Source organism: Schistocerca piceifrons, chromosome 3, assembly GCF_021461385.2.
Source record: "Schistocerca piceifrons isolate TAMUIC-IGC-003096 chromosome 3, iqSchPice1.1, whole genome shotgun sequence".
NCBI lineage: Eukaryota > Metazoa > Arthropoda > Insecta > Orthoptera > Acrididae > Schistocerca > Schistocerca piceifrons.
This window is the reverse complement of record NC_060140.1, coordinates 336,893,765-336,965,853: the sequence shown is the minus strand read 5'-3', so window position 1 is coordinate 336,965,853 and position 72,089 is coordinate 336,893,765. Positions and strand designations below refer to the sequence as shown.

Below are 72,089 nucleotides of genomic sequence, written 5' to 3'. Positions count from 1 at the left end.
TACTGAACTGTGTGAAATAAAATCATCATAGCTTCTAAACAGTCAGCTTTGGAACGTTCAAACTGCATGGTTGGCCATGGGGCATGATGGGAATTAGTAAGCACATGCATACACACCTTGTTGTTGTTGGCTATTTGCAGGCCTACTTTGCAAGCAATAACAGCCCAACTAAAGCTCAAAGGAAGTCTGTGACCAAGTTCAAGCTGAAGACACCCGGTCCAAGAGTACTAACAGTCAAGAATTAGATTTGCAAGTTTGTGAGAATGGGTAGTCTTCGTGATGACAATGTTGGCAATGTCTGTCATCGAAAAAGTGTGGAAACACTTGAAAACATTGAGAAGACATGCACTATGTTTCAGACAAGTTGCACAACAGGTGGGAATCAACCAGGAGGCCTACATCTCCTCCCATACAAAATTCAACCAATCAGCCATTAAGTCCCAGGGCCATGGATCAGCGGTAGTGTTTCGCCAACATATTGGCCACAGAATTGATGAACAGGACTTTGATGTGAATATGGTTTGGTTCAGCGACAAAGCCCACTTTCATTTGGATGGGTTCATCAATAAGCAAAACTGACGCATTTGGGGGACTAAGAATCCACATTTCATGATCGAGAAGTCTATTCAACCTCAGCGGGTGACTGTATGGTGGGCACTGTCCAGTCATGGAATAAGCGGTGCAATATTCCTTGATGGTACAGTGACAACCGAATGGTACGGGAAGGTTTTGGAAGATGATTTCATCCACATTATCCAAAGTGACTTTCATTTCGACAAGATGTGGTTCATGCAAAACGAAGCTCAAACCCATCAAAGCAGAAGAGTGTTTGATGTCCAGGAGGAGCACTATGGGGACTGCATTCTAGCTCTCAGGTACGCAGAGGCCACTGGCATGGTCATTGATTGGCGGCCACCATATTCTCCGGATCTGAACACATGTGACTCCTTTTTGTGGGGCTATATTAAAGAGGAGGTGTACAGCAATAACCCAGAAACCATAGCCAAGCTTGAAACAGCCATTCAGGAAGTCATTGACAGCATCAATGTTCCTAGATTTCAGTGGGTCATGCAGAATTTCGCTATTTGTCTGCGCACATCACCACCAATGATGGCAGGCATCTCTAACATGTCGTAACCTAAATCCGAATATCAGTAGTGGCGTTTACATGTTGAATAAAGTGTCCGCACACTGTAGTTTTTTTAGTTCAACAATTATTTTGCGCGCGCGCGCGCGCGCGCGCGCGCGCGCGCGCGCCCACACACACACACACACACACACACACACACACACAATTCATAAATTAAAATATTATTCAATGCAGTAAAAGCAGTGATGCTGTTAATATGACTAGAGATTTTCCAAAGGTTTTGACCCCAGTAATATCTTTTATGTTATCAGCAAGTTTGTTATAAAATTTAACTCCCATATGGAAAGTACCTTTCTGGCACAGAGATGCACTGATTTGGGTTATGTGTAAAATTTTATGTTTTGTCTGGTAAAGTGATTGTGAATATCGCAGGTTTTTTTATGTCTGCAGTCCTTACCTATAATATGTATTTTAAGAATGTAAGGGGGTTCTATAATGTATACACATGGAGGAATACCAGGTATCAAACAGAGGTTTGCAAGGATCTCTAGGTTTGCATCCAAACAAGATTCTTATGGCCCTTTTTTGTAGTATGAAAGTGCTATTAGCTGTTTTACAGTTTCCACAGAGTGTGGCTCCATATTTAAGCCAAAATACAAGTAGGTGTGATACGCCTTCATTACTGTTTTCCCACTACAGCATGATTTTAGTGAACAAAGAAGATAAAATGTCTTGTTAGTTCTGCATTAAGGTATTCAACGTGGTTATTCCATTTTACATTGCTCTGCAAGCCAAAGTCCTAAAAATTGGTTTCAGTACTGTTACCAACTAGTTCATCATCGATGGAGGCAAATATTATGAACATGTCCTTGTTTGGAACATTGTGGAATTTTAGTATGATTTTTTTACTACTTATTATAAGCCAGTTATACTGTGCCCATCTGCTGTTTTGTGACAATGTTTACTGATTACTGTAAATTTCATTGTTGTCTCTTTGTAGTAGAATCTTGGTCTCATCTGCAAATATGATTGTTTTATGCACATCCACATTTAAGTTGAGATGATTTATATACAGAAGGAACAAAAGGGGGGTCCTATTACTAATCCTTGGAGTACACCGTATTTGTTTTCTTTATAGCCTGACAAGTGTTCAGATACAGTTTTTAGGTGGATATTTGTATGCCTGATGCACACTACATACTTACAATTGCACAGGAAGAAACTGATCCAGATGTTGGACAGACCTCGAGTACCATATTTTTCAAGCTCTGAAAGTAGAATCTTATGGTCTATCATGTCAAAACCTTTTGACAGGTCAATAAATACTCATATTGATTCCTGTTTCTTGTTCATCAGGCTTCATATGGAATTGATGCACACTCAAATAGCAGTAGTCGTTGATCTCTTTCTGAATCCACGTTGTCCATTACATCTGGTTTCGAGCCAAGTGGAGGGTATAAACCAGAGGCTCTGTTGACTGTGTGACAGTCTAGGCTGCAGAGTCCTGGATCTGCTTTATGGTATGGGGAATTGCAGGACTGCCTGTGATTGATCAGGGGTGCACTACATAGAAGCAGCACCTACTCAGGTAGTGAATGCTTGTGGACAGCACATGGAGATTTTTTAGGCTAAGTTGTAGATTTAGGTCCTCTGCACTATGGCTGCCAGTCAATTTTTCAAGAGTGAAATCAGCTCGTGTACAAAGAAGAGACATTGTCAAAATTTGAACAGTAAATTGCTGAGCCTTTGTAACAAAGTTTACTGTCTTCCAGAAAAGCCGTCATGCACAAATTATACTTGGAAAGGGAACCTGAAATAGAAAGCTTCAAAACCTTTAACGAGCATGGAACATACACTGAAAAGATAGGTTAGATGCCATGCAAGAGAGATTGTTTATTGCAATCGAGAAAAATATTGTGTGTATGAGATTGAGTCTGACTGCAAAGTTATCTGTACATGCATAACCAACCTACAGAACCTCTTGTTGAACATTGGATGTTTTCATCGGTCACGCGATTCCGCCCCAACAGGTGTAGAATCATCCAAAGTAAGTCTATGCTCAGTAGCAAGGAAGAATCTTGATCATGCGGCATCTGTTGGAGGTGACTACTCTACAGAATACAGACTGGGTCATCCACAGATTCATTGCAGGTGGTACCAACCGTCTCACGACGTAGTTCCACACACCCACACCCACACCCACACCCACACCCACACCCACACCCACACCCCCACCCACACACACACACACACACACACACACACACACACACACACACACTATGAAAATATTTTAGATTTTATAGTTACAGGCACACACATGCCAACTAGCTCCACAGATAATGAAGAGATTGAAGAAAGGTATGACGAGATAAAAGAAATTATTACGATAGTGAAGGGAGCAAAAAATTTAATAGTCATGGGGAATTGGAATTTAATAGTGAGAAAAGGAAGAGAAGGAAAAGTTGTAGTTGAATATGGAATGGGGGCAAGGAATGAAAGAGGAAGCTGCATGGTAGAATTTTGCACAGAGCATAACTTAATCATAGATAACACAAGAAACTGAGAAAAGGTGGGAATTTAAGAAGATGGCATCTGGATAAACTGAAAGAGCCAGAGGTTTTACAGAGTTTCAGAGAGAGCGTTACGGAACGACTGACAAGAATGGGGGGAAAGAAATACAATAGAACAAGAATGGGTAGCTTTGAGAGATGAAATAATAAAGGCAGCAGAGGATAGAGTAGGTAAAAAGACGAGGGCTAGTAAAAAAAAATCTTGGGTAACAAAAGAGCGATTGAATTTAATTGATGAAAGGGGAAAATATAAAAATGCAGTAAATGAAGCAGGCAGGAAGCGCAAAATGGCTAAGCAGGGATTTAGAGTACAAATGTAATGATGTGGAGGCATCTATAACTAGGGGTATGATAGATACTGCCTATAGGCAAATTAGGGAGAACCAATTGCATGAATATTGAGAGCTCAGATGGAAAACCAGTTCTAAGTAAAGAAGGGAAGGCAGAAAGGTGGAAGGAGTATATAGAGGGTCTATACAAGGGCGATGTACTTGAGGGCAATGTTATGGAAATGGAGGAGGATGTAGATGAAGATGAAATGGGAGATATGATATTGCATGAAAGCTGCACTGAAAGGCCTAAATCAAAGCAAGACCCCGGGAGTATACAACATTCTATTAGAACTATTGATAAACTTTGGAGAGCCTGCCATGACTTAACTCTACCATCTGGTGAGCAAGATGTATGAGACAGGTGAAATACCCTCAGGCTTCAAGAAGAATTTAGTAATTCCAATCCCAAAGAAAGCAGATGTTGACAGGTGTGAAAATTACCGAACTATCAGTTTAATAAGTCACAGCTGCAAAATACTAACACAAATTCTTTACAGGCAAATGGAAAAACTGGTAGAAGCGACCACAGGGAAGATCAGTTTGGATTCGATAGAAATATTGGAACACATGAGGTAATACTGACCCTATGACTTATCTTAGTAAATGGATTAAGGAAAGGCAAACCTACATTTCTAGCATTTGTAGACTTAGAAAAAGCTTTTGACAATGTTGAGTGGAATACTCCCTTTCAAATTCTGAAGGTGGCAAGGGTCAAATACAGGGAGAGAAAGGCTATTTACAATTTGTACAGAAACCAGATGGCAGTTATAAGAGTCAAGGGGCATGAAAGGGAAGCAGTAGTTGGGAAGGGAGTGAGACGGGGTTGTAACCTATAACCAATGTTATTCTATCTGTATACTGAGCAAGCAATAAAGAAAACAAACGAAAAATTTGGAGTAGGAATTAAAATCCATGGAGAAAAATAAGAACTTTGTGGTTTGCCAATGACATTGTAATTCTGCCAGAGACAGCAAAGGACCTGGAAGAGCAGTTGAAGAGAATGGACAGTGTCTTGAAAGGATGATATAAGATGAATATCAACAAAGGCAAAACAAGGATAATGGAATGTACTCAAATTAAATCAGGTGACTCTGAGGGAATTACATTAGGAAATGTGACATTTAAAGTAGTAGACGAGTTTTGCTGTTTGGGGAGCAAAATAACTGATGATGGTTAAAGTAGAGAGGATATAAAATGTAGACTGACAATGGCAAGGAAAGTGTTTCTGAAGAAGAGTGTAGATTTAAGTGTCAGGAAGTCATTTCTGAAAGTATTTGTATGGTGTGTAGCTATGTATGGAAGTGAAACATGGACAATAACTAGTTTAGACAAGAAGAGAATAGAAGCTTTTGAAATGTGTTGCTACAGAAGAATGCTGAAGATTAGATGGGTAGATCGCGAACTGATGAGGAGGCACTGAATAGAATTGGGGAGAAGAGGAATTTTCGGCACAACTTGACTAGAAGAAGGAATCGGTTGGTAGGACATGTTCTGAGGCATTAAGGGATCACCAATTTAGTACTGGAGGGCAGCAAGGAGGGAGACCAAGATATGAATACAATAAACAGATTCAGAAGGATGTAGGTTGCAGTAGTTACTTTGAGGTGAAGAAGCTTGCAAAAGATAGAGTAGCATGGAGGGCTGCATCAAACCAGTCTCTGGACTGAAGATAACAACAACAACAACAACAACAACAACAACAGTTGCAGACACACTTGACATATTGACAGTGTAAATATAAAGACAGTAATTAATGACCATGACATCATAGTGACAATGGCTACTGAAGTTCATATATCTATCAAGAGGACTAGGAGACATTCTATGTTGTAAAGGGCAGATAAGCAGTTGTTAGCATATTCCTTAGACGATTAATTGACATCATTTAGTTCAAATATGACTAACATAGAGGAATTCTGTAAAAAGTTTAAACTTACAGCAAATTGCACTCTGGGGAAGTATGTGCCAAGTAAATGTACTAAGGATGGAATAGACCCACCATAGTTTAATAATTAAATTCAGAAAACGCTCAGGAAGCAGAGATTGTTGCACTCAGGGTATAAAACAGGATGTGGAAATGCAGACAACTTACACAATTATATGTTACAAAAGACATTGCCAAAAACCTGAGCAAATTCCAGTCCTGTAAAATCACTAAGCAGGTTCAAGGCTTCTAACCATTCACAGCAAAAAGAAGGATGAACTTTTGAATTTTGTGTTTAAGAAATCATGCACACAGGACAATAGGTTCCCCGATAAGCGAATGCCTTAAAGACAACCATATTTTATAGACTATAACACTTTTTTCCTTGAAAAATTGCCTCCAAAATTCAGATGCATCTTACACTCAAAATTAATACAAAAATGTCCAGTGTTTGATTTAAAATTCCTGTCAGTCTTAAAAATGGCCAAATATTCAATGCCGTGGGCAACCTATCTATATCTGGCAACACTGGATTTGATTGGTAGTAGCAGGGCACCAGTGGGACAAACACAAGTTGTGGGGATTCACAGGCTTGCTAACGCTGTCTCACTCCTGCCCCACTATCACAAACCAAGAACACTGTCTAGCCTATGATGTGTCATAGCAGTCTATGGTGCCAGTGAACTTGAAACGAAAGTGATGTGTGTTACTTGTAACAGTACAATATTTTTGTCAGTAGCTAGTTTTGAAATAGAAAATAAATAAAAGGTATTCAAATGATGCACTCTAAATTGAAAGTAATAGCATGTGCAGAAGACCGTGGAAACAGAACAACTGAGTAGCATTTCAGCCCTCCACCAACAGAAAAAACCATTCGTGACTGACAAGCTAGTTAAGAAGAACTGAAAAAAATGAGGAAGACTAAATGTGCAAATAGAAGATTGAATGCAAAATGGCCAAAACTAGAAGATGACATTTCGAAATGGATTCAAGGTCACTGTAAAAATGGCACTGGAATTAATACAAAAATGATTCAAGTACATGCTCGTAAGCTAGTGCTAAAGTGGAACTTAACAGACTTTAAGGGTGGAGCTGGTTGGTGTTACAGGTTTCAGAACCATCATGGACTTTGTATGCAAACTAAAACCAAAATATCACAGACAATGCCACAAGAGTATGAAGAGAGAATGTTATCTTTCCATTGCTTTATTATTCAACATCAAAAGAGAACCAGTGTGAAACTAAGCCAAATAGCGAATATGGTTGACCACCTCCGACATTTGATGTGCCGAGTAACAGAACTGTTGCCATGAAAGGTGCTAAAACTGTAACTATAAAAACAAGTGGACCTGAAAAAATGCACTACATTGTTGTCTTTTCATGCTGTGCTGACAGTACTAAATTCAATGATCATTTTCAAGAGCAAAACAATGCCAAAACCTTCTGAAATACCGCCAGGTGGTGGATTTCACATACATGATAATACATCAGTTTAGTAACCATTTTAAAAATTCTTTGAAAGAGAAACTGAGGTAGGGAAATGCAGAGCTTGCTGTTATTCTGGGAGGACTGACTTCACAATTGCAATCTCTTGATGTCTCAATAAATAAACCATTTAAAGTGTATATGAAAGAGGAATGGAACAAATGGATAATGGATCAAACCAACATTAATTCATGCCGAAAGGAGCTTTAAACTTACTCTAGACCACAACAGTTTTATCCACTGACACATTTGTTTGAGTGTAGTGAGGGAAGACATCGTTAAATCTTCCAAGAAGTGCAGCATAAGTAACGCTCTCAATGGCAATGAAGACCAACTTATTTATGAAGAGGACGACGATGAATATGAAGAAGAAGAAAGTTCAGAAGACAATCTTCAGGAATTTTAAAGGTCAGTTCAGTTTTATATGCCAAGGGTTTTTTTTAGTCTGGCTTTGCAATCTCACAATAAAAATGGTAAAAATAATATTTTTAAAAAACTGCTTAAAAATTAAGGTGTGTCATATGGTAAGTAGCAGAGCCCAGTATGTTGGCTAGATGACGATAGTTCACCAGAGAAGGGTATCAGCCAGAGTGCCCCACGGAAGTGCGATGGGCTCACCCTTGTTGCATGTATGTAAACAGTCTAATGAATACAGTAAGCAGCAACCTGCAACAGTTAGTCGATGATGCTATCGTGTACGGAGAAGTGTCATCACTGAATTACTGTAGGACGATACAGGGTGATTGCAACATTATTTCTAGTTGCTGTGATGAATGGCAGCTCAGACTTTCATTAACAGTCTGCAGTGAAGCACTGTGTCAAGCACTTTCCAGAAATCTAGGAATATGGTATCTGCCTGGTGCCTTCATCCATATTTTGCGGGGTATCGCGTGAGGATAGGACAAGCTGAGTTTCACGTGAGCAATGCTGTCTAAATCTATACTAATTTGTAAATAAAAGCTTTTCTGCCTCAAAGAAATTTATTATATTCGAACATAGAATACGATAGGGAGCAAACTGGTGTTAAGTATATACATATGCAAGTCTCCGGGTCCGTTCTTTTACCCTCCTTTTATACAGGAGTCACCTGCATTCTATTCCAGTCACTTGGACCTTTGTACTGGGTGAGAGATTTGCAATAAACACATACTAAGTTGGCCAATGCCAGCGTCTACTCTCTATAAAACTGAACTGGAATTCCATCCACACTGGGTGACTTATTCATTTTCAACTCTTTCTACTGTTTCTTTATGTCAGGGATGGCTGTTTCTACATTCTCCATACAGGAGTGGATGTAATGATCAAACAGTTGTATGTCTGGAGCTATTTCAGTCAAATATTGTGTAAAATACATATATTTAACTCATTATTTGTACAAAAATATCACAGGCTTATATACCCCAACCACTCCTTGGGTGTGAGAAGCTGCAAGATGAAAAAAATATTTGTTAACAACCACAGCTTTAGGGGTCACTAGAATTCTTCATAACAGTGACAATGATGTTTCACCTCTAGAGTTGGGGGACAGGGATGGTGCAAAGACAGTGACATATCAGCATATCTCTAATGCCTGAAGGAATTTCTACCAAAATTGGCACACACATCACCTGCTGTCTAAAAATTTACATCTACATATACATCATTACTTGGCAATTCACTATTAAGTGCCAGGCACAGGGTTAATCAAACCGCCTACAAGCTACTTCTCTGCCATTCCATTCTTGAACAGCACATGGGAAAAACAAACACTTAAATCTTTCCATGCAAGCTCCGATTTATCTTATTTCTATATGATGATCATTTTCCCCTATGTAAATGAGTGCCAACAAAATATTTTCACACTCAAGGTGAAAGTTGGCAATTGAAATTTCATAAAAAGTTCCTGCAGCAATCTTGTTTTCTTCAGTCAATCCAATCTGATGGGGATCTCAAACTGCACAGCAATACTCCACAAGAGGACGGACAAGCATAAAGTAAGAAGACACTTTAGTAGACCTGTTACATTTTCTAAGTGTTCTGCAAATAAATCACAGTCTTTGCTTTGCTTTCCCCACATTATCTATGTGATTGTTTCAATTAGAGTTATTTGTAAGTATTTAGTTGACTTCACAGCCTTTAGATTTGTGTGATTTATCATGTGACAGAAATTTGGCGGACTCCTTTTAGTACTCATGTGGATGATTTCACACTTTTCATTATTTAGAGTCAATTGCCACTTTTCCCACCATACATATAGCTTTTTTAAATCTGTTTTACAATTCGTTTTGATCATCTGATGACTTTAAAAGATGGTAAATGACAGCATTATCTGCAAATATTCTATGAGGGCCAATCAGATCATCTCCTAAATCGTTTATGTAGATCAGGAGCAGTAGCTGGCCTGTAGCACTTCATTGGTTAACAAGATATTACTTATGTTTTACTCGATGACTTTCTGTCAGTTACTACTAACCTTGACCTTTCTGACAGGAAATCGTGCATCCAGTTGCACAACGGAGGTGATACTCCATAGGCACACAATTTGATTAGAATTTCCTTGTGACGAATGGTGTCAAAACACTTGGAAATCTAAAAATATGGACTCAATTTGACACCCCTGTAGCTAGCTCTCATTACCATGTGAGAATAAAGACCTAGTAGTGTTTCACAAGAACGATATTTTCCGAATCCATATTGGCTATTTGTCAATAACTGTTCGAACACAGTTTGTGTTGCAAAATCCTACTGCAATTTGACATTAGTGATGTGTGTCTAATACATCGGATTACTCCTATTTTCTTTCTTGGGTATTGGTGTGTGATTTGTGCAACTTTCCAGTCTTTGGGTGCAGATCTTTCTATGGGTGGGCAATTGTATATGATTGCTAAGTATGGAGCTATCATATCAGCATACTCTGAAAAGAAATTGACTGATATGGAATTAGGAGCAGAGGTCTTGCCTTTATTAATTGTTTTAAGCTGATCGCTACACCAAGGATATCTACTTCTACTAAGTCACTCATTTTGGCAGTTGTTCTTGATTTGAATCTAGAATACTTACTTCATCTTCTTTGTGAAGGAAAATCTTAAAACAATGTTTAGTAATTCTGCTTTTGTGGCACCGCAATCAAGAACATCACCATTGTTATCATGCAGTGAAGGTATTGATTGCACCTTGCCCTTAACATACTTCACATATGACGAGAATCTCTTTGGGTTTTCTGCCAGACTGAGACAGGGTTTCATGGAGGAAACTGTTAGTCATCTCAAATTGAAGTTTGTGCTAAATTTCAAGCTTCTATAAAACTTCAAAAATCTTGGGGATTTTATGTCCTTTTAAATTTGGCTTGCTTTTTCTTTTGGTTCTGCAACACTCTTCTGATCTGTTTTGTGTATCATGTGGGATCAATACCATCTGGCATATTAAGAAATCTTCAGTAGGGCTGAGGGTTTGGGGTGAGAAGGGGTAACATAAAAGCATGTATCAAGAACATGTGGAATCAATTTCAACCAAATTTGATATATAAAATTATTGTAGAGTGTGCTAGTGATAAGCAGTGACATAAAGAAACAATTGAAGATGACATGTTGGTATTCCTTTCCTGTAAGTAGCTGACTTGGGATACTTTAAAAGTACAAGGCTCAATATGCCTTTTATCGGCCTTTTTTTTCAAGGATGCAAAAAACAACTAAGGTCATACGCTCCCATGTCAAAACTGTAAAACACAAAGACGAAGAGAGGAGCTAAAAAGACTAGACATCAGTCCCAATCGACGAAAGATAAGACAGCTGAAAACAGGGATGTGGAGAGAGGTCTATAAAATATGCCATAGAGCAACAGAGGTCCAGAACTAAAAATTAAATGGCCTTTGTCATATTGCCACAATAGATGAAAGGTAAAACATGGCCGACACCCCGTGCGTCATTTGCTAAAATAGCCGATATCTCAGATGGCAAACACAAATGGGGACAGGAACTTAAGCGGTTTAAAAAAAGAGAAAAAGGCATTCCATCAGGAAACGGTGGACAGTTAAAAGTTGGGTGTAATGTGCACAATGCGGTGGGGGAGCATCACTTAACACATGGCAATGACTAAAAAGGCAGCCCCCAATACGTAACCTAGTTAAAGCGGCCACCTCGTGGAGATAGGGCCGAGATGAGGTCGTCCGAGCAGCTGGGAGAGGCTTAATAATCCAGAGTTTGTTCCCTTGAAGGGAGGACCAGTGGTGATGCCTAAGTGACACCACCTGCTGACTGACAGTAACACAGAGATCATCAGAGGGAATGTAAGAACTAGTGGGCTGAGGTACGAGGACTGCAACCTTGGCAGCAGCATCAGCTCCCTCATTTCCTGTCAGACCGATGTGACCAGGAACCCACATAAACATCACAGTGGCTCCATCAAGAGTGAGCAAGTGACAGCGTTCACGGAACCATCACACTAATGGATGGTTGGTGTGCAGCTCACGGAAGCTTTGAAAGGCACAGAGTGAGTCTGAGCAGATGACAGCTGAAAAGCCTGTGTTGCTGGATATACGGCGTGGCCTGGTACAGGGCGAAGAGCTCTACTGTAAATACTGAGTAGTGTCCCAGAAGCTGATACCGAAAAATGTTGATGCCAATGATGAAGACACACCCAACACCACTGTCAGTCTGAGAGCCATCAGTGTACACACAGATACTATCGTGAAGTTCCACACCAAACTGAAGGCGACAGAGCAAGGCTGGAGTAGTGTCCTTAAAAAGCACATGAAGGCCAAGCTGTGAAGGGTTCACACCGATCAGGAAATTTACAAGGAGCATTAAGTTAAGCTGTCGGAGCAAGAGCCAAAAGCGAACTCCGGTAGGTAACAGAGAAGAGGGATACACCCCATACTGGCGATCAAAGGAGTTATTGAAGAACAAGGCATAGGATGGGTGACCATGCATGGTAGACAAAAGGCAGGTATATCTGCTGACGAGAAAGCAGTTTCTGCAGACAGACTATCAACCGGGCTAGTGTAAAAGGTGCCAGTGGTGATGGTGGATAGTACTGAGACGGCGTAAGAGGGACAGATGTGCAGATGCATAAACAAAACACCCATAGTTCAGTTTCAAACGGACAAGGGTCCGGTACCCCAGGAAGTACAATTGAGAACATGTATGATACGGAGACCGCATACAGTTGGCTGCCAGGTAAGACATGGGAAGGCCAAGAAAGTATCCTATCGAGCATGAGCCCCAGGAATTTTGTAGTTTCAATGAATGGAAGAGTAACAGGCCCAAGATTTAAGGATAGTGGAAGAAACCAATTGTGCCACCAGAAATTCATACAGACGGTTTTGTCAGTGGAAAAAGTAAAGCCTTTGTCAATGCTCCACGAGTCAAGACAATTGAGACACCGCTGAAGATGTTGCTCAATGAGACAAGTCTGTGGAGATCTACAATAAATGGCAAAATCATCAACAAAAAGGGAGCCAGAGATGCCCAGCAGGAGACAGGCCATTATAGGATTAATGGTGATAACAAAGAGGACGACGCCCACGGTGGAACCCTTACGCACACCATTTTCGTGGATAAAGGTGTCCAACAAGGCAGAACCCACACATACCTTGAGAACTCGGTCTTTTAAAAATTCCTGAAGGAAACGGAGCAGGTGGCCACGGAAGACCCACAATGTGGAGAGTACGGAGGATACCAGTCCTCCAGCACATCTTAGGCTTTCTCCAAATTGAAAAACACAGCGCATCAACCGTACTGTGAGAAAGAGCACTGTAGTGAGCCAATAATTTTGCCAGCGTGTGACAATTGGTTACTGGCAGAATGAAAAGTTTCCCCTGAATTCATATGAAACAGAACGAAAAACACGCTAGGGCTACAGATGAAATGAATGTAAAAATACATCTAAAACATGTTAAATGTAGGCTGTTGGGCTGTACTGCCCAGAGACCGTGTGTGTGTGTGTGTGTGTGTGTGTGTGTGTGTGTGTGTGTGTGTGTGTGTGTGTGTGTAAGAGAGAGAGAGAGAGAGAGAGAGAGAGAGAGAGAGAGAGAGAGAGAGAGAGAGAGAGAGAGAGAGACTAATTTAATGTGTCAATCTTATCTTGAAGCAAGTTTTAAATTCTTTCCTTTCTTGCCATTCAGTTTGGAACTGTTTTGCCATAAATGAACTCGTGGCAAGAGCGATCATCAAAATACAACCCAGAACTGTTGCTTGCTTGTATCAAACTATCGTTAACTACCTGGTGCTTTGCAATGCTCACTACTTAAGTGATGAACATGCATTTAAAATTTCTTTTACATTATCATGTAATCATTAATGCAGACCTCTCATTTTCACTTGTGAAAAACATATCAACTGAAACACTTTTAAAAGCATACTTTTACTAACAAAAATTGAAAACAAGCTGCTATAATAATAAAACAGACAAATTGTGTTGTAAGCAAATATTACATCTGATCACTGCTAATAAAATATTTTTCTTTAGATCACTGTTTAGACACATGACAGTTAACAAACAAGCATCAACATTCATCTCACAGATAAAACCATGGTGAGAAACAGAATGCACTGAAACCTGTGAGTGTTTCTGGTTGTTCCAAATTAACTAGTTCTTCCCAGAGAACCAGATGGTAAAACCTATGTCCTACAGAAAACATGTGATCTGTACACAAATCTTACCCATAGCTATTAACACAGATAACTTCTCTGAGACTGTTTCAAACAGGTTCATGTGGTATGCGTAGCACAACACAAACCGAATCTCTTGCCATCAATAATTAACTTATATAAATAAAGATGAAACCACATAGAAAGAACAATGCTGCACTTTGTCAAAGAGTTTGTTGATGAAGTGTTACTAGTATCTGCAGCCACACAAATCTAAATAATTCATAGATTAAGTTTTAAATTTTAAATGTTACAACACACTTTGACAGCAAAGCTTTAAAGACATTTTATGATTCTTTTCTTTCATCTAAAGATAGCAGCTGGCTTCTACTTGACATGCTAACTGAAAATGATTCTTGCCTTTTGCCACTGCTCCCTCGACCATTTTAGGAGCACTGCAAAAATCTAAAGTGGACACTTCTGACACAGCATATTCTTTTCTTCATTTTGCTCGTGGCTTCATCTATACTGTGAGCAGTGACCAGTTTGAAAAATTTAATTACTTTTACACATTCTCTTACTCTGGAATTTTGCTGCATACAACAAATATGGAATTTACTACTGATAATGACACACATATATATATATATTACAACAGTCACAAAATGGAGTTCATCGGGCAGAAACCAGAAAGCTATTAATATACAATGTGATATGAAAACATCTATAAAACTTTTAAGTGTGGAACACTTCAACATGTCATTCTTTCACTTTTCAGTCTGATATGGCAAGAATTTAATGATTTGCCACATCTTCATTATCTATTTTAATCTCCTGTTTGACTGTCTCACAAACGTGATCCATCTAACTGCCCACACAGTTCTGCCATGCCAAACCACCACATGCCATTGATACAATGAAGTAAATCAGAACCTAAAAGAAAATTGCAGACAAACACAATTAGCAAAATGAAGTTCATATTTATGAAATGTAAAATTTTAGCAGTTATACATAAAATTTTAACAGAAAATGTAAATTTCAAAAACAAGAGAATCCCAGGTATGTCTTCCCACAATCTATGATATAGAAACAGTAACTGTATAGTGTGTTATTAACCAACAAATAATAAAAACATAAAAATCAAGTTTTATTTACTTAAATTTTATCACTATAAGAAAAAGCAATTATTATGACACTGAAATAATGTATGATGAGATAAAATAAATTAGTTATGTAGTTACGCGAGATGAAAATTTATGTTATGGGAGGAATGGAATTTGATAATACGAAAAGGAAGGCAAGGAAAAATAACAGGAGAAAATAAAATGATGGGAAAGTGATGAAAGGGGGAGCCACCTGGTAGACTTTGGCACAGAGCACAATTTAACTGTTGGCGACAGTTTTTGGAATGTGGTACTACAGAAGAATGCTTAAGATTAGACAGGTAGATTAGATAACTAACGAAGAACTACTGAATCACACTGGGGAGAAAAGAAATTTAAGGCACAACTTGACTAAAAGAAGATATGGGTTGATAGTACCATTACTCAGTGTCATAATGGAAAAGGGGCAGGTGGGGTGGGGGGTGGGGGTGGGGAGGGGGAGGGAGCTGAGAGAGAGAGAGAGAGAGAGAGAGAGAGAGAGAGAGAGAGAGTGTGCACTAGTTGGGCAGATGTGAAGAATCTTGTATGGATTTGACTAGCATGGAGAGTTGCATCAAACCAGTCATTGGATCAAAGACAATAAAAACAACAAATTCATTTCAAATACTTACAGCAACATTTTCTGTTAAACTTTGTGTCACTACTTCTTCTGAGGAATAACGTACATTTGATACAATATAATTTTCTGTACTACAACTGAGTCTTATCTGTTATAATCAATGTGTATTTTGACCACAATGATCATGTGAAATCTACACACGAAATGTTGTAAGGCAGATCAAATTCTCTTAACTGAATTAAGGTTTTTTCTTTTCTTTTTTTATGTAGATCAAAATAACTAGCAGATATGCCTCCAAGACGCACATTATACTTCCAAAACAAAAGAAGCCAAATCTGCCACAGAACCAAAGGCTCTTCTAAGGCAATAAAAAATGTCACATGATTAACAGATAAACTAATATCAGTAATGAAAGCAGGATACACCAAAGGCCTGCAAACTCACTACTCACCGTAATAACTACACCAATAATAACATAGAGTTTGACATTCTTCCAGAACATTGACCTTGCAAGATTTCGGCTAGTTTTCCGAAAAGTGACAGACTGGAAATAAAGATACAGGTATCAGAATGTGAAGTCACATATCCAACAACAATTCTGTACGTTCCTAAACGGTACTGGGTACTTACATTTGCGCTGAGATTTTCAGTCTTGTTCACCAGAAGCTCCAGCCTTTCCCCTCTTCGTGCAACATTTTCTGTGAAGAAATATTTTCATTTGAAATAGAGTGTCTATGTCAGGTTGCAATTACAACTTAATATAGTTATATCATCCAAAATACGCAGATGCCTCTACCACTCTTCCTTTTTTCCTCCTGCCACCCAAAACATCCTTTTTTCCATTTAATTTCATTTCACTTGGAGTATTTCTCAATAGTGATAAGGTGTGCATTTGCTAACAATGAACCATTATTTGCTATACTACACCTCAAGCCACATTTTTTCCACAAACATGTTGCCTTTGTTCCAAGACACTGTGTCAAACATAACTCCTTGGCTATCATTGGAGATTTCTCATTTCTTAAGATCCATGTGTATTCTCACACATACCAGAGAGGACTTTTATTGAACATTTGTTCAATTATGTAATGGCATAATACATATCACTTTTGTTTTCTCCAAAAAAAATTCCTGCCCCGAGATACAGGCCTCCAAAGATAATACTGTGAACGCCATTTTGAAGATGCGAATTTCAGAATTTTTTTAAAAAATGCTGTATCTCTGTAACAGTTCTAGATATTTTGTTAGAGTTTTTTATATGAAAGATAGTTGCCTTATGATTACACAGTATCCTCCTTATTGCCTTATGATTACAACAGTATCCTCCGTTTGGACATATCTGTCAAAGTTCTTTTACTGTTGCCTTTTGAATTTTTTTTATAATTTACTGAAAAAATTTTTTTTTTCAAAATGCCAGTCCAGTAAAGATAGATTTTTTCTGTTGATTAGCACCATGTAGTACTACAGTCTTTGTAAAGGAGAGCTTCCACTTTTAAGTTGGACAGGTTTTATTTTAAAAAATCCATTTTTTTTAACTTTCAAGGGTAATGTGCGTTTCAATGAAGTTGTTTCTTACTAATTTCTTTATTACAGTGTTTATTTCTATTGTCTTTGTTGAAGTTATTTCTTACTGCTTTCTTTGTTGCAGTTATTTCTTTTCCACTTTCATTGCTGAAGATATTTCTTTTCCACTTTGTTGCAGTTTATTTGCCATGCCTGTTCATTGCAGGTTTCTATATCTTAGTTGTTCAGTTGTTCAGTGCTTAGAAGAGGCTTCTAAGAAATCTGAAACCATCCAGTGAGTTCTGCATTTTCATGAGGAATTTGCCAGTTGACACAGTTGCAATGTGTTTTGTGAAAAGGACTGTTTGAACTGTCTTCTGACTGGGGCCACAGGAGAGTGAATTGTGCTGACTATTTGCATATCCATATATAAGACAGAAAAAAAAACAGACTTTGTTCAAGTTGAGAATAAGTGTTTCTTCAAGTTGAGAATAAGTGTTTCTTCAAGTTGAGAATAAGTGTTTCTTCAAGTTGAGAATAAGTGTTTCTTCAAGTTGAGAATAAGTGTTTCTTCAAGTTGAGAATAAGTGTTTCTTCAAGTTGAGAATAAGTGTTTCTTCAAGTTGAGAATAAGTGTTTCTTCAAGTTGAGAATAAGTGTTTCTTCAAGTTGAGAATAAGTGTTCTCATTTGAAGACTGTTTCAAAGTGAAGTTGTTTCCAGTGACAACTTTTTGTGTTCTAAATGTTTTGACATAACAACAATGATAGTATCTGAACAATGTGAAGCCTCCATGGTGCAGATCATGCAGATTTTGCATCAACAGAGGAAGAATTAAACACCCTGAATCAGTCAACTACAGAGATAGGTGTTAGTCCTGTTAAAAAACTGGTCAGTGAAGTCAAGTCATAAGCTCTATGCATCAAGAAAGTGCAGAGAAATCACTAAAGCTATGGATGAATACACTACAGCAAACCTGACAACATTCCTCAAAGTAGAAATTCCATCTTGAGAAGAAAATGAACCAAAGCACTCTTGCACCTTTTGCCAGGAATTTTTCACAAATATCAATTCAGCTGTTGAATATTGTACATTCTACAGTGAAAAGGTGCAAGTTTTAACTATTATTCCACAGACATTTTCAAAGAAAACAATTTTGAACCACGTATCATTAGTATCAAAATACATGGTAGACAAATCAAGAAATGGGAGGTCTGTGAAAGGAGTCTCTTGAAGACCAGATCCCTATTACGGGCATCCTGTAGAAGCAGCTCAAGTTCAAATAGTGCAGTCATTTCATCTGGAAGATAAATGGGACTGTTCTCACCAGAGTGCCAACAAAAAGACACTATAACTGTACAGTTGAAGGTCAAGAAGTTGTGAAGTGAAGAGGTATACGACTCGCAGTATTAAAGAAACTTTTGCAATTTATAAGAGCAACTATACAACTTCACATACTGGAAGATCAAAATTTTATGCAGTATGACCTAAGTGGATAGTTCCACACCCAGCTAGAGATGTCTCTTTATGTGTGTACTGCACAAATTTTGAAGTTTGTGAGGTAACTTTGAAGAACCTACTGGGGCACGTGATATATGACACCTTGGTTAGGCGTGTGAAGTCATTAGTAGTCTGTGATGCAAAGTGAGAGAGTTGTTTGTTTCAAGAATGTGGTGACTGTCCTGGAAAGGGAGGACTGTCTTTAGACACCTGGCCTGGAAGGCGTCACAGATAACTTTGTAGACATTACATATGTGACAAGGGAGGAAAATAAACGAATTAAGAAAACTGTTGTCTTTGACAGTTTCATTGATGATCTTATTAAATGGTCAGTGAAACGGTAACATATCAGCATCTGAAGAAACTACAACAACAACACATTGCAGATGTGAAAGGGTGTGTACAGGCTGAAGAACTATGTTTAGTGTTTCACTGTGATTTTGCTGAGAAATGGTCTGTAATTCTCCCACAAGAGTACAAGGGTATCATTGGAGTAATTACCAGGTTTCAATTTTTACAGGAGTGACATATTTTCAAAACAAGACCACAAGTGTTGCAGTTGTAAGTGATGACACAGGACATGACTCAGCACAAGCTATGCTACCAATGCGCAAAATTCTTCAACTGCAAACAGGGGCAGAGAAGATAATCATTATTTCTAATGGTGCTCCTATTCATTTTAAAAATCGTTACCAACTGTTTGAATTGAGTAAGTCACTTGTGCCAACTGACTGGGTATACAGTGCTACTGGTCACGGGAAAGGGCCTTGTGATGGTGTAGGCGGCCTGCTGAAGCACCATGCTACAAAATGTAATCTTCCCAGACCAAATACAGCTGCAATTCAAAATGTTGAGGGTTTTACGAGAGCCGTGAAATCTTACACATCCACAGTCTTTATTCTTTTGTGCAAAGAGGATATTGAAGAATTCCATGAGCAGAAAAAAGAAGAATGGTCCAAACAAGCTACTACTGTGAACAGAATCCAGAAGGTACATATTTGGACTCAAAGTGATGGGCTAACTCATATTGCACGCACTTTAAAGAGCACTAAAGAAGAAATTTTGTTTGTTTGGCCAACACCTCAGAAACAGCAGGATAATATTCAGAGTCACAACCTGAGAAGGGGGATGTTTGTAGCACGTGTGTATGACTGACTGATGGATTGCATAGATTATAGACACCAGTTATGAGTTAAATGAAAATGTAGTGAACTCTATGCTACCACATGAACCAGCTGCTGGATATAGGTTTCCAGATGAAGGACAGCAACAACACCATCAGTGCTCACTTCCTGTTCAGGATGTTTTGAAGGCTGTAAGCGCTCCAGTTCTTATTGGTTCAACAGGAAGGCATCACTTCGTATCAAAGGAAGATACTGAAGCAGTGGAACATGTTTTTAGTTCACTGACTGACTAATTTCAGTACAAAACAGAGTGCACAGAAGTTGTATAAATTGAAACCTTCAAGTTTTTGGACCTTTCACATACATTCTGGAACCATTTAAAAGCCGGCCGGTGTGGCCGTGTGGTTCTAGGTGCTTCAGTCTGGAAGCGCGTGACCGCTACGGTCGCAGGTTCGAATCCTGCCTCGGGCAGACTGATGACCACAGATGTTAAGTCCCATAGCGCTCAGAGCCATTTGAACCATTTAAAATGCTTGAAAAATGAGTCTCTTACTCAACTTTCAAAACTAAAATTTTGATTTTTATAAGCCTGATATTTGATAATGTGGTAATAAAACAGGTTTTATGCATGGCAAAAAATTCAATTGTTTATAAAACCTGCTCAACCTAAAAGTGAAAGCTCTTGTTTTCAAGGAATGTAGAACTATATGGTGCTAATCAACAGAAAAAAAAATTATGGACTGGCATTTTTGAAAGAAATTTTTTCCATAAATTATAAAAAAAGTTCAGAATACTATAGTAATAAAACTTTGACAGATCAGTCAAAATGGAAGATTTCCCTGTAATCATAAAGCAATTATCTTTCAAATAAAAAAACCAACAAAATATCTAGGACTGTTCCAAAAGACTTTAAAATTTTTTCCAAAATTCGCATCTTCAAAATGGTATGCGCAGTGTCATTTTTGGAGGGCTGTATCTCGGAGCGGAAATTTTTTTGGAGGAAAGAAAAAGATATGTATTTCTTCATTTTAACATATGCTAAATTCAATAACATCTGAGACAATGAATGTAAGATTTTCTCCTAGCCTGCCTGAATTGATATGGTCTATGCCTAGTAAAAAAATTAAGGCCTGCCCCAAAATAGCCCACTCCACATTCTTATTTTAAGACCCCAATGCTCAAAAGTCAATACAGCATTCAAAACTGGAGACTGTGGGGCTGATAAAGTTGCAACCATACTACAAGCTGACACTCAGGGTAAAGAGAAGAGTTCACCAACCTTCACGCACAGAAAAGAAAAAAAATTCACATGAAGCTCTCAGTAATTCAATTATACCTATTAAGACATGTCATTTTATTACATGCAGGACCTTTGGGCATCCTATGGATTACGACCAAGTGACTTAAGGCTTAGCAGTTTTACGAAAAAGCTTTTACTAGGATTTCTCAAATGCATGAGCTAAGGTTCCCAATGAAAATCAAGTCCAGGAACACTGTTGAATATTTTAAACCAAGAATAGATCACTCAAATGTAAAAGACAAATAAAGAAGAGGGATAACTAACAATGTAATTTTTACATTAATTATCTCACTGGTTAGAAAATAAGACCAGTACTTCTCACCCAACCACCCATCGAGTCAGACTTCTCACAAAAACTTCCAACAGTTGTTCTGATACAAAGCTAGCAGCCAGGAAGAAACATGAAAGTCACAGAACACACCTACTAATGAAGGCAGTGAACTTTTATCGTCATCGGGATTAATAGTAACAACATACAGTAACTCTTAAAACACTGTCTCCACACGTGAGTGGTCAGTGCAGCTGACTGCCACACAGAGGACTTTTATTTGATTCCCAGTACTACTGACGATTTTTCCTTAGTAAGAGGAATGGAACACAGTGTACTCAGTGTCATAAAGCCAACTCAGGAGCTACTTGATTGAGAAGCAGCAGTTCCAGGTCACGAAAACTGACAATGGCTGGGAGGAGTGGTGTGTGGACTGCACACCCCTCCACACCACGTCCAATGATGACATGGCGGTTGGTAAGTACTGATGTGTCCACCAGGCCTGTGCACACAGTTTATGTTACTTAAAATACTTCTGAATTCTTGATAAAGTCTCATTCAATATAGTCATTTTGCTATCTGTATTTCTGTACAATTGTTAATTAATTTTCCAGTCAGTCTCATAATTAATCTGTTTTGCTTGCTCTTACTGTCTTTACTTTTTGACATATGGTAGTCATTGAAAGTCTACCCTTTAGTTCTGGATCTAATGGTTAGAGCTATCACCAACACTCTGTCGCATTATTATTCTTTTATGAACTTAGAAAGCAAATTTAACACTGCAATCTCGTTCAAAATTTTGATTACCAATTTTCTTTAAAATTTCTATCCTCATATCAGGCCTTTGCACCATCATTATCAATACTTGCTAAAAAAAGGCCCTCTCTTAGTAGCATTTTAATATCATCTGAACAACAATGTAATACTTCCTCTTCTTTTCTTTCTTTATATTGTTAACCTTATTATTTAGAACTTTTTCATTGTGAATTTTTTGACTCCCATTATTGGTTATAAACTGCAGATTACAACTCGAGAATTAGAAATATATACAATATTAAGGAATTGGTAAGCGGACAGTTTCAAAGAACTACAGGTTGTTGAAAGTTTCAGATCAAGCACTAGGAAATGTTGGTCCAAGACAGAGGAAAAGAATACAACAGAAAACAAATGGGTAATTGAGAGATGAAATGGTGAAGACAGCAGAGGATTGCATAGATTAAAATACAAGACTGTTTGAAATACTTGGATAATACTGAAGGTATTTAATTTATCTGAAGAGTTCACTTTTAAGGGTGGAGCACCTTCATGCCCACACTATCATGATGATCATCACAAAAGATCTATAGTTACCTCTGCATTTGTTAGTTTTTGAACCTAGTTACTACAGGATGTGAGATCAATCTTCACCATATGACTGGATATGATTACCCACCAATACAGGTCCGTCAGGGGATGTGAAAGAGATGACAATGATTGAAGATTAGCAGGTTTACCGGCAGAGGAAGAAACGAGCTATGGCAAGTGTCACAGGATAAAAAAAATTAGCAGTAATCTGGATGGGTAGTAAGGGCAGTAGCAAACTGCTTGCAATCTGTGACAGATCGTGTCACATTAGGTTACGTTAGTCGCGGGTATCATGCAGCTTGATATCATTGTCATAGCCATCTGTTTGTCATAAAGAGCTCTCTCTGAATCTGTGTGGCAGTGCTGTGCTCCACTGCGGTGCGCCATCTGTGGCATTATTTCAATAGTGACTAGGTGTGGCAGGCTGCCGATTAGCTTCTTCATGATGTGCCACAGACAAGGCCTTGCATGCTTCCCTTTCTTTCACCACAGCTTCTCCATGGCACACAATGGAATGATACATCCTTTTCAGGTGCTGGCTGCACTGTACTCATTCCTGCTTGTGGCCAGTGCTTTAAAATAAAGCCAAAAGCGCCCGGTGTAAATAAAACTTATTACAGTCGCGAAAGATGGAATATTTCTCAATATTACATACGACACCTATGTGGTACTTAAATTAAATGAGATATTGTTATACAGTAAATTTTATATGAAATTTAGGTATCTTGACCATATTTCATTCTCAACATTGTGGCAACTAAAATTGACCATACGGAAAGTATACGCAATGGACTTTTACCTCTGCAAGCTCTTCAAAATTTCGTGCAATGGTTTACTACATTTATTGCTGCACAATTAACTGTGTTGAACATCGAAACAAAATTTAATCATTTATGGGGGGAAGGTATCAGTCAAGAAGATGTGTACAAATCAAATTTTTGGGCCAAATAGTTTTTGTGAAATCGAATGATAGGTGTGTCAAAGCAGTGGGAACACCACGTGTCTGCACAGGTGAGCATTGCAGTGATGACAAAATCGCGCACAGCGTGGAATGCGGGGAGCACGTGTCTGCAGCAGTGAAAGGATTAATGAAGAGACAAAGCACTAGAAATTTCAAAAAACTGCATTCAAACGAATAAAATTCGTGAAGTAAGACACTTCGATATTGTTTTTAAATAAAGAAAATATTATGCACCGCACAAGGTTTGAACTCATAACCTTTCGCTTAGTAGGCCAACAGCTTAACCGTTATGCTAATGCAGCTCGCCTGGTGAAATAACTCCATAAGGACTCTAACATGTGACGGAAAATACTGACAAACACTATTGGTATGACTATGGATTACTCGTGCTTCGTCTAAGTACAATAGGAAATAAACAATTACCGCTGTTCTTTATTGCGAAAAAGCGGCTCGTGAGATTGATACAAACACCTTTCCTTGCTATCGCCTGAATTAGGAGTCTTACTGCTTGTTTGGTTTAATTAATTAATAGAATGTGAAGCAATTGGTATAAAGAATGCTTTTTTCCAAACTTTCTATAAAAGAAAGTCTGCTATCAAGACATTGCTTCTGTTCCATTACTTTATTTATGACTGAATGTTTCTAAAACTGGAGACACTCGTCTGTGCTCTGCACTGCAGTCGAGATCTGGCAACACTGTTCTCTGTTCATTGGCTGACTGTGTTTTGTGATGTCAGATGCACAGAACGAACCTAAACTTGGCCGCCAACATAAATGACGCGCACTTTAGTCACCTGTTATGTGTCAGATGCATGGGCCATTCTTCAGGAGAGCACAGGGAGGAAGAAGAAAAAGAGGAGCCTCAAATGTTGCAGAGGAAAGATAAGAGAAGAGGAACAAAGAAAGAAACAAAGAAAAAAAGCAGTGAAGAGACTGTTCTGATATTGCCTACTGAAAATGCAGAACATTTCAAAAAACATCCGAGACATGTTCCCCAAGGGAGGGGAAAAAGAATATCAAGAGGATAGGCATGCAGCATGGAAAGGAAAAAATGCTGCAAAGGCTGTGGCCCCATGGAAGCCAAGCACAAACCCGCCAAAGCATGGCAAGACCCCGCCAAAGCATGGGGGGGGGGGGGGGGGGGCATACATAAATTTAAAAACCCAAACTTTACAATTCTAGTGTGTAACACCCTTATTCAATATTAGCAATGGTGCTATATCTCTTAGTCTTCTCTACAACTGAATTTCTCTATTATTCTTTCCCAAATGACCTATCACAGTAAGTATATTTACATAATCTTTTTACTCCAATAATGATTTGTACATTTGTCAAGGTGGGGATTATCACCTGGCCAATGACAGCTATAATTTACAAACAAGTAAGTACAGATCACAAATACACTGTTTATTGTTTCTATTGTTTTTTATCTCCAATGTATGCAAGTGACACTTTGACCCAGCCATGCCAAAAAACCCAATGTATTGCTTCACACTGAAAGTTCAGGTATGCTGCAAATGCAGCACAAATGATTAAACTGGTGATAAAGAGGACGACAATTTTGTCGTCAATATCCCAAAACAGACACCTCAGTGAGTCCATCTCACAAGCAGTGCCAACCAACTGATACTTAATCAGAAATTACACACAGCACGAACAAGGACAACCCATGAAATACTGTTAGCAAGATAAAGATATTCTTAGTCAGACACAGGATAACCAGCTGTCACTGCATCACTATGAATAACACATTGCTTGATAAGCAACCACATGAAAGAATAAGCTTAAAAATAGTAAATAACTGTGACATCTGATAATATAAGATCCTCAAATGCTATTCAGTGTATATATCATTTAATATATCTAAAAACAAAGATGATGTGACTTACCAAACGAAAGTGCTGGCAGGTCGATAGACACACAAACATACACACAAAATTCAAGCTTTCACAACCAACGGTTGATTCCTCAGGAAAGAGGCAAGGAGAGGGGAAGGAGAGGGAAAGACGAAAGGATGTGGGTTTTAAGGGAGAGGGTAAGGAGTCATTCCAATCACGGGAGCGGAAAGACTTACCTTAGGGGGAAAAAAGGACAGGTATACACCCGCGCGCGCGCACGCACGCACATCCATCCGCACATACATGTGTGTCTATCGACCTGCCAGCACTTTCGTTTGGTAAGTCACATCTTTGTTTTTAGATATATTTTTCCCATGTGGAATGTTTCCCTCTATATATAATAATCATTTAATATGCACTTACCTATATTTTTTACCATAATATCTTTCAGATCATTTAAATCACCACGGACTCTAGACATAGTATCGATCTCCTTCGATTCTGAATAATGTCTCTGAAATAAAGATTATCTTTACGTACGTACAAAATAATACTAAAACCATGAAAACTTCAACAATTACTGTTGAATTATACGATAAGAAAAGGAAACACTACAGATGAAATAACTAATAATGTTATTGGTTCTACTGCCACATTTTGTTACAAAACATTTTAAGGCATTTTCTAATGTATATGTTTCTCACATATTACAGTTATTATTGCTGTGTAACACAATCATCTGCTACAATTAAGTTGATTAGTAATTCAGTACTAGGAACTACCAGTCAGCTTTGGATGCATAAACTGTGGCTAAAAAACTGATTCTTAACAACATAATAAATCTTACCATCTCATTTGCTAAGACAGGTGCGAACTCATTGTTCATTCCATATGCTAGGGCAGTGCTTGCCCTTGCGCCATATGTTAACTGGAATCTCTGCTTTATCTCAGCTAGGAACTGGAATGCTCTTATTCTTTCAAATTCCTGAAGGAAAAAATAAATAACAAATGAATTATGGGGCTCTTAATGCAATAGCTGTATCAAGGTTACTGATCAGCTTAGAAATCTTGATCCAGTAGACAGTTACACCATCTACCTACCAGATGCCTACCTGGAACAGTACCGAGAAATGTGGCACACTGGTTGACACAAGGGACTCTGGGAAAGAACGATGTTCAAATTTCCATCCAGCCACCCTGATTACAGTTTCCCTAAATTACTTCTGGTGAGTGTCCCAATGGCTTCTTCATGAGGTTCACAGCCAATCCCCTCCCACATCCATGTCCAAATGAGCTAGTGCTCCAGTCCTCAATACAACAGAACATAAAATACTGACCTGCCCTCTTTCCTTTCAAAAAACAGTAGCTGGGTTCACTCATTAAATAAGACAGTTCTAGCTTTTAGCAGTTGCTTCATATCCAGGATGAGGCAAGACAATAAGCAAGTCCAAATATGTAATACTAATGATTGTGCAGCAGCAGTCATTTCTGGTAAGGTGTTAGTGGAAATGGTTGCCCACAGTTTCTTTCAACCAGTTTGACATGTGGCAAGTAACTGAATATTGTTTATGATTACTTTTAAAGAGTGACTCATATCGCTAAGAAAGATTACACATATACAGTAGATTGGTGGGAGAAGGCGGAGTCCAGTGATCGCATAGCTTACTTCACAATAGCAACAAGCAGGCTGACAAGTATCATACCATGGTGAAAGTCACTTCCACTATCCCAGTTCAAACTACCTCCACTCAAATGGACTACAACTACCATTCCACGTATTCTAGCATATACGAATTTGTGTAAGAGGTAGTTAAATGAAACAGATGGAAAATTGTAAGTAAACAGATAGATATGAAGTAGAAACTGAAAAAAAAAATTATTTTGTGTAAAGAAAACTTACGTTAAAGTGACACATTCCACATCATTACGAAATTTTGTATTCATGATCTATGGAACAAGTATTAATGTATGTAACAGTTTCGATGGGAAGCCCTTACACAACCCCAACACAATCCCGATCTCCCCCCATCTGATTTCCATATTTTTTGCACACTTTCGACATTCCTGGCTGTTGATTTGCTCTGGACAAGGAGGTGCAAGTCTGGGTACAATCACAGTTCCACAGGCAACTGCAAACATTTTTTCATGAAAGCACAGACCGTCTTGTCTCGCAGTGGGTTAAATGTATTAACAGTTAAGGTGACTATTTTTTAAATAATAAACAGTTTACTTACTTTTTCCAACTATCTCATTTTCATTTGACAGTCCCTTACACAAGGTAACAGGAGGAGAACTTGAAAGTTAGTAGACAGCTAGTGAAAATGCCAGGTACAATCAGTGCACAAGGATCTGCTGATTTTGGAAGACTCAACTTTCTTCATGGTTGAAGTTCTGATAGGATATCCCCGTCCTCCTCTTCCTCATTTTAACTAGACTGCCTGATTAAAAAAAAAAAAGTTTGCAGTACCCAGAAAGGAAAGTAAAACGTTGCATACTAACCACGATATACAACTAACACCATGCACTAGCAGTTTCACCCACTGGAGGAGGTGCCTAACTTCAGCTGTATTGAAGCCACTTCTTTCCACATGTTAAAACAGATTGATATTGGCCATACCAGAACTGTCAGCTCCACTGGCCTTAATTTGTTAGCTTGTGCCTCCAGCCACTTATTCTCCAGCTGACACACAACTCTCCACTTCAACAAGAAGCTAACAGCATGCAAGGGGACAGCAAAGGTTAGTACATTATTTCTGTTGCACATGTCCATTGGTTTTGTGTCAGGCTGTTCATTTCCCTTAACGCACACAGGGCCTGGTACCCAGCAGAATGATACTTCCTTCCTCAGAAGACAACATAGTGTGTGAAGTGTATCTTTTGTTATGGACCACTTTGTCTGCCAGGCACATTCACTGCATGGTCTGTAGGGTTTATAAGGAATCACAGCAGACAAAGTTATTCAGTCGACTACACATCATCTGCTCCAGAATCTTCAGGATTGCACACAGCTCTTTGTCAAAGACTGTAAATTTGTCTGGAAGTCTAATCCTAAACAGAGTCAGAAACAGTTCAGCTCCTCTTAAAGTCTCTCAAAATTCCACAAGGTTTTCAGAATTCTGTTACTTCTCCGCCAAATTCAATTTGCCTGGCAAGCTTCCAGGGTTTCCAGACAAGTAGCCAACCTGTAATTTCCTCTCAATTAATAAAGTCTTAGATTTTCATTTTTCACACTAACAATCATCCACAAATCTAAACAACTGGAAGATTCTGACAGTCAGCTATCCAACATTAGCTTGAACTGAGTAGAGAAGTAGTAAACAACCAGTTCCAACCTTGTACCATCTATGACAAATCCACAGAAAAGAAAAGAACTAACAAGTATCTTCTAGATTCCCACTGTTCCAAAGTTAACATCCATTGCTGTCTCAAAGCCAATAGATAAACTCAACACAACAATACTGTATTCTTTCACAATTTAGATGTACACATTCCAGTACCTTTTTAAATTTTTTTCTGTAACTTCACAAAAAGAAAGGTTCTTACTATTTCCTTGTGAATATTGCTTTAGAAATCTGCTATGTTACACTGTTGTTAGTAACTTAAAATTTCTTCAAAATCCACAAAATTATATGAGGCATAGCAATAATGTGTGCACTAAAATGTGACATGACAACGCAGTGTCACATGGGACACAGATATAGATACAGGATTACAGGAAAGTCATCAGTGGGTTATGGCTTGCGTTTATAGTGTGTGACTGACCTCCAATGCTGGCGTATATAATACAGGGTTGAATACTCCTGCATGACAATACAAGATGTGAGATAGCTCCCTGTACTGTGGATCAGAAGTCCAGCATGATTTGGGGTAGTACTACCCATTACTTAATCTTGAGTTCACCAACAGTTTACAGTACGCCCATCCTTCGGTCCTTAGTGTCCTATGCAGATGGCATTAGATTTTAATTGCTGGGAATGAGCTGACAACTATGGTGGGTGGTGATCTCATGTTGCAGTTCCTCACACAGCATACAAGCTGAATGTATTCCGGCATTATCAGTAATATGCTGGAACCAAGGTCCATAATCATCACAATAAGGGCAAACATACCACAGCGAGTAGTCACGGCTATAGACTGCAATTATCACAGGACCCCAAGTATACAAAATAATGTGATGCCAAAAAGCAAGCACAGTGTTTTTAGTCAATATATTGGGAAGATTCTAGCATAACCCAGGAGTGACAGAGGTGAACAGATTGTAAGAATCAGTCACTTGGCCCAACAGCAAATCACATGTGAACAGAACAGCATGACCCAGAGGCATGTGTGAAATCTTTAGCTGTGGCAGGTAATGTTCTGATTAGACAGAGGGCAAGAGAATGAAGCTGCTGCTGCTGCAGGGCTGCTAACACCTCACTGAACTTGCCCACACTGAATACAAATGTTTTCTCCCTGCTGAAATCATTTCTGCATTTGTGACATGAATCAGCATTCATCTGTCAGCCAGCCTTGCACTCTTGCTGCCATTCTCCAAACTGCCAATGACTTGGCCAAACTAAATTCAAACAGATATGCTCATTGCGCAAAGTTTCTTCCCCACAATGAAAGAGTGTGTCAACTGCACAGAACATGCAGTCAGACCATTACATTCAAGACCTCTGCCACATGGACTGTTGCAGGCCTAGTTAAGAAATACCGGTGAGCTACGTTTACCACATGTTTCAATGTTGTCCCATCAATGTTTAATGCATACACTGTTACCACGATTGTACTTTTTATATCACAAAAATCTCAACTTGTAGAGACAGAGGTATGAAGTTACACTTTAAGCAGTTTTTCTCTAAACTTTTTATTTCAATAACATACTCCACAAATTATTAAAATATTCCAGAGGCTGATAACATCTTATTTAAACAATCACTTCCTTAATATCATTACCACAGTAATGCTTTATTCAGTAATTATCATTTGTCTTCGGTTTCTTGATGATTATAAGCATCTTTGATTAAACTTTCTCTAACTCGCAGAACTGTTCGTGATTCTGGTCAAGCAAAGGCTACATTCATGTAATTTTAATCATTTCAGCAATAAAGAAAAGTTTTTAACAACATGATGCTGAACTGGAACAGTAGTACTGACAAACAAATTGCCAATGGAAAATAGCTAGTGAATTGTAATCCGGTGTTCCAGTTTCAATAACTAGTTAGTGCAAGCTCTTTTTCACAGGAGTTCCAGATTTTATCCCCATTTGTTAGCTTATTTGTGTACAGAGAAGCAAAACCTATCAGAGCTAAGAAAAGGATATGCTATGTAGCACATCACTGAAAAGATTATGGTGATGAAAACATATTACAATTTATATACTGACCCTTGTTCAACAGAAAATAGATACAACAGTCACTTTGTGTACAGAATTCTTTAAATTTGAAGTACTTTGCTGCTGTGAGCAGATTCAAACAAAACAACTTTGTATAGCTGTAAAATATGTTTGAGGTGCAAAACAGTTCTCCATGGAGCCTATCCATAGTTCCCAAAGGATACCAGCACCCCCATTCCGATCTGTATAACATAATCAGCACAGTAGTACACCTTTTGCCCATGCACAAAGTATCCCTTTGGCTTATTGCTCACACACCATTCAGTTTTATACAGCAAAGCAACTGTGGTAGATTTTGAAGCATGTGGCCATGTCCTACTGTATATGTACTCAGTTCAATTGCTGCAGGGGTTTAAGAGGGAAATTGTCAGTAATAAAGACACATTTTCCAAAATAATGTGTTATCTCACTCTTAGCAATAATTTTGTTCAAAAGTTTTAATTTTTATAGGTTTTCTGTATAATATTTGTAATTGGTGTAAACTGTTTATTACAAACCATCACCATGATTATGTTTGTGTGTGGGTTTGCAGAGCCAATGTAATTCTTTTTAATGCACTGTTTCTGCATCTAGAAAGACTGTTGTTTTATGTGCGAAACATTTGTAGAACATTTTCTAGCCAGATAGCTGACTGTGTGTGGGGTGCACACAAGTGCTTTTTAGATTAGGCGACTCTCCATCCAATCCAGATAATGATAGCTAAAGGAAACCCAAAAGTAACAGTGTAAGATTGAAGGAAATGGCTCCAACAGGTGAGGGTATTAAAATACTAATGGTAAACTACCAAAGCATTTACAACAAAGTGCCATAGTTTGAAGCATTCATGAAAAGTAATGAATACTCAAATAATACTAGGTACAGGAAGCTGGTTGAAACCTGAAATTGATAGCAGTGACATTTCTGGGGAAAATTTAAGCATATATCGAAAGGATAGCAAGCGGGAAATGGAGCTGCTGTATTTGTCACAGTAGACAAAAAACTCAAATCCACCAAGACAGAAATTGAAGCTGCATGTGAGATTGTTTGGGCAAGACACAGTACCAGGGGTGGGCATTAAATAATAATTGGATCTGTGTGTCACCCATCAGACTCATCTCCTGATGTAACTGAAAACTTCAAAGAAAACCTCAGTTCACTTGTACATAAGTTTCCCAATCATACTGTAATCATTGGTGGTGACTTTAATCATCCAGCAATTAATTTGGAAAATTACAGTTTTGTCAGTGATGGGTGTGGTAAGACATCCTGTGAAACTTTACTAAAAACCTTCTCTGAAAACTACCTAGAACAGGCAGTTAGGAACCCCACTCATGATGGAAATATATTGGATCTAATAGCAACAAATAGACCTGACCTCTCTGAGGATGTCCACATCATAACTGGCATCAGTGATCATGATGTGATTGTGCCAACAATGATTATCAAAATACAAAGAACAACTGAAACAAGTGGAAAGATATGTATGTTCATTAAACTAGATAAAAAATCAGTAATGTCATATCTCAATGAGGAACTGAAAACTTTCAGCATGGGTCAGGAGCATGTACAGGAACTCTGGCTACAATTTAAAAGAATAGTTGACCATGCACTGGATAGATCTGTACCCAGTAGAACAGTTCACAATGGGAGGGAACCTCCATGGTATACAGTCATTGTAAAGAAATACAGATTACTGCATAATAGCTTAAAGAAAGCATAGGGCTATTGACAGACAGATGCTGAACGAAACACATTTGCTTTCAACAGAGCAATGCGTGATTCCTTCAATTACTAACATAGCAGAATATTGTCAAATAATATTTCACAAAATCCAAAGAAATTATGGTCATAGATAAAGGCTGTTAATAGCACCAAAGTTAGTGTCCAAGCCATACCAAATGAGACAGGAGATGAAATCGAGGATAGCACACAAAAAGCTGAAATGCTGAACTTTGTTTTCAAATGTTGCTTTACAAAGGAAAACCCAGGAGAACTGCCCCACTTTAATCCTAATATCACTGAAAAGATGAATGAAATAAGTATTAGTGCCAGCGGTGCAGAAAAACAGCTGACATCATTAAAATTGAACAAAGCTCCAGGCTCTGGTGGAATCCCTGTCAGATTCTATACTGAACTTGTGGCTGACTCAGCCCCTCTTCTCACAATAATGTATTGTAGATCCCTCAAACAAAAACCCGTGCCCAGTTCTTTGAAGAAGGCACTGGTCATGCCTGTCTACAAGAAGGGTAGTAGAAGTGATCCACAAAATTACTATCCAGTACCCCTGACATTGATTTGTTGTAGAATCTTAGAACATATGATAATGAGATATTTTGAACAGACTGAGCTGCTCAATGCTGACCAGCATGGTTTTCGAAAACACCAATCATATGAAACCCAATTCAGACTTTTCTCACTCGACATACTGAAAGCTCTGAATCGAGGCCATCGGGTAGATGCAGTGTTTCTCAATTTCCAGAAAGCATTTGACTCAGTACCGCACCTACGCTTATTGTCAAAAGTATGACCATATGGGGCATCAAATGAAATTTGTGAATGGATTGAGGACTTTTTGGTAGGAAGGACAAAGCAAGTTATCTTTGATGGAGAGTCATCGTCATCAGATGGAGAAGTAATTTCGGGTGTACCTCAGGGTAGTATGTTGGGGCTCTTGCTGTTCATGCTGTATATTAATGACCTTACAGACAATATCTGCTTTTTGCAGATGACGCAGTTATCTATACTGTGGTACTATCTGAGATGAGCTGCATAAATATTCAGTCAGATCTTGATAAGATGTTAGCATGGTGCACAGTTTGGCAATTTGCTCCAAATGTTCAAAAATGTAAGACTTTGCACTTCACAAAATGATAAGACATAGTGTCCTATGGCTATAATATCAACGAGTCACTGTTAGAATCAGCCAACTCATAAACATACCTGACTGTAACACTCTATAGGGATACAAAATGGAATGACCCCTTGGCTTCAGTTGTGGGTAAAAAGTAAGAAGTAGACATCGGTTTATTGGTAAAACACTGGGGAAGTGCAATCAGTCTACAAAAGGGTTTTCTTACAAATCACTTGTATGACTTGTTCTAAAATCTTGCTCAAGTGTGTGGGACCCCTACCACATAGGACTAACAGGGGATATTGAACATATACAGGGAAGGGCAGCACGAATGGTCACAGGTTTGTTTAACCGATTAAACAAACCTGTGACCAATCGTGCTGCCCTAATAACCGGTACAATGGGACATACCCTCTGCCATGCACCTCACGGTGGTTTCCAGAGTACAGATGTAGATACTTCCTAACTTCATTTTGTTACATATGTTTAAGGCTATGCTAATTTCAAATTACGAAGTTAAAAAAAAAAAATGTTATAAGCACAGTCATTTTAACTAAGAGATATTCTCACGAAATTATGCTTCCCCTCAAGTATCAAATCAGTCTATATTTTTACATATTTAGTATTTAGCATTCTCCCCCCCCCCCCACACACACACACACACACGACCACTGGCAGCTGAAGCCAGACTGCATTAGCAGCGAATGATGGGAGAGGTAATCTGGTTGTGGGAGTACAGAGGAGGCTGGGTTGCGGAAGGGGAGGGACAGCAGTGTAGGGGTGGGGGAGTGTAAAGTACTGCTAGTAGGAGCATGGAGGAACGAGGTGGAGAGAGGGTAGGGCAGCTAGGTGCAGCCGGAGATTAGAGGGAGGTGGGGGGAGATAGTGGAAAAGGAGAGAAGTAAAAATACTGTGGGTGTATTGGTGGAATAGAAGGCTGTGTAGTGCTGGAATGGGGACAGGGGAGAGGCTAGATGGGAAAGGACAATGATTAACAAAAGTTGAGGCCAGCAGGATTACGAGAACATATGTTATATCGCAGGGAGAGTTCCCACCTGTGCAATTCAGAAAAGCTGGTGTTGGTGGGAAGGATCCAGATGGCGCAGGCTGTGAAGCAGTCACTGAAATGAAGAGCATAGTGTTGGGTGATGGGCTCAGCAACAAGATGGTCAGCTGTTTCTTGGCCATAGTTTGTCAGTGGCCATTCATTCATTCGGACAGACAACTTGTTGGTTGTCGTGCCCATGTAGAATGCAGCATAGTGGTTGCAGCTTAGCTTGTAGATCACATGACTGGTTTCACATGTGTCCCTGCCTTTGATGGGATAGGTGATGCTTGTTACTGAACTGGAGTAGGTGGTGGTACTGGGAGGATGTATGGGGCAAGTTTTGCATCTAGCTCTGTCATAGAGATATGAGCCATGAGCAGTGTGCGATTTGCAGGGGGGGATGGGGGGGGGGGGATTTGCCCCCTCTGCATCAGACCATCCCCTCCTCTGGTTTTAGTCTATGCATCCCAACCTGGGATGTTTATTTCCCACACACTGGAGTAAAACTCTACATATAATTTAAATTTGTGGAGCCCAACACTGAAAGTTTACTATTAATACTATTAATGTGTTTGCTTATTAATTTTGAAAAAAAGTGTTATGTAGTAGTTAAGCATTTCAAAACATTTAGAACTAAATGACAAGACGACACATGCCACATTTCCGTAGCATGCCACAATGTTGCAAGACGTCGCCCCAGCGTAAGCGAGGCTTTAGAGCCAGGTCTGCATTGTTTGGTGGACGTGATGTGTTGCGTACAAAACTAAAACCTGCAATGAGATCCAAACGTCATGGAAAACTGTGAAGAGGTGTCATCCTGCAGCAAGATAACGCTCACCCACATTCTGCCAAACGGGCAGCCGACGCAATAAAGGAGTTGAGATTCGAGATGCTGGAACATCCACCATACAGTCCAGACCTGGCTCCAAGCGATTTTCACACGTTTGTACCCTTAACGGAAGCACTACAGGGAAGAAAATTTGAAAGTGATGAAGACGTCATTGCTGCAGTGCAAAATTGGTTACAGATGCAACTGATAAACGTATTTTCTGATGAAATAAAAAAACTCTTAAAAAGTCAGGAAAACTGCATTGAAGTCCAGGGAGGTTACGTAGAAAAATAATGCATGTTTCAGTTTTCTATCATCAGAATAAGTACAGCTTTTCACAAATGTGCCTTTACTTTTTGAATTTCCCTTGTATACCTGTATGTAGATGATTTTGTAAATAAGCTTTACCTATAATGTACTTTTAAAGATATAACAAGGGATGGCTTTTCTGATAGTGCATATGCGTGAATAGTGAGTTTTGGCGTTAACATCTATTTATAAATAACTGTTTAACCATGGGTAATGCCACGATCCAAGCTAGTAACATGTATTCCAATCCAACAACCTCTGTCCTGGTTCCCATGACCAACTACGTCCTCATCCGCGGTTACTTCTCCTTTGATGGAATTACCTTCTAACAAATCTGAGGTACAACTGTGGGCACCCGCATGGTACCATCCTGTGCCAGTCCATTCATGGGCCATCTACAGAAATCCTCCCTAAATGCCCAGAATTGCAAACCCCTCACCTGGTGCAGATTCACTGATGACATCTTTGTGATCTGGGTCGAGCATGAGGACACCCTATCCACATTTGTCCAGAACCTCAAACCTTCTCCTCCATTTGTTTCACCTAGTCCTACCCAACCCAACAAGCCACCTCAAAGATGGCTACATCAGTAGCTCTGTGCATATCAAACTTACCAACCACCAGCAACACCTCCACTTCAATACCTACCACCCACTCCATACCAAGAAGTCCCTTCCATACAGTGTAGTCACTCATGGCCGTCACATCTGTAGTAATGAGCAGGGCCTCTCCAAATACACAGAGGGTCTCTCTGAGGCCTTCACAGACCATAATTACTCTCCCAATGTTGTACAATAACAGAACTTCTATGCCTTATCTGTCCAGTCACCCACCACCTTCCAAAGTCCCACTGTCCGCCCGCAGAGGAGCGTTCCCTTCATGATTCAGTGGTAGGAGTTGATATTTTTAAAAATATCGAGTGTCTGATACAAAAAAAATCATTATTGGCTCTCGATATATATATTAAAAAAAAGTATCGCTGTACTGACAGAAAAAAATATTGATGTATCTGCCTATAAAAATATAGGCTGCACATTGTAAATATACTGCCGGTTTTAGAGCTGTATATTTAAGTATTGATTTATTATTACGTATTCTATACATCAGCCAGCTAGGAGCCTGCCTTTCTCACTTAGAGCAAGAATTTAAAGGAAAATGCCACGTGTTCACGCTTGGCGATAACCGCATTGCTAACAATGGTAACTCCATGTAAGCGGCACAATAAAAGGTGTCCAATGGGTCCATCTTTTGGTTTCATCACATATCAGATTTGTCTGGAACACTTCATATTGACTTCCCTGTTTTTTCATATCTGTCAACGTCAGAAACCTAGCAGCTGTAGTGTCAAAACTGTGTGGTGAAGCTAAACACTGCAGTTTCTGTTGGCAGCGCTGAGTGCCGATTACGATAGCATTTCCTCTCATATGTCTGTCCACCGCCAAAACCAATCTTGTCATTTAGATTTTTGTTCATAATTTTCAACAACTGTTTTTGAAGAATCCAGTGTTTAACACAACTGGTGTGCTATTTCTTTACATTGGAAATTGTGTTGCAATCTGACTTCCTCTTTTATGCCACATATACTTGCTTCACATAGAGAAAGGTTGAACATGATGAAAGCTCAAAAAGTAGCAAGACTATGAGGGGGAATAGGGATAGAATCCAAACAGCATGGATATTGAAGTAGGAAGTGCGTACTTAAACTGAGAAGGGAACAGTAATTCAAACATTTGTGTTCAAGTTTTTTTGCAATTTTTTCTTTTATGTGGTATGAGTGTTTGAATAATTCTATGTCTTTCTTCCGGAGGCACAACACTAACCAGTGCTGCCAGTTCAACCAGCCGAGCTATAGAATGTTCCTAGCATACTACCCATGAATACTACCTGTTGTGGCAGAAACAAATACTACCTGTTGTTGCAGAAACATTACAATAAGGCAGATACACTAAAATTAAGCACTCTGCAGACAGTGGTGGGTTAACAGTGTAAAATTAAGCACTCTACAGACAGTGGCGGGTAAACAGCATTAGTAAAATGAAATAGATCTAATGTATGTTTCTCACCTAAAAAACTAATGTAAAATTATTCATGGCATATTAGAAATAACATGTACTTACATCATCTGTAATACACATGTATATGATTCTATCTTCACATATGTAATGAAACAAGTATGCATCATGTGAATAAGTCAGTTTATGGTTCTCTGGTGAAATTTTTGCCAGGATCTTCTCAGTGACTTCAGCAAAGTTTCCAGCACATGCAGCATATTTGGCAAGCACAGTTGTGCCTCTTGCTACTACACTGTAAAGAATTGACATTTTGCCTGTAACAAAAAAAACAATTAAAGAACAACAGCCTTACATTTCAGTCACTTTTGTTTCTTGACAGAGGGGTAGTAATTTACTAAAATTCTTTTCACTTCAGAAATATTCATCTGCTCCACAGAAGTGAAGTGTCAAGTATAACTCTTGTGACTATAAACCTCAGATAATTTGATTTGCTGATTCAGCCCTACCTTTCAAACAGATTGCAGATACCTAAAAATTCTGAGTGATATTCCTACACAATGATCAACAAGGTTGTGTCCACAGAGTAAATTTTTATTAAAAATCATTTCTTGATTGATCTAGAAATGATGTGGAAAGCAGTATAATACTTGCCAGTCTTGCCAAGTGATAGAAAGGTATGATATCCCAAGTTTACAATAATTGGCAGGAAGCAATATTGTATAAAGAAGGTGGGATATTAAAGGATTGAGGAATGATGAAGGGTGTTCAAAATTCTCTGAGGCTGTAAACTCTGTGATAAAGTGAGCTACGGTAAGGAGTTTAGTTAAAAAAGAATTGAAATCTCTAAAAAAAGAGTAATAACAGAAATTGGACAGACAAATACAGTTACAAAAATTTAACTGTGAGGAAATAGTAGGTAACCGAATAAATACTTAAACTGTTTGATAAAAGAAATTAAGATAAAGGAGTACTTACATGTAACATACATAGAATTTAAATCAATATCAAATACAAGGAAACTAAAGAGAAATGGCTGTTAAAGAAGTAGTCGGAAGGACAGGTTCAGCATATAGATAACTGATGATAACTTACAGAGGAATTAAAAGTGATGGCATTAATATTCAAAGTCTAAAGCAAGTCCACTGTTAAATACATAGGAGAGAATGGGCTTCTACGAAGGAGAGAAACTGTCTGCTGTGGCACGAGAAGAAAAGTGTGTAACTTTGAGATACAAAGGATACGGTGCTCAATGTTGCCCTGTAGGGCACGGGCACATTCTGACTGTTGACAGGCGCAGCTAGTGTAGGCTACATACCAGGCAGTACCATTAGTTACATACACTAACCACGTAGCAAATGCTGCCTGCATGTGCACAGTCTGTTCAGACTTGTCACACAGACTTCAGTCTGCCTGTCTGACCGCACACAAGTCAGCCTTTTGCCCACCCCCACTAACTAGTGCCTGCAGGCACGCACATGATCTGGAACAGCCCAAGGCAGGGGATCCTGCAGTGGAGGCAAGAGTTTAAAAGAGCTTTGTAATAGTTGTATGCATATAAGATGGGGATCCAGTCTTCCCACTCTAATGTCCAAACTATACTTAGAAGAAGCCACAAAGAAAGTAAAAGGGTGACTCAGAAGGGGGATTAAATTTCAGAGTGAAACAATATCAATGACACAATTTGCCAATGGAATTGCTGTCCTCTGTGAAAGAGAGGAGTAATTAAAGAATCTGTTTAACAGAATGAAAAATATGGAGTGATCCAAAGAAAGATGAAAGTGTTATGGAGTACATTAAGAACAATCATGTCAAAACTGGGGACTGTGTAGTGGGTAAAATGAAGGAATTCTGCTATCTAGGGGAATGAATAAATAAATAAATGCAACATGGGCAAATCAATGAGCATGTAAGAAGCAGAGAGAATTCCTCATCAAAAGAAGTCTACTAATATATAACGCAGCTCATAATTAGAGAAAAACATTTCTGAGACTGAATATCTAGAGCAGACCATTGTATGAAAGTGAATCACAGATTATGGGTTAACTGGAAAAGAAGAGAAAGTAGTGGAGATGTGGTGCTATGGAGAAATGCTAAAAATTAAGTTGACTGACAAAATAAGAAATAAGGTGGTCCTCCATAGTATCTGCAAGCAAATAAATCTGTGGAAACCAATAACAATAAGAATGTACAGGATCATAGGACACGTATTGAGACACCATTGAATAATTTACATGATACTAGAAGAAGTCTAGGAGGGCAAAAAATGGAGGGAAAGACAAGAGACTGGGATACAGCCAACAAATAACTGAGGACACTGTTAAGTGCTACTCTGATGCGAAGAAGCTGGCATAGCAGAGACGATATTAGTGGGCAGCATCAAATCAGTTAGCAGCGAAAGACTGATGAGAATATAGTTGTGACAGCATGCATAAATCCAGTTCCTTTCTGTATGTAAAAGAAACTAATATACTTGCAACTGGCATTCCTGGTACCATGCAAGCCAAATGAAATGAAACCAAATTCCATTGGAAATCTGTGATACACACACTTATTTATAAATTCTAGAGAAACAGATAGCATGAAGTTCCACAGACAAAAATCTTAACATGGTCTTTCATTGGTTGGTTGGAGAAGGGATCAAAATACGCAGCCATCAGTCCTTCCGACCTTGGGTTAACTAAAACTGATAAAATCCCACATTAGAAGAGGGAACTACAATGTCCACAAAATAATAAACTATTGACAGGGAAGGAAGGAAAAGGGTGGAAGAAAAGGTGAGGGGGAAAAAAGTGACGAATTACAGGGGCATGAAGGAAGAAGCACAGGAGACAAGAGAGATGCTCAAGACATAACAGACCCCATAAGAAAAGGAGTAGGAAGGCAGAGGGCTTGGGTGAACCACCAAACCCAGTTGAAGCCAATCCAGTTGGGGCGAAGGGGGGAGCAAGAGGGCCCGCCAGCCCCTCCACTCATCGATAAGGCAGAAGGCCCCTCCTTTAAATGAAGCGTTAAAAACCCCCATCACAAATAAACGTAAAACGAGATCCCCCGCTGAGGCATTGTCAGCCAACACAGGGGTAGCGAGTATGGAAGGCTAAAAGTGTGTCGCAGGGTGGCTAAGTTGGGGCAGTCCAGTAAGATGTGAGCCACAGTCATCATCCATCCACAACGACAGAGAGGGGGGTCCTCGCGACGGAGGAGATAACCGTGAGTCAGCCAAGTATGGCTGATGCAGAGCCGGCATAGGATGACAGAGGCCTTACGAGAGACCTGGAAGGAGGACCGCCATGGAGTTGTAGAATCCTTAATCACCCTGAGCTTGTTCCACGAAGAAAGAGTGTGCCATTCTGCATCCTTAAGGCCCAAAACCAGAAGATGTAATGCCGAGCAAAGGTCTATTTCCGTAATGCCAATAGCAAGAGATGGCCTGGTAGTAGCCAATTTAGCCAGTCAATCAGTAAGTTATTCGCAGGAATCCCCACATGGGGTCCACATGTAAACCATCGAGCATCCACCAACGAGTGACGGAGGAAGCACTGGCCGATAGCGTGCAAACCGCTCAACGAGTAACTACAGACAGTAAAGGATAGTCTTGAGCAGGAGCTGATATGGTCCAGTGCCCGCAAGATGGCTACCAATTCTGCAGTAAAGACACTACAGCCATCTGGCCAGGAACAAAGTTCTGTGCATTGAGAATAGGTGTAAGCAAAACCAGTGCGACCAGCAACCATGGAGCCACCAGTATAGATCACTTCTGAAACCCGAAAAGAACCGAGGAGACAGTAGAACTGGTGGTGAAGAGCCAATGGAGGGACAGAATCCTTTGAATCGATTGAGAGATCAAGACAGAGCTGAGACTGAGAGACGCACCATGGAGGGGTAATGTGTGTGAGCGGAGAAAAGAGGCGGTAAAGGGAATAGCTGGAGCTCAGAAAAGAGCGACTGAATGGGGACAGCCATGGTAAGCCCACATTGTTGCCGCCGCTGCGGCAGGATGATCTCCGTGTCTGGATAAAGGAGACCATAATTAGGGTGCTTTGGGGTGCAGCAAATGCGGAGGGCATAAGATATCGGCTGTTGTTGGTGCAAAGCTCACAGTGGTGGAATCCCAACCTCTGCGAGAAGGCTAAGTATGGTGATGGTCCGGAAGGCACCAGTCGCAAGTCAGACTCCACAGAGGCGGATGGGATCTAGTATCTGCAATGTCGAAGGCGACGCAGAACCATAGACAGGACTTGCATAGTCTTAATGAGACTGAACCAATGCTTGATACAATCTCAGGAGAACAGAGCAGGCGGCACCCCAGGTGGTATTGCAAAGACACCTAAGAACATTGAGATGGGACCAGCACGTCCTCTTCAGTTGGCAAAGATGAGGGAGCCATGTCAACCAGGCATCGAAGACCAGACCCAAGAAGCGATGTGTGTCCACCACCTTGAGGTGCTAGCCATCGAGGAACAGTTCCAGGTGGGGATGGAGTGTACGGCGACGGCAGAACTGTGCACAACACATGACTTGGCCGCCGAAAACTGAAAGTCATGGGAGAGAGCGCATGAGAGCACCCGGCAGATTGCCCCCTGTAGATGGCATTCTGCAGCACCCATTATAGAGGATACAAAAATCGTCAGCATACAAAGAGGGGGACAATGTCGGCCCAACAGCTGTCATTAGACCATTAATGGCTATGAGAGAGAGAGAGAGGGACACTCAGCACGGAACCCTGTGAAACCCCATTTTCTTGCCGATGAGGAGTGCTGTAGGAGCAGCCAACTTGGACCCAAAAAGAGCACCAACAAAGAAAGTTATGGATAAAAATGGGCAGAGCACCATGAAGGCCCCAATCATGAAGTGTGGTGGTGCCAGGTGGTGTCATAGGCTTTATGCAGATCAAAGAAGACTGCAAGGAGGGACTCCAGGTGGACCAAGTTATCCACCATAGAGTGGCCACAGCAAAAACCACTTTGAGTCGATGACAAAAGAGCGCGGGATTCAAGGATCCAAAACAGCCGCTGACTCACCACACATTCAAGGAGGTTACACAGGGTGTTAGTGAGGCTAATTGGATGGTAGCTATCCAACTGAAGAGGTGTTTCCCTGGCTTCAACACCAGAACAATAATGTTTTCCTGCCACTGGGTGGGAAAGACTCCCTCACTCCATGGACGGTTGAAGAGGGTCAGTATACGATGGTGGCTAGCCACCGATAAGTGTTGGAGCATTTGGTTAGGTATCCGATCCAGTCCAGGAGCCGTGTCGGGACAAAGGGCGAGGATGCTGGCAAATTCCCACTCGCTGAATGGGGAATTATATGGCTCCGAGCAACAAGAAACAAAAGACAAAGGCAGTTGTTCTGAGTGCTCTTTCAGGAGAAGGAGCGTAGGTGGATACTGAGCTGATGCTGAAGCTTGAGCAAAGTGTTGGGCGAAATCTTCTGCTAGAAAGTCTGGATTGGTAAGGACAACACTATGCACAGAAATTCCTGCAACCCCGGTGGACAGACGGTGGCTAAAAATTCGCCTGAGTTTCACCTTGTCTTGTGAAGAGGGGGTGTGTGGTCCTATGGCAGCTACATATCGTTCCCAGAAAATCCGTTTCTGAAATTTGATTAGGTAGCGGGCCCAGGTGAGGAGTCGTTTAAAGACCAGAAGAAGAGCAGTAGAAGGGTGCCGCTTGAAATGTTTAAGAGCACAGCAGCAGTCTCTTATGACTGCAGCAATTTCCGGAGACCACCAAAGGACCGTCTTCCAGAAGGGAGAACCTGAGGAAGAAGGGATTGCAGAAACAGCTGCTGAAAGGATGGCGGCAGTCAATGTCTGTGTAGATTCATCAACACTGTCGTGTGGCAATAGAGGGGGGGGGGGGGGGGGATGGGGGCAGAGGAGAAGGCACCCAAATCAGCCTTAGAGATGGTCCACTTGGGAGGGTGGCAGAACGAGAGACACTGAAGGAAGGTCAAAACAATCAGGCAATGGTCGCTGTCACATAACTCTTCATGGACACCCCACTGAATGGAGGGAAGAAGGCCGGGACTGCAGATGGAGAGGTCAATGGTAGAGAAAGTGCCGTCCGCCACACTAGAGTGTGTGGGAGCACCTGTGTTTAGTAAACAGAGGTCAAGCCCTGCCAGAATAGCTTCAACTGTCCTGCCCAGGGCAGTAGTCATATGACCACCCCAAAGAGGGTTAACGGCATTTCAGTCCCCTAGTAGCAGGAAGGGAGAAGGGAGTTCTTGAAGGGTGGTTAGGGCAATGGATGTGGGCAGCCTGTCAGGTGGGAGTTAGAGATTACAGATTGTGATTGGAGTAGCCAGATGGACCCTGACAACAATGGCTTCCGGAGTGGTATGGAGGGGAACCCATTTACCAATAATGTCCTTGTGGACCAAGGTGCAAACACCGCCAGAAGCCTGCAAGGGGCCAATTCGGTTCCAACAGAAACCCTGGAACCCACGAAGGGCGGGTGAGTAAGAATTGACAAAATGGATCTCCTGGAGTGCAATACAAGCGGCAGAGTAGAATGAAAGAAGGGGCAGCAACTCTGGAAGGTGAAGCAAATATCCATTACAATTCCACTGGAGGATTCTCGAGCCGGAGTCCAAATGGGAAGTGAACGGACCAGAGTCGGTCACCCTGCCGAGTCGTCATCTGTCACGATAAGGATGGGGTAATATCCATATAGGTGGGGTCAGACTCTGTTGGTTCATTGACCGGAGGAGAGGAAGGCTGCACCTCAGAGGGTACCAGGGGGGCCTTGCATTTCTGCTTCTTCTCTTGGGAAGGAAGAGAAGGGCAGACTTCAGCGAGGATGGGCACGGAATTACACCGGGCAATCTTGGTGACCACCGGCTGCAGATTGCGCTGCTGATGTGGAGCAGCAAATTGCCTCTTAGGGGAGTGCCGGAAAGAGGAGTCCTGGGAGGGAGCTCCAGTACCGGTGGCCGTTGAAGGAGGGCAGTGCTTATCTGGCGGGGGAGGGGGAGCAGAGCAGCACCTGAAGGGGTGGGTATGGGTACTGATGGGGAGGGGGAGGGAGAGCGCGAGAGGGAGGAGGAGGTTGAAGGCATGGGGCAAATGGGGTGGGGCTGGGAAGAGGAGGTGGAATGGATGTAACTGAAGCAAAAGTAGGAGTCATAGACATTAGATGGAGCCAGTCATACTTTCGTCGAGTCTCAGTGTAGGTGAGCTGATCCAAGGTTTTGTACTCCTGAATCCTTTCTTTCACAAACACCGGGCATGCAGGTGAGTGTGGAGAATGCTGTCCATGACAATTTACACACACTGGTGGGGGAGCACAGGCATTCTTCTCATGGAGCGGGTGCCCACAGTCACTGTAGAGGGGATCAGTGGTGCAGTGGGAAGAAGTGTGTCCAAACCGTAAGCATTTATAGCATCTCATTGGTGTTGGGAATACAAGGTTTTACATCACATTGATACACCATGACCTTGACTTTCTCTGGGAGGACGTCCCCATCGAAGGCCAGGATAAAAGCGCCCATAGTGGTGCGATTGTTTGGAGGGCCTTGTTGCACACGGTGGATAAAACGAACCCCTTGTCGCTCAAGGTTAGCACGGAGCTCCTCGTCAATTTGGAGAAGATCTCGGTGGATAATAATGCCCTGTACCGAGTTCAAAGATTGGTGGGGCGTGACGGAGACTGGGACATCACCAAGACGGTCACAAGCATGCAGTGCATCAGATTGGGCAGCACCAGATGTCTTTATGAGCAAAGCACCAGACCAGATTTTGCTCATCGATTCCACTTCGCCATGCTTATCTTCAATTGTCTCCACGAAAAACAAAGGCTTCGTCATCGCAAAACTTCTGCCATCCGTCCTGGTACAAACCAGGTACAGAGGGAAAGGCTCAACCCAAGCCGGCGAGCTTGACCCTCCTCCCATGGGGTGGCAGAAGGAGTGTCACTTCTGCTACCACTCTTATAGACAACCATAGAATGGCCAGGATGGTGAAGATTTTGTCGCTTCATGCACAAGGTGTCCACCCTATTACCACCCACTCCGATCAGCGGCACGCCCCATGGGCGCCAACCGGCCACAGCAGCAGCCGTCTGGCACGGTGGCCATTGCTGGGAGTTCTTGTGCCCCAAAGTGATGAGCATAGACTCCTGGGCATACACGAAGTGTTAACAGCTCAGGTACTAGTAGTGTGATCCCTGTGGTTTAAGGGTTCTCAGCCAAGTGGGTACTTAACAGCCCCACCACACAGACTGGCTACCAGGAGGGGGGCCAGGGTGCAAAGGGAAAGGGGAGGGGAGGGGGAGAGGAACCTGCACCATGGAAGCTAGGTAGGGAGTTCATCCCCAAGTGGCTCACACTGAATGGAAAATTTTGGAAATGGAGGTCAAACCCCCAAGGGGACCAAAAAGGAGATGGAAACAGCAAACTAAACAATAGCGCAGACCAAAACAAAGCCAGGAGGATAGCCAGGCCGACAAAGAAGTTCACTAAGAGGGAAAAGAGGGGGGCAGGGACAAAGCGGCAAGGATACGGAGGGAGGGAGGGGAACAGGGATGGTAATGCAGCCTGGAAAGGAGAGGAGACTGCAATAGTTCGTAGCCCTGTGTGCGCCACACACGCACTCACAAAAGGACTGTGGGCCCCCTGGGTGGTAACATGTTCTTTCGTAGAAACAGTGTAAGTATAATATGAGAAACCTAGTTCCTTGAACTGCATGTTACTGACAAATCTATCTAGAAAACTCACACTGAAATAATTTTACCATTTTGGTAAGACAACACTGCAGCTGGAGGAAATACTGCAACCAGCCATTTGTGGTAGTGAAATCATATTGGAATAACAACAAATCATCTCAGCAAAGTTTGGTATATGTGTAAGCTAGTGGGAGAAATACAGATTATAGATATATTGAAACCTGTGTATTGTGTACTCAATTCAAGATTTGTTATGAATAATAATAACAGTAGTAATAGTAATAATAATAATAATAATAATCAATTTCTTCTATAGCAGTAAATGTCGAATTGCTTTAAAAATTCAAAAACTAAGTTATTAGACCAATATTCTTTTATAGGATGGCAGAGCACCACATCCCTGTTATGACATTTCTGAAGTAGCTATTTCCAAGAGAGAAAAATGTGGTGATCTTACACAAAAATAAACATTATCATAACTATATCAAAAAGAACATAATATCGATATGAATATAATAGAGGGAAACATTCCACGTGGGAAAAATATATCTAAAAACAAAGATTCTGTAACTTACCAAACGAAAGTGTTGGTACGTTGATAGAGACAGAAAACACACAAACACACACAAATTTCAAGCTTTCTCAACCCACAGTTGCTTCATCAGCAAAGAGGGAACGAGAGGGAAAGATGAAAATATGTGGGTTTTAAGGGAGAGGGTAAGGAGTCATTCCAATCCCAGGAGCGGAAAGACTTACCTTCTTTCCGCTCCTGGGATTGGAATGACTCCTTACCCTCTCCCTTAAAACCCACATCCTTTCATCTTTCCCTCTCCTTCCCTCTTTGCTGATGAAGCAACCGTGGGTTGAGAAAGCTTGAAATTTGTGTGTGTGTTTTTTGTCTCTATCAACGTACCAACGCTTTCGTTTCGTAAGTTACAGAATCTTTGTTTTTAGAACATAATATCGGTTACAAGTAATGACCCACAAAACCAATTATTTCAGTGTGTGCATAGAAAACTGTAACAAATAATGAATTGTCTATAACAGTCTTTACCAACAAAGCACTAAGCCTAACACACAATATACAAGACTGAATTCAACTAAATTGTTTGACTACTGTATTTTCTTAACTACATGCCTGCCACAATAAAATGTAAAGATTCTGGTAAAATCAAACTAATCATCATCAACAAGGATTTATATTGTTCAGAAATGTACATGTTAGAGAGTCATACGGCTGCAAAATTCGCAATATTGGGTTAAGAGGAATATTTAACAATAGCCATTGGCTCTGACCAGTGGCACAATGTTAATGGCTGCTGTGTCATCACCCTTGGTGCCCATTTTCGAAGTTTGGCTGTATGTAAGTTTGTGTAGCCACTGAATGTGAAAGCAAAAACTCTGGATGCAGTGAAAGGTTGACCTGTAGATTGGCCCGAGATTTGGGTCAGATTGTAATGTCTGAATTTGATTTGAAATTGACAAAGCCAACAAATGTCAATGCAAAATAAAGGTCGAGGAAACAAGATTTACCCATGGCATAGCCTGATGTCTCCATTCATGACACATTTTGTTACAAAAATTAAAGTTGCAATATAAATTAAAACCATCTGTATTACACAATGACCAAATCCCTAATGAGTGGTTTGGGGAATTTTATGTTTATGAAAATTGTTCCTGTGTGCTATTCTACTTGTATCCTTTACCTTTAATAAACCTTTCTTACATTTAAGAACAAAAGCGGACTTCCCGCACAACATCATTCCAATCATCATCACTTAGAGCATATTGGATGGACTACTCCTAGGAAGCATGACTATTATAAATCTGCACAAATAGGACTATTTGATTATGCTCCTTACTGTGTATGTAAAACTGTTGATTGTGATGATGAAAAGTTTAACAGTAAGTACACTTCCTTGGAGGTGCCATTCTCTTGGAAGAATCACTTAGGTAGTAGGTCTCCAATTCTAAAATGAAGAGAGCATGTACTCAGGAAAGACTACAAGAAGGCACCCCAGTATTCTCAATTCATGAAGTTTTCTTCACAATACCATGCCTCCAAACGCCAGAGTGTACTCCCTCTAAAACGAAGATGCAAGACTGCCTCCCTTAACAACTGCAAGTAGTGGCCATCAGTTAAAATTCTCTTATCTCTTCCAGGTGAAATACAGTAGGCCACAAGTCCTGACTCCAGTTCCCACACTGTTAACATAAGGTTTTGTAACTGTGTGCAGTTTGAGACAAAATTTAGAGTCCTACTCTAAGCAAACAGAATATGGAGCTTTTTCTGGCTGAGATTGCGATTTGGAATGAGTATTCATTCATTGTCTGGGTTTGATCATATGGAGTGGGAATTTTATGTACATATAGTGTACACAAATTACGAAAAATGCTTCTGTACACCATTTCTATTTGGAACCCTCTACTCTTACACCTTTCTTGCATTTGAAAATGAAAGCTAGCTTACTGCACAAGCACCGTCCTTATTCCAATCATCATCATTTCATGCAAAATGTACATGTTCATTTGTGCATTACTTATCAAAACCAGCAGCTTGTTTGGAGGAAACAAATTCAAGGCACACACTCACAAAAACTGAGAACATGCACAAAGTGAATTCTCTCTCAATTCTTAATAAATTTCCACAATCTACTTTGATCCACATCATCAAAAGATGTATACGTAAGAGTGTATATCTGGTTGCAGAAACTCAATTTATAGAATAAAAGAATTCTATGAACTGATAATGCTGATATCAGTTTGTAAGATAATGATAACTGTCACAATCACAATCTTCCTCAGTACAATGTTTATTAGCTTTTAAGATAAATATTATTCACAATCTTAATAATTCTTCTCATGTATCATTTTAAATTCATTAATAAATGTATTTAATCCAATGACTATTAAATAAGTGTATTTAACATTTTAGAAGTCATTGCTTCTAAGTAGCCTATTTGCACATTAACTGTAATATTTTGTTACTTACTGAACCAGTGACAAAGATTCTCATCAAAACAACTTCATAGCATTCAGTAGATGGATTAAATTATTGCTGTAAGACCATTAGCTTGCAAACTCTTATTTAATATTCCACACTCTTTAATACATTTATAACTTTGATCAAACAGACTCAAAATTGAAAACTGCATACTGATTGTCTTTGTGCTATGATGCTCTCCCCCCCCCCCAAAAAAAAAAAAATAAAAAACAATCAATACAAACAACGTTACTGACTACAAATTAAACTTTAAGCACGTATGATTTTAAAAATAATAATTATTATATTTTTGTGTTAATTAAAAATTGTCGCACAAGGATATGGCAATGCCTGCAAACAGGTTCTTATGTAATGTTTCATCTCGAGAATGTAAACAAATATTCGTTTGATACTAACTCTTGATGAATCTGGTCTCTTGAAAATGAAGAATCAATGTTTGTAAAACTCCGCGGGTTAACTCATCACAGTGAATTATCCATCCATAAATCTAAGCAGCTGCTGGTAGGAAACATTCTAAACACGACAGCCTTGCAATCTCGTTCTTGTCAACCTTGAACTTAGCTTGCACGTGGACTACTGAGCCTTTGACAACTTCCCGTGGCACACACGTTCTACCTGAAAATTTTGGCATTCTACATAGTCTAGGTAATTTACCCCTATTTAATTGTGTTGCCTGTACGCCTCAAATGCGTGTCTACGTGAGATGTTGAGGTGTAATGAACTACTATATCAACAGTTGTGTGTTGGTATCTCCGCAGCTAATGAACAGCCACAGTCAAAAGTGACACAAAAAAATAATATAGACATCGCTTAATGTGCATCGCCCTACACTTTGCGCAGTCAATTTTTATACAGGGTGATTACATAAATTATCCGGTTTTGCATGTGATGTCAGATGAAGACTTTACACAGCTTACAATCTTTTGCTGGAACGTAACATTAAAACTGTGTAATCATAAACAAGAAAGCAGGAATAATAATGATATAGCGCTTGTCAGTGCGCATTTCAGACGTACTAATATTTGTACACACCACAAATGATATCTCTCCAACAGATGTCCAACTGCTATTTTTTAGAAGTGCATTTCCTTAGTCAGGTGTGCTAGATGAAGTGTCAAACAGGTTTTCCAAATTAAGACACGCTACAAACACTTGCGATATATCACACACTTCACAAACGTCAAACACTGTTTTCCTGTACCCACCAGCCTTGATAAGTAGCTTTGACTCAGAGATAGCAGCAGCATTTATTCAGCACCAATGACGAATTGTCCTGTATTTTCAGGCACTGGAGAGAAATAAGTGTATCTTCTTTCTTTGTTGTTGTTGTGTCCTGGGCTAGTAACTTGTTGGCGTGGTGCCAGATTTTTGTTCTATCACATTAAAACACTAACCGTAATATTAAATGAGGTACATACACCCACGGAATTATTTTATGCCGAAATACAGGAAATATTTTGTCGACCCAAAACATGAACCATTCAACGCGACATTGTGCCAATAGAGTATTGAACCAGTGTCCACGGAAAAACCGTTCAGCAATACAACTGTCGTATTCAAATAGAAAATACGTCAAACTTGCTCAGTTGGAAGCATACACTCGACCAACATTTCAAAATTATATGGGTACCACGCGCAACACAAAAGAGTAACCGAGTAACCGTGGGCCAAGGTTTGATCCTGGGGGGAGAGAGGAGGGAAGTTCGCTTTGGTTTTGCGACGAATGACTATATAGTTTTTAGGTTTCGCGACTAATGACTGCTACTAGTCAACATCTATAGCACGTTTTGGCTATTTTTCAAACTGAAATCTATAGGAGATGTATTAATGAGGGAAGCATTAGGATTTCTAATTCATTGTTAAAAACTCAAAACTGAGATTTGGATAAACATGACAATCTACATAAGGAGTTCGAGTCATCTTCAACTTGTTGCAAACTTAACTATGAAAACGCATTCCCTCTTAAGAAAAGGTAAGAAAAAGAGCAGAGTTACTATCTGGATAACACAGAGGACTATAAAATCCTCAAAGTGACGAAATTAGTAAATTAGCAAAGCAAAATTCAGATCTGAAACAATATGTCAACTCTTACAGGAAACTGTATAAGAAACTCATTACTGCTGCAAAAATGTTAAACAACGATTCATTTATCAGTAGAAACAAGTCCAACAAAAAAAAAATGAAATCAGTTTTTATAGTGACCAATAGAAACATAGGCAAAAGTAAGGTAAGAAACAACAACATTGTTATTAAAACTGAGGACAAAACTATAAACAGTTCTTTACATATTGCCAATATATTCAGTTATCATTATATAGGTGTAATACAAAATCTTGTAAAAACTCAAAGTCATACAAAGATTAATCACAACTTCTCTACACAGCCCAAGACAATGTTTTTGTGTCCTGTAATAGTAGAAGAGGTAGTCAATGCAATCAGCAAACTAAAAAATAAATTTTCCTGTTACACTGATGTCATTCCAGATACAACAATTAAGCACAGAAAACATATTGCTACTCTGCTTGTAGATACAATTAATGCTTCTTTCACCACTGGTACTTTCCATAGAGAACTTAAGGTCTCAATTATAAAACTATTATATAAAAAACTACAGACCCTATCAATCTTGTCTTGTTTCTCAAAAATTATAGAAAGAGTAATGTATGAAAGACCCTCTGCTTTCCTGATCGAAGGTGCAATATTTATCAATGACAAAATGGCTTCAGAAAGAATAAAACGAATGAAGCAAATATGTAATTTTCAAAAACTTGCCTTAAATTTCGTAGATCATAATGAATCAAATTATGTAGTATTTTCAGATTTATCCAAGGCATTCTATATTTTAAACATCTACTATTGCTCGAAAAGCTTTGCTGCTTTTGAGTCAATGGTACTGTTCCCATGAGGTTTAAATCATACTTATATGACAGATACCAGAAAATAGAAATAGTTCTCGAATGAAGCTCATACTTTTCTGGATATAAGAAAGTTATTTATGGAGTAACCCTAGGTTTGATGCTGGGACACCCGTTACGCTTGATGATCATAAATGACTTGCCAAGCTATTTAACACAAGCTGATGCTGAACTTTTTGCTAATGATACTAGTCTGTTTACTAAAGCTGAGAATTAGATTGACTTGCACAAAAAATAGAAATAACAGCAGAAGAAGCAAGTAAATGGTTTAAGGATAACTATTCATTTGCAAATGAGAAAAAAAACATTATTGATGAATTTCAGCCACATATGGAATATCATAAAGAATAACCTAATGTAATTATGAAGTTACCTAAATAGAAGATACTACAAACTCCAAATATGAAACTTTTATGAATTTGATTAGATAAGTGTGTAAAGTGGGGTAAACATATAGAAGTGTTCAATAAAAAGTTAAATAAATTGTGCTATGTATTTTGAATTCTTAAATATTGTTGCAGTGAACAAACAGTAATGTGTATCTATTAGGCATTTATGTATAGTCTATTGCAATATGATGTCTTATTTTGAGGTAATTCGAGTCTGGTGGAAAGCTCATTTACTATTCAGAAACAAGCAATAAGAATAAAAAAAGAGGGCTGCATCTAGTAATCCTTGTAGGTAAATTTTCAAGGAATTTAAAATCATGACTCTTCCATTATGTGTATCTATGAAACTATCTGGAATTTGAAATCAACCCCCCCTCTCTCTCTCCTCCCCCCCCCCAAGTTTCTGCTTTAAACAATGAGCTCCATGACTATCCAACAAGACACAGAAATGACTTTCACAGAGAAGTACATAAGGAAGCCAAGTATTAACAGGAGTGCCATATACCTTACACAAATTCTTTTAGCGCTCTTGCCTTAAAATTAATAGGATAACATAGCTGTGCAGTTTTAAAATAAGCTTAAGATGTTATAAGTGAAATTTTTTATAGTGATAGCGAAAACATGAATTTTCAGAATGTCGGTAAGCCTATACCTATCTCATAACTCAGGTTATATCTCGCCATGTGTCACGGGAATACTGACCAGATTGCTATGGAAGTTGGTTGTTCATAACTATCAGTGTTGCTTCCATGTGAAATCCTTCTTAAGGCTGTGTCAGTGATATGATGTGAAATGAATATGACATGAATAGTGTAATTTACTCTTTTCAATGTACACATAAAAATTATTAATCTCTTACTAGGGAGTATTAAATGAAACTTTTTTGTTTCTGTTTATTACTGTATATACAGTATACATGTGATTTACTATCATATTTAATTTCTTCATTGTACTGCTGCAAATTTATATCGTATAAATTTTAATTTATTTTGTTTGTATATGTTATTTACGTTTTGTTCAGACACTATTATACAGGGTGTTGACTTCGGTGCTTGTGTTGACATGCGACTCATTGCTCTACAGTACTAGCATCAAGCACATCGGTACGTAGCATCAGCATGTTAGTGTTCATCACGAACGTGGTTTTGCAGTTAGTGCAATGTTTACAAATGCGGAGTTGGCAGATGCCCATTTGATGTATGAATTAGCACGGGCAATAGCCGTGGCGCGGTACGTTTGTATTGAGACAGATTTCCAGAACGAAGGTGTCTCGACAGGAAGACGTTCGAAGCAACTGATCGCGGCGTCTTAGGGTGCACGGAACATTCCAGCCTATGATTCGCGACTGGGGAAGACCTAGAACGACGAGGACACCTGCAATGGACGAGGCAATTCTTCGTGCAGTTGACGATAACCCTAATGTCAGCGTCAGAGAAGTTGCTGCTGTACAAGGTAACGTTGACCACGTCACTGTATGGAGAGTGCTACTGGAGAACCAGTTGTTTCCGTTCCATGTACAGCGTGTGCAGGCACTATCAGCAGCTGATTGGCCTCCACTGGTACACTTCTGCGAATGGTTCATGCAACAATGTGTCAATCCTCATTTCAGTGCAAATGTTCTCTTTACGGATGAGGCTTCATTCCAACGTGATCAAATTGTAAATTTTCACAATCAACATGTGTGGGCTGACGAGAATCCGCACGCGATTGTGCAATCAACACAGATTTTCTGTGAACGTTTGGGCTGGCATTGTTGGTGATGTCTTGATTGGGCCCCATGTTCTTCCACCTAAGCTCAATGGAGCATGTTATCATGATTTCATATGGGATACTCTACCTGTGCTGCTAGAACATGTGCCTTTACTAGTATGACACAACATGTGGTTCATGCACGATGGAGCTCCTGCACATTTCGGTCGAAGTGTTCGTACGCTTCTCAACAACAGATTCGGTGACTGATGGATTGGTAGAGGCGGACCAATTCCATGGCCTCCCCGCTCTCCTGACCTCAACCCTCTTGACTTTCATTTATGGGGGCATTTGAAAGCTCTTGTCTACGCAACCCCGGTACCAAATGTAGAGACTCTTCGTGCTCGTATTGTGGACAGCTGTGATAGAATACGCCATTCTCCAGGGCTGCATCAGCGCATCAGGGATTCCATGCGATGGAGGGTGGATGCATGTATCCTCGCTAATGGAGGACATTTTGAACATTTCATGTAACAAAATGTTTGAAGTCACGCTGGTACGTTCTGTTGCTGTGTGTTTCCATTCCATGATTAATGTGATTTGAAGGCAAGTGATAAAATGAGCTCTAACATGGAAAGTAAGCGTTTCTGGACACATGTCCACATAACATATTTTCTTTCCTTGTGTGTGAGGAATGTTTCCTGAAAGTTTGGCCGTACCTTTTTTAACACCCTTTATAAGAAGCTTTGATTCATTTCTCACTGCATAAACACATTATAGATACCATATCATTGCATATGTTAAATAGATATTCAATAAAATGGAAAATACTACTACTACTACTACTAATAATAATAATAATATGTTTGATGGAACAAGATGCAGATTCCATTTGAGAGATTTTTTTCTAAACTTTCCCTCACTAGATATGCCCTCGATGCAACATTTCAATTATTGCCAACAGTGTTGCACCAGTACCCCTCTATCCAGTCTTCACAGTGCATGGTAAGGCAGACCAGCTAGCTGCCTAAGTAATGATGCTGCTGCAGCTGGAATAATGCTAATGCAGTGCGGCACAAGGTCCCGGTCTACCACAGTGATGACCTGGATTACACCATACCAGGCGCCAGCGAAATGACACCTTGGTTAACAGTACACTAAAAGTGGCACCCTGTGATAATAAAACAGGTCTCAGCACCTTTAAGTAGTTGTTCCTTGGACCTGTATCTTGTCCTCCACTGATGACTATACTGAGACAGTAAACAGTCCTATGTGGCTTGTTCAGCTTCATCTACAGGCATCTGGATCATCTGCTAGCTGCTGGTCTATGGGCCTTATGCTACCGTGACGTGAGCTGGAGATAACAAGAAGATGCCACCATTAGGGTGACCCTAACCAACTTCTGAGTGTATCCAAGGGGTCCTAGGTTTGGGGCCAATGCGCTAGAGCAAATCAGGTCTAGCTGATTATTGGATTATTGTGGCTGTTCTACACACACGCTTGCTACTGCCATACCCCTAACATCAGCCTAGCATCTGAAAGGACATGTCAACTGTCACTGCCTTTCTGTGCCTGTGTTGTGTCGCCCTTGCGATCTTGCTTCTCATGATCTAACCACATAGCTGGGTGCTTCTCAGAAAAGTAATCGCTACTGTGGGGATTGACTTACACTACTGAATTATCGACTTAAGCCACAGTATTAGCATCTCATTACACAAACAATATTTTTGTTAGAAGCACTCAGTGACCAGGAAACCATCTTGAGAAGTCCATCCTGGCCTATCATAGTGTCTGCACCTCTGGCACTGTTACAAATTGTTCAAATGGCTCTGAGCACTATGGGACTTAACATCTGAGGCCATCAGTCCCCTAGAACTTAGAACTACTTAAACCTAACTAACCTAAGGACATCACACACAACCATGCCCGAGGCAGGAATCGAAACCTGCGACCGTAGCGGTCGCGCGGTTCCAGACTGAAGCGCCTAGAACCGTTTGGCCCCACCGGCCGGCGGCACTATTACACTGGTGTCCTAAGTGTTGCTATTTATTACAATGCTGTGAAAGAGAGTCAGTGATATCAAGTAATAACATGGACCATCATGCAACAGCATCATCGCTGTGTGATGTGCTCTGGCTGTGTTCCATTCTAGAGGTTGACTATGTCTAATCTACTAAATTGAAAAGCTGTGTTCAAGGTTTGACATTTGAAAATGAAATCAGGTGATGGTTTGAAGGAGTTTAGGATGAACACTACAGAAACACATGCTGATTTGGGCTCAGTTAGTTGTGTCCAGTACAGTTTGTTGGGGCATAGCATTCCATGTGTTCTATCATCAGCAGTGGTCTGCATTAAATGTGAAAAAAGTGAGCATTACACCAGAGTATGTGAAGACAGAAAGTTTACAATGAGTAAACCAGGGGAAAAAGAGATTACCATCACAAAGGCAGTTGAGTCTTTGTTAGAACAAATGGCTTAGATGATGGCAGACAATACAACCTAGTGTAGGCAGTTGGATGCATTAAAAGGGGATAGAGCCTTAGCCAGTTTATTAGAACCCATCTTAGATGCTAGTGTCACTACCCTAGTTTCTCCTTGTTTGGTTAAAGCAGGCAACTGCAATGCTGAGCTGTTGGTCACGGGGAAAATAGTTGAAAACTGGCATATTACATTTAGTGAATTGTGATTTATTTGTCTCAAAAGGTACAAACACTAATCATTGATTAGAGTATAGGAGACACATGAAGAACGTTGTTAATACAACTTCAATAATACAAAACTATAATTAATAATATAGACCAGCATTTAAACATTAATGTAACTTTTTTGGGAAAATACATCTATACAAGGTGAATCACCTAAAACTTGCACCACGGATATTGTGGAGATGGAAAGTGCTATTGATGTGCAATTTTCACACAATTAATTGATAGTCAGGGACCTGTATTGTTAGCCAACTAACAGACTGTAATTATACTTAGACAGTGTATCTTTCGTGCAAACATACACTTTTTAAATCGAACGGTGCCTATTGCCATTAACAGACTAAATGTAGGATAAATCAGAATGTCAGTGGTTTTTGTTGCAGGATTCTAGTGCGAGTCGTTTACTAGATATTGTATTTTGAAAAGATTTCACATTGACACCTACTTGTGCCATTCAGCCTGTGTTGTTGCTAGATTCCATGACGTTATGTTTTCTTACTGTGTACTCGTGTATTCCTTGAGTGTATTGCGACTTGCTAGTCAGTCAGTGTGTGACAGTCCAAGCAATAGGTCGTGAGTGCACTATGGGATTTACCAATGCAAAAAAAGCCAACATGCTCATGGTGTATGGAAAGTGTAGGAAGAATGCAGTTCATTCTTGTACTGTTTATGTACCAGGATATCCCAGTAGATATCAATCATCTCGCAATTATCTATCAACTGCTTCAATGACTTACTTTATTCAATATACCAGAAGGAAACAAATGACGACACAAGAGGGGGAAATTGGTATTCCTGTTGTATTTGGTCTACATGTTAGCTCCAGCACAATCCTATAAAGAAGTGTCATGAAAAAGGCAAGTGATCAACGCATTTTACATACGTTCCATCCCCATCACCTCTATCTTAATCAAGAGCTGGATGAAAACGATTATGGGAATTGTGTTCACTTCTATAAATGGCATTAAGACAGGATACTACAGATGTATTGTGTATCTTGTTTAGTGATGAAGCCACATTTACCAATAATGGCCAGGTAAACCGTCGAATCATGTGCTGTTGTTCTGTTTGTTGACAATCCCCATTGGCTCCATCAGATGAAAAGTCAGCGTCGATGAAGTGTAAACATATGGTGTAGGATAGTGATCAATCAGCTCATAGGCCCATGTTTCATAGATTATCACAGCCTCCTAATAGATGATCCCCTGCGGATGCTAGAATATGTTCCTCTGCAGACTAGGGGGAACCCACAGTACCAACAGGAAGGCAGTTCAGCCAATAGTGCATGAAACAGGAGGGTGGTTTGAAAGTTCTCTCAATGGAACAGAAAAAAATACTTACATCACTGAAACTTTTTTTATTTTTCAATGTAGCCTCCTTGTAGACTAATGCACTTTGTACAACGATGTTCAGTGCCTTGATCCCATTTTGAAAATGGGTTTCCTCCAGGCCTGCAAAATAGTTGTCAACTCCAGCTATCATTTCTTCGTTTGAAGTGAATCTTTGTCCATCAAGAAAAATTTTCTGTTTTGGGAATAGATGGAAGCCTGACGGACCCATATCAGGTAAATAAGGCGAGTGTTGCAACAATTCAGACCTTAGGTGGTGTAATTTTGACACAGCGACGGAACATGTGTGCGGGCGTGTATTGTCCTGATGGAAGATGACTTTCTTCCTTGCTAAACCTGGCTTTTTTCGCGTATCTTTTGTTTCAATTTGTCCAGGAGGTTAGTATAGTCTTCTCCAGTAATTGTTTGCTTAGTGGGGAGATAATCTACAAACAGAATTCCCTTCACATCACAGAACACTGATGCTATGACCTTTCCCACAGAAAGAATTGTCTTTGCTTTCTTTGGTGGCAGAGAATCAGCATGTTTCCACTGCTTTGACTGTTGGTCTCTCTCTGGAGTATAGTAGTGCACCCAAGTTTCATCAGTGGTCACAAACTGGCGCAAAAAATCTTGTTTGTTTCTCCTAAAATGGGTCAAACATTGTTCCGATATATCCATTCTCTTGCGTTTTTGATCCCGCATCAAGAGTCGTGGCACCCATCTTGCAGATAATTTTTTCATTTCTAATTCTTCAGTTAAAATGTGTTATATCCTTTCAGATGACATCTGGCAAGTATGAGCAATTTCACACACTTTCAATAGGAGACCCTCCATGACCATTTTGTGCACTTTTGCAATGATTTCTGGAGTAGTGACACTCTTGGCCGACTACTGTGCGGATCATCATCTAAGCTCTCCTGACCAAATTTAAATTCATTTGTCCACTTGGCAACAGTTGAATATGATGGAACAGAGTCCCCAGTGTAGTGTGGAAATCGGCATGAATGTCCTTTGCTTTGATACCTTTCTTTATGAAGTACTTAATCGCTGCTCGAATCTCGGTTTTTTCCATCTTCGCAAATCATTACGCGAGAACAACAACAACACGTTCCTGCCACAGCTCCCTTCCAAGAGCACTGACGTGGCACGTGTTTATGGGTTACACTCCAATGAATATCATGTGAACAACTCGTTGAACTAGTGCCAACCTCTCGTGGTGATTCCGTGAACTTTTCAAACCACCCTCGTACTACAGCATGTCTTCATGAATCTTTCCAAATTACTGGATTGGATGCAGAGGACTTGTACCTTGGCCTGCTCATTCCCTGGATTTGAAGCCTGTAGATTTTTTTTTTCTGCGGGGAAAGCCGAAAGAAGCTGTCTACAATGACATACCAACTACACCTGATGATACATAACGACGAATTACTACAGCCTTCTTGGATATCTCCACTGAAGTACCAACAAGTGTGCAGCAGTCGTTCCATACCAGAAAGAAAGCGTGTATTGCCATTTCCTGTGATTAATTTGAACACAACCAGTGATGGTCAATTGCCTCGTATTTGTCAGAATCCACATAACTAGTGTGTGCATTTCTATTTTCTTTAGTATGTGCTACCACAGGATTGTACAAGTGTCAGTGTGAGAACTTTTCAAAATACGATGTCTCATATATGACTCGCACTAGAGTCCTGTAACAAATACCACTGACATTCTAATTTACCATATTTTTAATTTGGTATTATCAGTAGGTGTCGTTCCATTTAAAAAAGTGTATATTTACACAAAAAATACACTTCCTACACAGCATTATAATCCTTTGATTGGCTAAGAATACGAGGCCCTGACTATCAATCCATTCTGCAAAAATTGCACATGAATAGCACTTTCTATTTCTGCAATATTTGCGGTGCAAATTTTAGGTGATTCACGCTAAATTTACGTAACAAGACAATTGATAAACTACATCCTCCTCAAATATTCAGTTCATCCTTCATGAAATCTTCAGCTGAGTAGCAACCTCGCTGAAGTAAAGTATTATGTAGCTCTCTTTTTCAGTGAATCTAAGTTCATACCAAAATTTTCTAGGATTTTAGTTAGTTGTGCATTTTCATTCCAATATACTGGGGAATCTGAGAAGATAAGTTTAAACTGTGAGGAGGGAGCAAAAATTATCTTTATTTCTCTTATTACATGTATGATCAAAACAGTTTACCTTGGATAACTGGAAACTGTCATGTAAAAAGTTGATAATATCATTGATATATAGGGAAGGCACTGTTAATACTTTCAATTGTTAAATAATGGGCAACATGATTTCCTTAGATGCAGGTAGAAATGTTTCTAATGATCCTTTTCTGTCGTTTTAGTGTATACAATATGTTTCTCGAATTTCCCCAAAAATTCAGTACCATATGTTTAACGCTGGCATGTAAGTTTCGACGTGCCCATTTAAGTTGCACTAGCTAATACTTGCACTGCAAATACAAAGCTACGTAACTGTCTACTAAATATACAACTTTTTATTCTAATTTAAATTCTTTTCTCGCTTTAATCCTAAAAAGTTCACAGAATCCACTTCTTCTACATCTTGATTTTTATGATTTACAGTAATTTCCTGGGATTTGACTGTTTTATTCTGAATTGGATCAAATGGGTTTTTGGGATGTACAGGGTTCATACATTGAACTGAACACACTTTTCTAAAAGGTCTATTGTACTGATGGTGCAGACAGGTATGCTCTTGGACTCATGGCCCTCGATTAATACAGATTTATGATCTGAAAACAAAATCAATGGTTCCGTCTGTGATGATTTGTATGCCATAAATAAGAACAGAAAGGAAATAGATCCTAGCATAGAACCTTGAGGGACACATTGTGTTACTGTCTTCCATTTGGAAGAATTATATGATGCACTTGGAGAGACAGCTACTCTTTGTTTTTTATATTACATGAGTACAAAGCAAGCAAATGTAGAACACTGTCCCTAATTCTGTACCAGTCGATTTATAATAGGTGTGGCAGTGAAACGGGCGATTTTGCAACCTCCATGGGCGATTCAAATTTATTCACACTGATATAAAAGGAATTCGAACTGAATTTACAATGCTTGCAATTCAAAATCCCCATCACGTGAAAATGACATGATGTAGGTGGCCACCATTTTCTTTCACAAACTTTTCAAGTCTGTTACAGAAGTTAGACATCACCTCTTGCAAGCTGGCACTGGAATTCGATGATATCTCCATCCTTCCCCCCCCCCCCCCACCCACCCCAAATTTTTTCCTCCAGTTGCTTGGTGGTGTGCGTTGGGTGACATCGGAAAATCTAAGATTTAAAATGACCCCAAAGGAAGAAATCAACGCTGAACGGTCAGGGGATGTTAGAAGCCAGCATATGGCCTCATTCTAGGAGATGAGACGACTAGGAAAGATGTTCTGTAGCACGTTATGAAATACCATGAGTGAGGCATGTGGTCCCATCTTGGTGGAACAATCTGTTTGCAGGTACAGAAAGATTAGCAAGCTGTCACTCAAGTAAATAGTTTAACGTGTGAACATGTTGTTCTGCATTCATGGTAACAGCATTGCCACAATGTCTTCAAAAAAATATGATCCTATGATTCTGCCACAATGTCTTCAAAAAAATATGATCCTATGATTCCAAACGACGACATGTCACATGACACTATTAATTTCTGACTGTGAAGTGGAGTTTCATGAAATATTTCAGGGTTTTCGTGTGACCAGTATCTAAAGGTTTGTTTTTTAACAGAGCCTAACATATAAAAATTGGCCTCATTGCTCATGATCAGTTTGTTCCACAGGTCTGGGTTGTCGTTCATGAATTTCAACAATTCCCAGCCAAATTGTATCTTTTTGGGGGTCATCTACATTTAACTTTTGCATTGTCTGAATTTTGTATGGTTGGTACTGCAGTTACTTGTGCAAGATTCACTGTAAACTGTGATTCAGTGTGTCAAGTTGCAGCATATGCTTGTGTGCAGAATGCATGCGGTCTTTGGTGGAAGCCTTCTTCTGCTCTAGCAACATTCTCTGGTGTGCACATGTGTATTACAATTTTAACCCTCCTTCTCACCATATCACCAGTTTCCTTAATGTTCTGTGCCCACACTTCAATAGAATTGGCCAACGGGGCTGGGGCATGACATGCGAAATTGTAATGAGCACATAACACACACTGCACGACCATGTAACTGTCGATGTTTTTGTAAAGTGTCTTCACGACAACAACGCGTTGTTCAGGGGTAAATGACATCAGTATCAGGGTCAATGTCAGAGGTTTTTTGTCCAGATGGCACCATTCTTGTTTTCTGATTTCTAATGTAGTGTATTATTTCCAGGGTTGCCAAAGAGCCCGTTTCACTGCTGCACCTATTAGATTAGATGTGCTTGACTTAATGAGTCAAAGGCTTTTGTGATGGCACAAAACATACCTGCAACTTTATTCTTATTGTCTAATGATGTGATAAGCAAGTCAACAAAATTATTAATTGCATCTATAGTGCTTTTCCCATGCTGCAAGCTAAATTGATTTTTCAAAATAATGTCGTATTTTTTAATAAAACTTCGAATCTAGATAGTGGCAAATACTTTTGACAGAACTGGAAAAAGAGAGATGGTACAGTGATTTCCCATATCCTGTCTTAACCGTATTTGAACAGTGGTTTTACTTGTGCACACTTTCGCACCTCTGGGAAAAATCAATGTTCAAAACATTAATTTATGAATATAGATAGTGAGTTCCTATTATTTTATTAACAAATTTAATTGCTTTTGTAGGTATCCCATTCCAACCCACTGAACTTTTGTTTTTTGGTTCTAGTATAATATTTACTGCTTCTGTTGCCAAAGGTGTTTGAAATTTTGTGAAGCATTCAGACATTTGATCTAGTCCAAAGGGATATACACTTTTCTTATAACCTGCAACACTGACATCAGATTTCACTGCATGAATGAATAATTCATTGAAGCACTCTGAAATTGGAGCTTGATTTACAATAATCTCGTCTTCAAGTTCAGTTTTACAGATTTAGTAGTTAGGGGTCTTAATACGTAATTCAGATTTCACAGCTGACCACTCTACCTTTGACTTATAATGATGTCTTAAATTGATTTATTATTTACTATTTGCTTTGCTGCTTTGATAATTTTCTTAAACATAATTTTGTATCACCTAACATATTTTTATTATGTCTTAGTTTCTGGAGTAGCTGCCTTTTCACAACATTAAAGATTTTTAAACCAGTGGTCACCCATTTTCATTTTTTGTTACTTTATTAAAACAAGTTTTAGGTGGAAAGATTTCATGGAAAATACTGAAAGTAACTACTTAATACCCTTTTAAATTGGCAGTGCCTGAAAGATTTTGGCCAGAGTTCCATTCTGTCTCATTCACCTTTTCATGAAATAAAATCAAGTTTTCTTGATTAAAGTTGCTTTTTGTGTAGACTTCTTCACTTCCAATTCTTCACTTGCTCTGGGCTACTAAAAAAAATGATGAATGATCAGAAATTCCTAAATCAAAACAAAGTTTATATGCACTTACAAATACACACTGTAATTGGTAAAAATATTATCAATACATGTAGCTGACTGAACATATTCACTGGTAGTTGAAGAAAATTTTAATTTAGAAGCACATTTTTTGTTAAGTCAATGAACTTTGATATCTTAGAGTTTTCATTCAAGATATTGACATTGAAATCAGCCGCAGTTACAAATTTTTCTCTTTTTTTATGCCTATGTGTGTTAGCAAACTGAAATTTATGTTAGAAGTGCTCAGTTGTCATTTCCTCTGGGATTGTATAAATCTATATTATTACAATATTTATGTCCCCTTAAGTCGACACAGCGACCCTCAAACATACAATCTTGATTTAATCAGTTAATGTTGCACATCTTACATGATCATCTAAATCTGACTAAATATGCATGAATCTTCTTGTGACTTATTTTTTATAATAAAGCTCATAGCTATCTAGAACATTTCAATATTGTTTAAAACTTCTTATGGTTCCTTCACCAAGCCATTAAACAAATAAACTTTAACATTTTTAAACTCACAAAAAATTTCAATTAATCTGTTTTAGAGCTTTTATCACTTAAATATCCAGCATTTTAACCATTAAGATTGTAAGATATATATATATATATATATATATATATATATATATATATATATATATATATATATATATTTTAGCGATTCTTACATGATGCACTGTTTATTTTATTCTTTTTCGAGAGTGATATATATACACTCTTAGTTTTATTTATAGTTTTATGTATACTGTTGGCTGAGAGGTGTTTAGCTTCATTAACATCTTCATTAGCACTTTTTAGTTTCTGTTATTTCTTATGATATGGCAAGTATCAATGAACATTTTGCTAAGTGTTCTAAAACCTGATATGTTAAGATATATGCTATCTTTGCCCAAACATATATTACTTAAAGATTTATTGGGTTGTGTAAATACATCTCCTGACCTGTTGCAGTGCCCCTTGGTACTGTAATTTATTCTCTCTGTGTACATTTCACTAACTGATCTTGTGTACACCATGCCATGCATTACTAGCCTAAAAGCTTTATGACTTGTCCGGTCATCTGAATTATATTTCTTGTTTCAAAGACAACTTCTTCCTCACTGTTGCTTCAAGGAGAATTTGTCCACGCTTTTGAGAACACAATTTTGTAATTCCAGCTGGATTTATCTTATGAAATTTCTTTCGAGCAAAATGTGTTATTCAAACTTTAACTCATTTGATGAGATTTGATTTCTGGGTGCACATCAATTTTTGTATTTGGTACTTCATAACATACTGCCACTTATAATGAGAAACTTGTCTTATGCAGTATTAGTTTCACTACCATGCTGCTTTTTTACTCTTTTGTTGCATGTTACTTTAGTCCATTTATATTTATTCATTGATTTACAGCATTCATTTCGTTCAATAAATGCTACACTTTCTTTTGAAGAATGAGAAATTGTATGACTCTGGTAATTTTTGCACGTACTTTTCAAGTTTTCTTGGTTATGGTCTACCACAACTGGTGTCTTTTTGCAACTCCCAGTAAAATTTTCTTGACACTTCAGGTCTTCATTTTCTGCCTTCAGTAATTGTATCTCACTTTTCAGAACGTCTATAGCTATTAACAGCATTTTTATAATTTTAGCTCTTGACTTCACGAGTCTTTTGTTCCTTGAAAAAGTTTCAACATGACCACTGGAACTCATCACTAATATATTTGAAACATAATTCTCGTTTATTTTATTCTTTTTCGAGAGAGATATGACTCTGTAGTCTATACACAGTGCCATTTTGAATTCCAGTGCAGTAGGAAATGTGAAAACATATGTCATGTTTGATGAGAAGTTAAGTAATGTTCAGACATATAAAGTTCTAAGGAAAGGCTTATTGCAGCATTGTAGGAGACGAAAAAGTTGTGGATAATATAGGGAGCTTTTAAATGGTGTGTCACAAAGATAAAGTTTCATGGATCGAATAAGAAAACTCAATGTAAATACGTGAGACTAGACGGAAAGTGATGATACGAATAAGGTTCTTCTGCAAGAAGCACAGCAAAGGCGTTTAAATGCATTTTTGACTGTTGCCACTGGTGTCCCGATGACGCAACACAGAATCCCAATTGGGAATGAGCCACCCATGCACTGTAAATCACGCTGCATACCTAGCCACCTACAACTGGTGATGGAGTCCATTAGTCAACAATTTTTCGGCAGTGTTATTAAAGAAAGTATCAATTCATGGCATGCACCATTGATGATTTTTATCAAGAAATGCGGATGGAACCAAATCATAAGGATTTTGCTGTGGCTATAGGTAACTCAATAATGTACAGTTACAGAAGCATAACTGATTCAAAATATAGCAGATGCTTTAGACAGTTAGGAACGACGCAAGTATTTTTCAACCACAGATGTATGGAGTGTCTACCACAAGCAAGAAGTAGGGCTGGCCAAAAACTGCATTTATGGTTCCTTCTGAACACTAACGGTATCGCTGTACACCGTTTAGGTTAAAAAATGGGTCAGCGCCATTTCAGTGTCTGTTGGTTGGAGTTTTTCAAGGGTTAAAATCAAGGAAGTGCATGGTATATTTGGATGATGTAAATATAAGGAATATGGAAAGCATGTGCTACACTTAAGGAAAGTGTTTAAGAAATTACATGCAGTGGGCCTAACTGTCATTATAGAGAAGTTTTACTTCATGCTACAAGAAGTATAGTGTTACACTGTGTGATCAAAAGTATCCGGACACCCCCAAAACATACGTTTTTCATAGTAGGTGCATTGTGCTGCCACCTACTGCCAGGTACTCCATATCAGCGACCTCAGTAGTCATTAGACATCGTGAGAGAGCAGAATGGGGCGCTCTGTGTCATAAGTTGGTGCGCGAGATTTCCATACTCCTAAACACCCCTAAGTCCACTGTTTCCAATGTGATAGTGAAGTGGAAACGTGAAGGGACTTGTACAGCACAAAAGCATACAGGCCGACCTCGTCTGTTGACTGAGAGAGACCACCAACAGTTGAAGAGGGTCGGGGGACTTGGGCAGCACAAAAGCATACAGGCCGACCTCGTCTGTTGACTGAGAGAGACCACCAACAGTTGAAGAGGGTCGGGGAACTTGGGCAGCACAAAAGCATACAGGCCGACCTCGTCTGTTGACTGAGAGAGACCACCGACAGTTGAAGAGGGTCGTAATGTGTAATAGGCAGACATCTATCCAGACCATCACACAGGAATTCCAAACTGCATCAGAATCCACTGCAAGTACTATGACAGTTAGATGGGAGGTGAGAAAACTTGGATTTCATGGTCGAGTGGTTGCTGATAAGCCACACATCACGCTGGTAAATGCCAAACGACGTCTCGCTTGGTATAAGGAGCATGAACGTCGGACGATTGAATAGTGGAAAAACGTTGCGTGGAGTGACGAATCACGGTACACAATGTGGCGATCCTATGGCAAGGTGTGGGTATGGCGAATGCCTGGTGAATGTCATCTGTCAGCGTATGTAGTGCCAACAGTAAAATTCGGAGGCGGTGGTGTTATGGTGTGGTCGTGTTTTTCACAGAAGGGGCTTCCACTCCTTGTTGTTTTCCGTGGCACTATCACATTAATGTTTTAAGCACCTTCTTGCTTCCCACTGTTGAAGAGCAATTGGGGGATGGCGATTGCATCTTTCAAGCACCTGTTCACAATGCACGGCCTGTGGCGGAGTAGTTACACGACAATAACATCCCTTTAATGGACTGGCCTGCACAGAGTCCTAACCTGAAACCTATAGAACACATTAGGGATGTTTTGGAACGCCGAATTCGTGCCAGGCCTCATTGGCCAACACCGACATCTCTCCTCAGTGCAGCACTCCATGAAGAATGGCCTGCCATTCCCCAAGAAACTTTCCAGCACCTGATTGGGCGTATACCTGGGAGAGTGGAAGTTGTCATCAAGGCTGAGGGTGGACCAACACCTTATTGAATTCCAGCACTACCAATGGAGGGCGTCACGAACTTGTAAGTTATTTTCAGCCAGGTGCCTGGATACTTTTGATCACATGGTGTATGCCATTTGATTAATCATATGGAGCTGGGGTAGATGATAGATTAATAAAGGCCTTACAGGATTTCCCAACACCTTGTACAGAGAAGGAGTTAATCAATCTTAGTGTTAGCAAATTATTGTAGAAAGTTTGTCTCAAAATTTGCAGAAATAGTATGACCTTTAATTCACATATTGAAAAAAGAGGTTAAGTTCCATTGTACATCAGAGTGCACAGATACATCCCAAAAACTGAAAGAACTTCTGAGAACTAGTCCAATGTTGAGTTATCCAAATTATGAGAAAGTGTTCATACTGCCTTGTGGCGCATGATTGGCTGTATATTAAGTCAAAATTAGATGGGGTTTAACATCTACTTACCTAACCTTGCATCAGTTAAATGAGAAAGGGAGACTTTATTCTCTAAAGGAGATGGAGAAGCTAAGCCTTATATATGGCATGAGAAACTTCTTATGTTATTTGCATAGTGAGAAATTCTGAGTGATATGAGTCACTTGGTATTGAAATAGTTAATAGGATTGAAGGATCCATCTAGTAGGTTAACAAATTGGGCATTCAACCTTAGTGAATTGGATTTTGAGGTAATCTATATGCTTGGCAACAATTACAGGAATGTGGATCTCCTCAGAATTGATGTTGGCGTGTTACACAGTGTGGGTCACATCATTGTGGAGTGGCAGGCAGTGAAAGCTACTGCCAGCACTTTAAACTATTTACAAGACAGTCACACTTCATTGTGCCCACTGGTGTGTTATGCAACACAACAAAACTTAGACTGTGTCTTGTGGTTCCAGCTATAGTGCCTGAGGAAGCATTGAAATAGGCACATTCTCACATATTGCCAGGATGTGTGGGTTGAAGACCCACAGAACAGTATGTGGCGACACAGTACTTTGGTTGTGCATGTAAACAAGATGTAAAGCAATATGTGAAGATCTATATACCATGTGCACAGCAGGCTGAAATGAGTCATCAGTGCACTCCATTGCCAAGATTACCAGAAGCTAGTAAGTCATTTGAAATTATTGGTATGGTCTTCTTTGTGCATGCTGGACAAACGCTGACATCAAATTGCTGTATATATATATACCACAATCGATCACTTTTCACACTACGTGGGAAAATCAGCAAGTTGACATAGTGGTACAGGCAAACATAAATGATTAGTTGTTGGGGTTTGGTGGTCCTGAAACATTAAATATAGATCAGGGCACCAATTTTATATCAGACTTAATGAAACAGCTTTGTTATCCATCACTTATTCATAAGTTAAGGATAAGCACATTGTGTCCCCAGGAGAATAGAAGAACAGAATGAGTCCATAAGACAGTAAGAAAGACGTTAAGCCACTACACAAACAGCCATCATAGTGAGTGGGATTCAGTGTTTCCATATGCTGTCACAGCTTAAAATTCGAAGGTTCTGAAAAGTATAGGCTTATTATCATAGTATCATGCAGCCAGAAAACTCCAGCACTGCTTGAGACAATTAAGCTTAGTGAGAAAGAATGGAGAGCCAATGCGGAATTTCGCAAGAATTTTATGGGAGATATGAAAGCAGGTACAGAAAGCCAATACAAAGGTCCTTGAATGTCAGGAACAGGTGGGATAATATAAAGTTAAACTTAGTACCATGTAGGACAGTGGGTGATGATAGCGAGCCAGTACACACCAAAAAAGAATAACAAATAAATTTTTCGCTCATTATCGGTGGCCATATCAAGTGGTCGAAATGATTCATCAGTGTACATTGAGCTACTTCCACAGTAGTCATATTTGTCGGGTGTATATGTGCCTTTAGGTTTACCACTGATACTGGTGCCAGTCCTAAAAAAAGGGGACGAAATAGTAAGAGAAAAGCAATGCAGCAGGTAGATCAAGCTACACCTACACAAACTATAGATGCATTGCTATATGCTTTAAGGAGCAGAGTTATGACAAGGTAACATGGAGGGTATAATATTATTAATTTTTTGTGTTTTAGTATGTTATTCTTTGATGAAGGGTTTTTTATTTATATATATTTGAATTTTTTGAGTGAGAGTCGTCTAGGAGAATGGGTGTGACTATGCCATTACATTGGTACTGACTGGCAGACAGGTGTGATTGCAGATGACATTTACAGTGTTAATTTAGGTGTTATAATGTGTGGATTAAATTCGTTCTTGTGAGGCATTAACAGTTATCTGGTGGATACCATATGTTTTCTTTATTAGAATTTTTTCTCGTGTTTTGCTAGTGTAATAATTTCAGGTTTTGTTTTATTTTAAACTTCAGGTGACAGAAAATGTTTGTTTATATTATTGACATAATATAGTATAGGTAGGGGTATTTTCAAGTTGTAATTTTAGGAAGAGCAGGCATACTGCAACCTATTATCTTTGGCATGGAACATTGAGAGAGGAAGTATCTCACAGTTGGCATGCAGTGAAGCATTGTAGAGATCATGGCAGTTGAATTGCTTCTGTGTAGTGTCAATTCTGGTGGATCCAAGCACCAAACGGTCACAGAGATGTGTGAGATGTGTTGTTCCAAGTAAGGCCAAGTCTGGTAGGATGTCCACATGACATCCACACGACACAACCTTATTTCCAGAAGGAAATCATGAGGTGTACTCATGCTCCTGTTATTGACATGTGTTGTGAGAAAGGACAATCTAAGGATACAGAACATTCAGAGCTACAGGACAGCAGGATACTTCTAAATTATGTGCAGTATAACATATCAGGGCTAACTTTTCGGCTTCCAGCAATAATAAAATGGTCTGTGATCCAAAACTTAATGTATCCACTCCTGTAATTGCCTGACAATCCTTTAGAAGCATTGCCAACTAGGAACCTAAGTTTCCTGAACAACACTCTGGATCCCACCTTCCTCAGTTCTCTATATGAGCTTTTAGCTGTGTAGAAGGGATGCATTAGCGTAGAACAGATAATCCAACATGTTCAGCGGTATTACAATAGACACCTACACCGAGTCATGATGATAGAAATCTCGACTTCAAGTACCATCTTAAGCCTGGTCCTTGTTTGTGCAGACATTTTGTATCTATAGCGGAGAACCACCAGCTCTTCCATAATATTCGTCCACCACATACTCATAGAGTGGGTTACCCACAGGGTTTAAATAGTCAAGAGTGTACTTGTTTCCATTCACCATTAATTGGAGCGGACTAAGTGGAAAAAAGTCAATGTGTAAATCGTAAATTAGGGTGTAAGGAAATGTAAATAGTACTATATTACTTTAAGTGATTCACAGATTTAGCAACAGCTTTGGACTCTGTGGATCTAATTTTCTAAAGAGGACATTAGTGCTGTGCCAACACCTCTCTATCTAGACTTCACAGCTCATGACAAGGTAGGCCAGCTAGATGCGTATGGAAACAATTTCCAGGGCTGGGATAATGTCTACATAATGTGGTGCAAAGGCTCAACCTATTGCAGTGGTGACCTGGATTACTCAATGCACAGTACTGCGATGCCTTGGTCGACTACATGACAAAAAGTGGCGCTCTGTCATAATAAAACTGGCTGAGTGTCTATGAGTACTTGTCGCTCAGACCTAGCAGTACCTTGTCTTCGAGTGCTGCCTACAATGATAAGTACTCCACATCAGTCAACAGTCCCATGTGAGTCACTCCACTTAATCTACATCTACCTGCATCATCTATCTGCTGTTATAGGGGCCACTCCTAGACCTGATGTAACACAACACGAGCTGGAGTCAACAAGTGGGATCACTGTCAGGGTGACTGGTTTCTGGGCGTCACAAGCTGGTCCCAGGTTTGGGGCAGTGCGATAGCGCACTTCACGTCTAGGTGACTGCCAAGATAGTGTGGCTATT

General features: G+C 39.6%; 1 protein-coding gene across 3 annotated transcripts; it reads right to left on the bottom strand.

The window, feature by feature from the left end:
- Positions 1-13,724: 13,724 nt before the first annotated feature.
- Positions 13,725-50,985, bottom strand: LOC124788327 (vesicle-associated membrane protein 7). Of its 3 annotated transcripts, none has more exons than XM_047255569.1 (7): positions 50,810-50,985; positions 38,040-38,248; positions 26,377-26,514; positions 25,953-26,043; positions 16,323-16,390; positions 16,144-16,236; positions 13,725-14,903 (listed from the first exon to the last, which is right to left on the bottom strand). In XM_047255569.1, the coding sequence occupies exons 2-7, from the start codon at positions 38,241-38,243 to the stop codon at positions 14,835-14,837; spliced, it is 663 nt and encodes a 220-aa protein (XP_047111525.1). In that variant the 5' UTR covers positions 38,244-38,248; positions 50,810-50,985; the 3' UTR covers positions 13,725-14,834. The 3 variants fall into 3 exon arrangements, with proteins under 3 accessions (XP_047111525.1, XP_047111521.1, XP_047111524.1); XM_047255565.1 differs by lacking the exon at positions 50,810-50,985 and adding an exon at positions 50,637-50,803; XM_047255568.1 differs by lacking the exon at positions 50,810-50,985 and adding an exon at positions 50,001-50,369.
- Between the last annotated feature and the right edge of the window lie 21,104 nt (positions 50,986-72,089).

What these genes read in the sequence shown, in the direction of transcription:
- LOC124788327 (XM_047255569.1), bottom strand. Translation starts at nt 38,243, where the DNA reads ATGTCAATTCTTTACAGTGTAGTAGCAAGAGGCACAACTGTGCTTGCC. An exon ending in TATTATGGTAAAAAATATAG is followed by an intron (nt 16,391 to 25,952) that starts GTAAGTGCATAT and finishes ATTTCTTCACAG; the next exon opens with AAAATGTTGCACGAAGAGGG. An exon ending in TTATTGGTGTAGTTATTACG is followed by an intron (nt 14,904 to 16,143) that starts GTGAGTAGTGAG and finishes ATTTTCTTTTAG; the next exon opens with GTTCTGATTTACTTCATTGT.